At 48.7% G+C, this 60948-nt stretch overlaps 2 protein-coding genes across 4 annotated transcripts; one reads left to right on the plus strand and one right to left on the minus strand.

Moving 5' to 3' along the window:
- Positions 1-2529: 2529 nt before the first annotated feature.
- On the minus strand, positions 2530-18117 carry SLC16A1 (solute carrier family 16 member 1). Of its 3 annotated transcripts, XM_088180183.1 has the most exons (6): positions 17987-18031; positions 15326-15390; positions 9297-9554; positions 5777-5920; positions 4473-5336; positions 2530-4053 (listed from the first exon to the last, which is right to left on the minus strand). In XM_088180183.1, the coding sequence occupies exons 3-6, from the start codon at positions 9511-9513 to the stop codon at positions 3776-3778; spliced, it is 1503 nt and encodes a 500-aa protein (XP_088036309.1). In that variant the 5' UTR covers positions 9514-9554; positions 15326-15390; positions 17987-18031; the 3' UTR covers positions 2530-3775. The 3 variants fall into 3 exon arrangements, with proteins under 3 accessions (XP_088036309.1, XP_014748751.1, XP_088036310.1); XM_014893265.2 differs by lacking the exon at positions 15326-15390 and having other exon boundaries at positions 17987-18117; XM_088180184.1 differs by lacking the exons at positions 15326-15390; positions 17987-18031 and adding an exon at positions 10770-10891.
- Positions 18118-34165: 16048 nt separating this feature from the next.
- On the plus strand, positions 34166-58838 carry LRIG2 (leucine rich repeats and immunoglobulin like domains 2). The gene is made up of 18 exons (XM_014893263.2): positions 34166-34397; positions 39634-39705; positions 40185-40259; positions 40748-40882; positions 41413-41556; positions 41687-41830; positions 42604-42747; positions 42981-43124; positions 45721-45801; positions 46601-46672; positions 46809-46877; positions 48363-48526; positions 49731-50051; positions 51129-51410; positions 52671-53120; positions 53574-53723; positions 54631-54912; positions 55809-58838. Exons 1-18 carry the CDS (start codon positions 34168-34170, stop codon positions 56033-56035), a joined length of 3186 nt encoding a protein of 1061 aa, XP_014748749.2. The 5' UTR covers positions 34166-34167; the 3' UTR covers positions 56036-58838.
- Positions 58839-60948: the final 2110 nt, after the last annotated feature.

The following is a 60948-nucleotide window of genomic DNA, read 5'->3' on the forward strand; positions in this document are numbered from 1 at the left end:
AGCCGCACACTCAGCATAACCCAAATCTCCCAAAAGAACTGAATAAAGTCCCGGGGCAGAGCAGGAGCAGGCAGGGACCCAGATCCCCTCCTCATGCTTGTCACATGAATGAGCTCTGCAGCCGGGCTCCCCTCACCCCAGGAAGGGGATTGTGCTGCGTTGTGGGGAGGATTAGGCTATTTCAGGATGTTGGGAATGTCTGTAGGGCTGCCTGGCCTCTCGTACTACCACAGGTACCATGGCCCCACAGACCAGGGAAAATGGGGTTGGGGTGCATTTGGGCAGCCCCCAGGGGGGCGATGGAGGATGGCCCAACACCACAGCAGAGGCAGCAGCAGCTTCCCAGCCCATAACCACTGCATCCAGAGAGCTCACCGGTGAACTGCCCCCCAATTCCCTAACAGAGAGAAGGAAGGAAAGGAGGGAGGGCAGCTGGGGTCTGCCTGTCTCAGCCCAGCTCCCACCATCAACAGGTCTGGCTGCCAGCAGCCAGCAACTGGAACAGCCCCTGCTCCTCTAGGAGCCCCCAAAACCCCCAAGCAGCTGCTGAGCATTTCTGGCCAGCAACTTCAGATGTTTGGGAAAACAAACTGCAGGGGAGCTAGCTCCCAAGTATTTCCTCAATTCTGCCTGCTATGAAGAGAATTTTATTTTTCTATCCTGGAGGAAGGAAGGCAACATGGCCAGGTGCATAGAGGAAACCTGTGGAAGAATGGGGGGAATCTGGCCAGCAATACTCCCACTACCCACAGCTCCTGGCCTGTGGAGCAGGGAAGCACACATGTCCCCGTGGATGTACTGTAGGCCTTTGCTAAAGGACCACATCCAGCCGATCTCTCTTTCCTCCAGTTAGGCAGTGCAATGGGTTCAGCCTGCAGGTCATCCCTGGAACAGAAGGGCTGGTTTGAGCATCCACTGCCCACTCATTCATCACCATGAGTAAAGCCAGGGCTCCCACCTGCTTTTGGAGCCCTGAGCCTGATTTTAGCTCCTGTTTTACAGGTAGATGTAGCAGTGAGGCTCTGCGAGCCCAGGTCATGTACTTCATAGCACTGCAGATAACTTTGCTTGCAGAAATAACATGACTAAATATAGTTCTGCTGCTCCTGAGAGCTGAGCTAGGAGCAGGCACAGGGACAGCCCCTGCCAAGTGGGAGAGGCTGGCCCAGGGCAGAGTCCGTGCCCTGGAGGGGTGCCATGCCCGCCATAGCAAGGACAGTGCTCTACCACAATCAGGGCACCTAACAGTTAATAGCCTAATACAAGCCAAGAGTAAGTTTCTCCTCCCAATCCAGCAGACACCTTCTTCCTCTCTCACCTGCATTTCGACAGCATTGGATCATAGGAACAAGTCCCACAGGAGACCCTGGAGCAAGGACAGGACTGACGCCCAGCTCCAGATGGGGCATGGAGGTCATCAGTAGAGAACAACCAGGATTTAAAGTGCTCCCAGCCAGCCACATCCAAGCAGCAGGAAATTAAATATTTTAAACACTTTTTACCTTAGAAGCAGGGTTGGCTTCCTGCCCTAGCTGTGTGAGCCTCTCCCAGCAGCGCTGGCTACAGGAACACCCATGTCAGATGTGGACATAGCCCAGACAGGACCCCCAATGCCCACAACTGTAGGGACCAGCAGAGAAGGGCTGAACGCATCCTGCATTGCAGGGGACAGATGCTCTTCTCAACAGGCATCACCAATGCTTGCTCTGGCAGAAAAGCCCAGGCCCTCCTGCAGCCCTGAGTCCCACCACAGACTATCCCACACAGAGAAGCGACCTTGTCTCTATCCACAAAAGCTTGGGTAACAGGGGCAGTTTCCCAAGGGTTGATTATTGTGATGTGAGCCCATCTCTGTGGCCCACCAGACACCCCAGCTATGAAAATACAATTACCTGGCTTTACAGTATCAGAGCTCAGTAACTGTACAACATCCCCTTGTACAAAATACTCCCCGGCTTTATAATCTACAGTATTAAAAAACCCCAACAATTCAGGCTGATTTATGAGGTATTTAGACCAAAAAAAAAGGCAGAAGAGGCCTTGCAGAAAAGGGAGAGCAAGGAGAGCAGTTGCAATGCAGGCCCTGAAGCTGCCACAGATCCAGGGACTCTAGAACAACGCCCTCAAGACCACCTTCATTTAACATCTCATTTAGTTTCAGCCCCATACAGGTGTGGTTCCACTCAGCTCAGAAGGAAACAGCAAGAGCATCTGCACATCATTCAGGCTTTTAACTGCATGTCCCTTCCTCTCACAATCAAGGGAGTTCTCAAGGGTTTTTACAGGTTTCTAAAACCAGAGGGCATGAGGGCACTATGCTGTAGCCATCCCAACTGCTAACCAAAGCAGCTTCCAGCTGAAAAGGAGCATCTCACCTTCTCAGTATGTGTCCATCTTCCACAGGGTGCTGGAACAGCAGCCAGGCCCTGTCACAGCCCTACTCACCCTCTCCCCAAAACTGACCCTACATCTATGTGATGTGGCACATAGAAATTGCACTTCTAAGAAAGAAATTCAACATTTGATGTGTATATTGTAAAAAAACAAGTTTATTTGAAAAAACTCAGCCTCTTAACATGAATTCTGATCAACATTTACTAGAACTTGAGAGCCATTAACCTGCTCCACATACGTTGAGATATTTTCCAACACTAAAAAATAAAAAATAAATACGTACAAATTCTTTCCTCCCCCTTACGTGTCCTAGATGTGAGAGGTTCAGCATCCATCGCCTTAAGATCTCAGTTGAACAGAAGCAAGTAAAAGAGGTTTCTCTAACAGATAAAAGAGCAAAAGCAGAAAGTCTCAGGGATGTACCATCTCCACCCACCTCATCACTCTGCCCAAGGTAAGGCACCCAAAAACACTTGGCTGGATGGGATGCTCTGGTGGAAACCCACCCCAAGGGCAGGATGGGGCAGCACAGCCAACGAAGTGTCAATGCCAGCACCACAACCTGAGCCCATTTCACATCCCCCAGCACTGGGCTGAGAAGAGGCACTATTGAGGCAGAGTGGGGAGGCAGGGGGACCCCAACACTCCCCAAGGAAGGCTTGGGCAAGCAGGGCTGCCACAGCCCTGGAGTGGGTGATGCTGCCCAACAAGAACTGAAGCCATCGTCCTTCAACCTGAATATCCCATGAGAGAACAGCTACAAAACCAGGGATTTTTAAAGAACTACAGTAGCTAAAGTGTTTTCAAAACATACCTAAAAGACCACCTAGAGAGCCAGGAGGCACTAGGCACAGGGTTTGAGGAGCACCTCGCCCCATGCCTGCATGTCCCCTGCAGAGGGCCTGCAGTAAGAAGCGTGTGAAGCAGTATTCATCCAGGGCTGGCCCTGAAGCCCATCATGCTTCAACAAATCCAGTATCCTGCTTTTTATGGCTTTTTAACAACAGAACTCCCCAAAACACACACATATCCCCCCACCCCCAAAACCCAAGCAGAATACAGAGCTAAAGCACAGTTTAGAGTTAAGGCTCATTCAGATTCAGCTAGATATGGAGACTGTAAGGCACATATTAGTACATTCATGTTACTGTTAAAAAGCCAGACTATAAAAGCCCCCCTGCCCCTGGACACACGAGGATACTGCATGTGTAGTCCTGTTACCTTTGTTTAACACAGATGGAAAGACAATTCAGAGCCTGTTTAAAAATGAACACCCGGTTTAAACACTTCTTACGGCCACCCAGCGCCAGCAGAGCTCTGCCCCAGCCGCCACGCCAGGGCAGCAGCGCTTCCCCGACACTCCGGGATTGAGACCGGTCCCTCACATGCGGCTCTCCTCCTCTTTGACACCATCCTCCACGTTCTTCTGAGGTGAGGGGGCCACATCATTGTTTGCCTCTTTCTGCTTCTCAGCTTCATCAACATTGGTCTCTTCCTCCTTCCCTTCATTCTTCGCTTTCTCCTCCGCCTTCTGCTCCTTTGCCACCAGGCGATAGTTGATGCCCATCCCAATGAAGAGGTAGATCCCAGCGATGATCAGGACAACCCCGCAGGCCCAGTATGTGTACTTGTAGTCACCATACATATCATTGAGCTTCCCTAAGAGATAATAGAAGGGACAGTTTAGCAAGATGCCCCCAGAGCAGCTCCAGGTCATGGAGATGCTCCCAAAAGCAGCCCAAGCCCATCACCCTCACATTCAGGCAAGGACCTGTCCCACATTGCTTTATTCCCTGCTCCCCCCACCCTGTGCCAGGGGTTCAGATCCCACTTCCTTGGCCATTTTTCAGATGCTGGGGTGGTCTCCTGACCATTGCCCCAGTGCCAAGGGCTGCCCATGGCTCAAGGGAACCCACCATCACTCAGCAAGTCCAGGCAGGACAGCCAGAGTCAAAGAATCATAGAATCATTAAGGTTGGGAAAGACCTTTAAGATCATCAAGTTCAATCACCAACCCAGCATCACCTCATTAAAACCATGTCCTCTCAAGTGAGTTCTCTGGGCATAGCACATCCTACCTAGCATAGGGGGTCCCAGAAGTACAGGGCAGCACTCCACGATGGTCACCAGGCCAACAGCACTGGAGAACCGCTGAGCTCCCACGAGGTCCATCAGGGTCTCAAACAGGATCGAGCTCAGCCAGCCAAAGGCAAAACCAAAGAAGCCAGCATAAATGCAGAAGCCAGCATAGCTGGTGGACATGGGGACCAAGAGGTGGCAAACCCCATTGTAAATAATAGAGATGGCAAAGAAATACTGGATGCGGGGTCTGATCCACTTGGTGTTTGCCACCAATCCCATGGAAGGTCTGGCCACCATGTCCACAAAGGCCAGTATGGAGAGCAGGAAGGCTGCAGAGTCACTAGCAATCTTCTTGCTCTTTGCGTAATTGCTGAGGAAGACCAAGGGAGCGAACAACCCAAAGAACATGATTACATTGCCTGACAGATAGAGCAGGAAGCCCCTGTGTGTGAATAGAGACAGGTCCAAGAATTTGTTGATTGTCTGGAATAATGAGGTCTTCTCTTTCTTGGCCTTTCCATCAATGAGGTCTGTGCTGGTGTCACCATCATCCTTTTTCCGTGCCTTCCCAGCCTCCTGCTGCACTTCCTTACTGGCCTCTTTCTTCAGCTGATCCGGCTTGGGACCTATGGGCCGCATCAGGGACCCAGCCACGCAGCAGTTGAGCAGGAGGCCACCCAGGATGAGGAAGCTGCCACGCCAGCCAAATATGCCAAAGAAGAGCTGGTTGACAGGTGCCAGAGTAGAGAGGAAGACGGGGCTGCCCGCCATCGCCAGCCCATTGGCCAGTGGACGCTTCTTAAAGAAGTACTTGCCGATCATGGTTAAGGCAGGGTTCAGGTTGAAGGCAAGTCCAAGGCCTGCAGGAGAAAGATAAGGGGCTGAGAAGGGCTGGTGGGACAAGCAGGGTTTTTTGCTTCTGGGGAGTTCACAGCTCCATTTACATCTTAGAATCATGGAATCATTTAGGTTGGAAAAGCCCTCTAAGAGCATGGAGTCCAACCATTGCCCCCAGTGCTGCCAGGTCCACCATTAACCCATGTACCCACGTGTGACATCTACATGCTTTCTGAACACTTCAGGGATAGTGACTCTACCAGTGCCCCAGACAGTCCACTCCAACACCTGACTCACCCACTTCCCAGCTGCAGGAGCAGGAGTCAGCCCCTGCTGCCAGCTAAAGATGAGGCACCCAGGTGGTGACAAGAATCAGAATTTATGCAAATTCAGACATCAACTAATAATTACTAGGTTGAAGTTGCTCTTTTCACTGCCCCACTAGGGCAGAGCTACCACTTACCCCCAATGACCCCAACACAGAAGTAGAGCTCCTCCACCGTGTTGCAGAAGGAGGCTGCAATCAGCCCACAGCCGGAGAGGCAGCCGCCTGCGATCATGATGGGCCGGCTGCCATACTTGTTCACCAGGATGCTGCTGATGGGACCTGGGCAAACAAAGGAAATGCATCCAGAGAGAAGTGATCTTGGCATGAGAGATTAAACACACACATGCAAGCACACTGCAGCTTTACTGCCAGAGGATTCCAGCTTTCATACAGTGTTGCTTCTCCCAGTGAAGGAATTGGGATAAGTGGAAAGGGCAGGAGGTTCAGAGGCAGGTGGAGATAAGAGAATCACAAAATGGCTTGGGCTGGAAGGGACCTTAAAGATGATTTTGTTCCAACTTCCTGCCATGGGCAGGAACACTTTCTGCTAGAACAGGTTGCTGCAAGCCCCATCTAACCCAGTCTTGAACATTTCCAGGGATGAGGCAGACACAGCTTCTCTAGCCTTCTCTGTGCCAGGGCCTCATCACACCTCAGGGAAGAATTTCTTCCTAAATATCTAATCTAAACCAACCATAAGAGAGAAAGAATTGTTGAAGCACAGAAATCTTTGACTTCTCTGAGCAAGCTGCCTTCTGTGGGCTCAAATAGGAGCTGCCTGGCCACCAGCTGCCTTCAGAGACAGGCTGAAGCCACCTGCCCCATGCTGTGCTGTGGGCCCCACCCTACTTGTGACCACCCACCCACCATAGGCTGGAATCTCAGCCACAAAGCAATTGCTCATCTCCCGCCAGAGGTTTCTAATCAAGACCAGACAAAGCTGTGAGAAAACACCTTCTCTGGGTGCAGGTGAAGTTCCCCAGGGCAGAAGCAGCACTGCCTCAGGAAAAGGGGTGCTTCTGTTTTCACAGCTACTCCTAAGGCAGGCAGGGTCCAATTGCCCTTTTAAGTGGTTCACTATCAGGAGCTTTAATCCAAAGCAAACAGTGATTAGACACTGCCAAGCATGCTCTACAGACACTAAAATGTATTTAAATACGCTGAATGAACAGCCATTGAATATTAACAGACCTTGCTTTGCCATTAACAGACAGGGAGGTTGTCAACATGTTATTCATGGGTCCTCGGATGGTACTTGACCTTTTTGCCCAGTTTAAACAAAGCCTGGAGCAGGTTACAGAAGCCTCGGTGCTGCAGAGGTTGCCCCTGTCCCACAGCATTCTGCTCTCTGCTACCAGAGGCTCCAATGCAATGCCACCAGGAATGGGCCATGGCCCTGGTCCTGTGAGAGGCAGCAGCAGCACCTAGGAGCTGCCAGATCACAAGTCCCAAGGAGCACTCAGCACTTTGCAAAACCTGGACCTTGAACTCAGCAAATGTGATGCCCCTGAACAGAGTCTAAAGGCAGCCACAGTCTTTCCTCCGGGAAGTCCACCTGGAAACAGCATGCTCCAAAGGGCAATCAGCAGGAAGCCACCCAGCTGGGCAGTGCCAGGTACTCTAGGGGCAATTCCCCCACACTCCCCCTTTCTTTTTTTTTTTAAAAAAAGAAAGTAATTCACATCCACTCCTATTTTCTAGATTCACAGGAAGCCTTTTTGAGTAAACATACTCAATCTAACTTGATTGCTCAAGCTGCCAAAAATGTGTAAGTAATGGAATCCAACCCCAACATGAGCTGACAAGGGGCATTTGACACCACAACATCCATGCATCCTGATGGTGACTGCACAGGGCAGCTGTAGGAAAATGTGCTGCTTCCTCACACCTAACCCTGCCCAGGACAGGAGCTGCCTCAGCTCTGTGAGATTCCATCAGCCCAGAACATTCCTCCAGAGGATGAAATACTTTTTCAGCCTCCAAGCAAGCAGATGTCCTAGGAGATAGGCAAAATGGGATGCACACTGGGACTGCTCTGGTGCAATTCAGACTCTGTAAAGGGTTGGATTTCAGGCAGGAATGAGTGGGGCAGCAGCAATTCCTATGGTTCAGCAGTTGGGGGATGAATCATAAAAAAATCCTGAGACAGAAGTGATCATCAAGGATCAAGTCCAACTCCTGGCTCTACACAGGACAACCCCAACAATCCCACCTTCTGCCTGAGAGCATTGTCCAAAATGCTCCTTGAGCTCTGGCAGCCTTGGGGCTGTGACCTCTGCTCTGAGAAGCCTGTTCAGTACCTGACCACCTTCTGGGAGAAAAAAAATGCACCCAGGTAGATCTGGGGTACTTTCAGCATCCCTGCCACCAGTATATGGGCAAGCAGTTCAAGACCAGCAGCTGCTGGAATTTAGTGACAACAGTTCAGTGGAAGCAGGAAAGACAGTATCAACATGGAGGGAGTGGGACATGGGGACAACCACAACTCCTGTAACTGGAGGAGGGAGCTCTTACCCCTGCTGCCAGGCAGCTCCAGACAGTGCCCCCAGAAGAACCAGCTCTGAGCTATTGGGAGAGGAGGCATGGCCCAGATTGGGTCTCATTAAGGCAGTTACATGGTTTACAAGCTTGTTACAACATTGGAGCAGGGAAATCTGCTGGTCGCTTCGCTAGCTGAGCTAGGACAAAGCAGAGCCTGTTCCCCGCAAAGGAAAAGCCTCGTGCTCAGCCGGGAGCTGACGTCAGCTCCTTTGGATGCACAAATCCAACAAGGCTGCAGGCAACTTGCCAGCTGGGGACTGGCAGCAGGGACAAGCTCCCATTTGCCTCTGAAGTGGCCACAACAGCAGGCTCACAGTGTTTCTTTCAGCAACACTGTGTTTGCAGGCACATACAAGACCCCAGGGTCTGGAGACCAGGAACACTTCGCACACTTCTCACCCATTAAAAACATGCATAAAGTACTCACCTTGGGAATTAAAAGCCTTCAAAAGGCAGCTTCTAAAGGACAGGGGAGGGAGGGAGGGCAGCTGTTTTAGTTTAGGTGGATTTGCCTTATTCTGCTCATGTCTGTACCTCCAGTGCACACTGCCATCCTCAAACAGCACAAGCTGCCTGCAGCACTACTTGGCACCAGCAAGCAGTAACATGTGGCACGAGGCTGACAAGAAACTGGGGACAGATCCCTAGATAAACCCACTATTCCCTGAATTGAAAAAAAACCCCAAAATTTAAAAATCAATGTCTTATCTGAAAGAAAGTGCCGCTGAGAGCAGGGCTCCCACAAGTGGCACAGCTGCTCCCTGGCCTTCAAGAGGGTGCTGGGAGCAGACACAGCACCTGCAGCCCTCTGTAACAAGGGCAAGGGCAGAATTACACAAGTTGTAATTCCCCGGAAAGATTTTTCAGCTTTGCAGAGGAGGACAGATTAACCCAGTTTTTGCATTCTGGGTATTAAATTGAACTTTTTGAGCAACTCCTTTAAGAAAACTCATTAAGGGAGGTTTTGTTCTCATATAAGGAGAGAATTTCAAGTTTTAGCAAAATTTTGGTCGATGTCACTACAGCCAGGTGGGAATCACCAGCCCCCAAAGCAGGAGAGCAGCATCTTGTGCTGATGCAGGAGCATATGTACCACTGCCTCCAGCCCACTTACCTCCTGCATACATAACAGCCAGCATGATGGAGGAGATCCAGGAGACTTTGCTGCTGGACGCATTGAAGATGACCTCAATCTCTTTGAAGAACACTGTGATAGATTTGGGGAAGGCATAGGAGAAGCCAATGGAGATGAAGGCTCCGATGACCACAGCCCAACCCCATCCTCCTTCAGGAGGAGTGTATCCTACAGGGCCTCCGATGGCCGGTGGCATCTTGAATCAAGTTGGTGATGACTCGCTTGGAGATCAAAGATCTGCAAAGGACAAAGTGTTGTCTCAGCTGAAAGCAGAATCCCTGTTCCTGGCATACAACTGCATGGCTGAAGCTTTATTTGCAAGGCTGGCACTGCACCAGTGCCCCCACCACCATGAGGAAAGTTGATCCGTGAGGTGAGAGCACATCAGGATCACCAGCCCAGTAGGCCACCCCAAAGCACACGCTCAGATTGCAGCTGGCCTTTAAGAGCCCCAGTCAGCACACATTTGTAAGCGACAAATTTAAGATGCGACACCCTGAACTAAGCTGGAAAGGGCAGGCAGTGTCTCTGACAGCAGCCAGGGCCCATCTACATAGGCAGAGCTCCCACAGCATCTTCAGGAGCGTAACCCCAGCACTGCAAAATCCCAGGAAGCCCCAGGCCACCTAGAGCAGGAGCTGCATACCACATTTATCAAATAAAAACAAACTGAGGGGCAGTAAGTCCCCATGCATGAACCAAACAGGACACCCCTATTTCTGCTGAAGAAGGGCAGCTGGGTGTCACAGCATATCCACCGTCCCTAAAGGTCAGGGGCTGTGGCTAAACTTAGCCTGAGCAGTGACTAAGGAAGGCTCCCATATGCCACCAGGGAAGGGGGAGGTGGATCCACACAGAGTAGTCCCAGCAGAGCCTGGTTCTCCTGTGATTCGGTACATCCTGACCCAACTGCATCCAAACCCTCCTCCTTGATCAAAACGGCTGAGAGATTTCACAAAGCACTCAAGTATAAAAACAATTCACCTAAAGAGCTCAAAACCAGAAGTGACTAGAAAACAAAATAAACAGGAAAATGTCATTCAAAGTTGCTGCAGTATGGAATCCTGCCAGAGAGGCTGACTGGGAGTGATCCAGAGGGCGTAGGGTCAGGATGCTCATGCATGGGCCCATGCTGCAGCAGAACTATATCACACTCCAGAGCTGCTGTTATTCCAAATGAAGGCTGGTCCAGGCAGCAGAGAGCAGCACAAGGCATCGCAGCAAGGAACCTTAACAAGGGCATCTGCTCACAAACAAAGGTCACAACATACAAAGCAACAGCAATCACTACCAGCTCCAGAAATCCTGTGCACTCCCAGGGATTTCAGAAGGCATTTTCTGATGGGCTGCGGCCCTCCCCAGCCTCACAGCCAGAGACACCCCCACCTCACCCACCCATATTAAGCGGGACCACACAAGGCTCAGGTTTGCACTCGAGGAAAAGCCACTTACGAGCAGGAGAGCCTTTTCCAGAGCTCCTGAGGCCATACCAGGCAGAGTGACAACTTCAAAGCAGTGTTGTGCTGGCTCAGAGAGGTACAGCCTCCTATTTATAGCCTGTATCCGCCCCAGCTCACAGCGATTACCATCTCATCCGTGGCTGCTCACATGCCAGCATCTACCTGGCACATCCCTATGGCACACGCTACAGGACTACGGGCTCCTGCCTTTTCACTCACTCTGTGTCACCTGGTGCACATCCAAGGCCGGGATCCCAGTGTCCTGGTCGAAGCACAGCTGGTGATCCAGAGTCATGGGGAGATCCTGCTCCTTCCTACCTGGCACTGGAGGTACTGGCAGCAGTTATCTGATACAGCACCAGGTTTGCCAGAGCCACCTGACACCTGGCCGTGGTGATGCCTACCAGGTGATGCCTCAGACCCACACGGGCCAAGAGGAAGGCACAGGAGGTCGGTCTCTGTAAGCTAAGACTGGTTTAGTGTGACCCAGACAATGGTTTTTCCCTGGCAGGGTATTTTCCTGCATCCTGGCCAGTGCAACACATGACCATCACGAGCAGCTCCAAGCCACCCACTAGTCCAACAAAGGAATCATTGACAAGACGCTGCCCCTGGCACGTCCACAGCTGAACTATGCCCAGGAGCCAGAGCCTCTTTCTTCTGATTTCCCCTCTGGGACTCACCAACACAAGCCCCCATCTATGGCAGACCCCTGGGCCAACACACATCTGTGGACACCCACCTAGGACCAGCAGCCATTGAGGGAACTGCCAGGCTCCACAGAGATTCCCAATGTAGTCCAGTCTCTTGGAACACAGAGCAGCACACCCACCCACCATGAGCACTGGGAATTGCTGAACATGCCCTCCCCACACAAGCTGCACATTGGAGTTTCCACCACCTCTTGCTTTGAGTCACACTGAGCTTTCACAGCCTTCAGTGAACCCTAAAGCATCATGCAACCACAATGATTTATCCAATACATTTTTGAAAGCTGAAACTACCAGGTGTTGGCTATAAAAGCTCCCAGCAAGGAATATAATCTACTTATGAGCACTAATTAAAACTACAGGCAATAAAAGCCATCCAAAGCAAAGGCTGAGGGGGTTCTGATGAGGTGTTGGGGATTTTTTCCTCTTGTTTCTGAGACTATACACTGGTTTAATTCTTCCAAGAGAAGGAGCTCCCAAGGAGCTCAACTGCTTCAAAATGACTGTGGCTTGGTTCATTTATTTTTTCTTCCCCTACAAGCAGCAATCCTCCTCCTGTGGGTGCTGAGGTGGCATCTCTCTGTAAAATTAAAGGCTCCTGGCAGGTTAGACATGACCTCTCTTGCATTGCTGAGGCACAGTGAAAAAATTTGGGCTGAACAAGGTTTTAAGACCAAAGATTCCCAAAGTCTGACACTAGAGAGTTTATACGAGGAGTTCTGCATGCCACAACACTTTTCCCTGACTCACTGAAAATCCTTATTAAGAAAGACCAGTTTTAGAAAGCTCATCCTTCAATCACATTAGGTTTCTTGACTATTTACTCCTTACCCCAACACACAGGTAGTTTCAAACGAGCAAGGAAAAAAAATAAAGTGCATGTTAAGGTAGCCAGCCTAACTGGAAAGACTGTCTCCCTTTTGCAAAAAGGGAAATTAAAAAAAAAAACAAAACAACCAGAACACATAGTTATGACATTGTCAGCTCTGTGAAATTCTTCAGTTTTGGAAGAGCTGCAACATGTGATTAGAAATGAAATTCACAGCTGCCAGGCAACCAGCTACAGTTTGCCCTATTAGGAAATAAAATAACCATATTTGCAGTAATTAAGACTGATGAGACCAAGTAATGACTGTGAGTATCACAACTGCTCCCTATAAAAGTCCTGACTAATCTGCAGGAATGGGTAGCCTACAGCCACCCTCCTCTGCACAGCAATAGTGAGAGCAGGAATTGAGGCAATGATGACAGTATCACCTCAAAACAAATCCCCCAGGAGACTGAAGCCTTGCCATCTCCCAGGTCCCACCCACAAGCAGTTATGTTTTCTCCAAAGGGGCGCAGAACAGTATGATTTCAAGTCTTTTAGTTACATAATGCAGTAAATTGCTGCGCTTTTGAAAGCTCAGATTGGCAGGACTCCAGCACAGAAAGACAGAGGCTCACATTTATAAAGCGCTGCAAATGCCCCTAAGTATTTCTGGGGGAAAGCCTTTATTGAAGTGGCTCACACTGCTCCTTTTTGGGGTCAGAGGAAGAGGGACATTCCTTCACCCAAGCAGAGGCCCTGCCCAGGCACAACACACCTCTGCCTCTACTCACATATCCCGCCAGCTCAAGGCTTCCCTATGCAGGGCATACACTCAGCTGCATCTGCTGCCCTATGAGCTCACAAAGCCTTTCCCCTGGAGCAGGACAGGCAGGGAGCCTCAGCTCTTGCTCCCATGGAGCATGGCAGGCAGAGAGCCCCGTATCTTTCTCCCACAACTCATCATCAACTTAGTGCCCACACAGGCTTGTGCTGCTGCCAGCAGAGGTTCACTGGCATCTTAGCAGGTGAAATCCACAGTAGTTCATCCCAGCCCTGCTGTCTTTGCTTCCTGCTTGCTGCTCCTCCTGTGCTCCCCCAGCTTCTAAGATGGACACAGGATTGTTCAGAGCAGGATCTCTACAGCAAAAAGATGTCCAGGGAGGTCCCAGCTATCCAACGGCCATTTGGGCACCTTGTACCTTTGTCAGCTGGACCCAGCCTTTGGCCTGGGAATGTCAACACTGGAACACCTAGGCCAGGCAGGACGGGCACAAAGCTGTCCCTTGCTATCACCACAGATCACACTCCCCAAGGGAGCTCTTCCCTCAAGCCCCCAGTAGAAAGGGGATGCTGTTACCAGGAGCCCGTTCCCATCACCCCAACCCAAAGAATTAGCCAAAGGATAAGCCACATCTACCCCTCCCAGCTCACCACAAGAGGCTCTTCCAGTGCTCAGCACAGGGCCATAAACATCCATGGGACATTTACCCAACCTGGGGAGCTGGCTGGCTCCAATCCCTGAAACTAAATTGAGATCTCTTGCTGGGGAAATGAGGGGGCTGGCAATCACCAGCTGTTCACAGCCAATAACACTCTATAGCTTCAAATTCGGCTTTTTTCTGGCCTGAAGTAAGATGAAATAGAGATTGTTGGGAGTCAAGACACCACTTTCACCAGTTTTAAGCTGGTTTAGAGCATTATGCACAGAACTGTAATTCCAGAGGGCACCCACAGCCCGGGTTTAACCTGGCCGCACATGGCCTACGTGACTCCCCAGCGCTTCCAAGGGCTCTGCACCACGACAATAGTCAATTGAGGCCCTGCTCAGCCTCAGCCTTTGCTGCCAGGGTGAGCCAAGGTCAGCAGCACAGGCAGGGCTCACTCAAGGCCAGCAGCCCGCACAGGCAAGCTCAAGGTTTTGGCCAGAAGCAGCCCAGCCCACTCAGTGCCTCTTCCCATCAGGGATGGCCAACACACTCCCAGACATGCCCCGGTCTGCCGGCCCGGTTTGCCAGCACCAGCGTGCAGACAGACTGACGCCATGGGGCACAGCACTGCCAGCACGAGCCTCAGCCCGCAAAGGCACAGATCATCCTGCTCACCCCAGCAGGCACGACCGCGGACTTTCCCTGACATGAACAATTGGTCTCTCTGGTAGACACAGACCCCCAAAACACTCCCAACATGGCATAGGGCATGAAAGGCTGCAAGCTGCCCTGCAAAGTGAGATGTTGGGCTAGTTTGTTGGCAGCTTTGGGGGAAGCCAAACAACCAGAGACATGAGCAGCTATTTCTGTCCACCAGATAAGCTCCCATCTGGGGCTGCTGTGCCTGGTTGCTAACATCAGCAATGCTCAGTAAGGACCATGCATCTTACTGGCGTGAGAAAACATCAAGTCAAGCTTAAGCAAGTCCAAGGGAGAAAGCCTGGCTTATTTCTACACCAGAGCCTTGCTGTGGTCATGGCTCTTCTAGAGCCCTCAAACCCAAAACCCTGTAGCCAGAGGGGTTTGCAGACCAGTTACAAGAATGTTATGTGAAGGAAGCAGCTCTTGCATGCCTGGGCTCACATCAGCTCCAGCCCCTCTATAACTGTCCCCCAAATCCCTAGTGAAAGGGATTCTCACAGCACCAGCTGCTAGCCAAGCCCCTGCCCCAGGAGGAGACAGGGAGTGCTCAAGCCTCTGTACAGGGTTTCCCAGTCACACTCTGAGCACAAGCCATGCTCTGCCAGGACACAGAGTTGATCCTCCCCGCATCAGCAGTGCTCAGGAACGCTCCCAGGACACCCTGTGCCCGCCCGGAAATCCTCAGAATGAGAAAAATGTAGAATGGAATAGCATCGGCATTCTTTCATTGGAGACCCGCAATGCCAGCCAGAGACAGCTCCGGGTGTCTTGGCAAAGCAGGGGGCTGCAAAATCACAAAAAGTCACAGCGGTCACCATCAAACAGAACTGGCTGTCCCTTCCCTAAGAGCAGGACTCTGACTTTTGATCCCAACCACTGCCACATTATTGTTACCTACCTTCGAGCCCTCAAACCACAGATGAGTAAGCACCAGGATGGAGGTGGGACATGCACACCAAGGACCTAAAAGCACAAGGATAGAGGTGGGAGAGGAGGTCACACCAAGGACCCAGGAGTACACAGATGGAAGTGGGACAGTCACAGCGAGGACCCAGGCTGCACTGGGATGAAGGCAGGAGAGGAGGTCAAACCAAGGGCCCAGTAGCACTCCGGTGATTGTGGTTTCAGTAATTAACTACAGCCCCACGTAGATTTTCCTTGGCTACAGAGCAACTACTCTGCAGCAGCTCTAAGGACACAGTGAGTCATACCGATACCACTGGTAAGAGGCTACCACTTTAAAAGTCTGTTATAGACTGATTCCAGAGAAGGAAATGGGAAAAGCCATTAAAGTGCAACAGTAGATTTACACTACAGGGCTTAATGAGATGCACCTCCCAAGCCTACGTGCGGCTTTTCAAATCCTCATAAAGGAGATATAAAGTGACAGCATGAAAGTCACTGGGTGTTTTCCACCTTAGCTGCCAGATAAATCCAACAGGCCAACTGTGCCAAATACGAGGCAAGAGAAAGCACATGCGACCATCCACGCCTTTTCCAGGCAACACCTTCGGGAAGGGAACAATGTTTCACACCTTCCCGAGGGGCTAGGACAGCCACAGGCACTCCCACCACTTTGGGGCAGGAAGATTTGCCATAAACTAGCAGAACTTGTTTGTAATTAGGAAATCCATCATCCCAGCAGTTCATTTAAGACCAAGAAAATTCCTCCCCAATAAAGGCACTATCAGGAGCTTGGGGAATTTCTTTACACCCAGCACACCGCAGCTGTTCCCTGCCCTGGCCCATTTCTCAGCACTGCTCTCTTCCTTCCCGACATAGCCAAGGAAACTTCAGTGCAGAGAAACGTAGGAGAATCCAACAGTACTAAATTACCTCACTCAGCATGAAAATGGGATGCCTGTGCACCACAAAAAGACTTAAGGCTCACAGAAAGGCACAAAATCAGAATCACTATAGCTGCTTCCTTGTGATGCAACTAAGAAGACCCACCTTCTTCCTCAGAAGAAATTTAAAGCTTTAGAATATGAGTAACCATTGTGAAAAAGGTCCACCATTAAAGGCCAAGGTAAGAGCACTCAAGTCATTTACTGTTTCAGGACACAAATCCCACCTCTCCTGCCACAGATACAATCCACAATTTCCTTCTGATCCCCCTGTTCGAACTCATTCCTTTGCCTGAGTCAACTTTCAAACCCTCTGGCATTGTTCATTTTCATGATACATTTGTGCATCCTTCAGCTGCAGAACCCTCGCCCGACCTGCAACACTCACTCCAGCAGCATGTCTGGAGCCCAGTCCCACTGAGCTCCCCAAGCATCTCACCCTGGGGCCAGCAAACATCTGCCAGAGGCCACCAGGCTTCAACCAGAGTAGGCCCCAGGACCAGAGCTGGTAGGTGCCGGCTCTAGGAGCGTTCTGACAGCCCCTTGCTGCCCAGCGAGTGTAAGCTAGCACCGGCCACCAGTGAACTTCAGCAGCCCCAGCTTTCTGCGGCTGGTCACCGCAACGCCTCGCCGGCTGAATGATTCGCACACCAGAGGGTGGATGCACGCCTCAAACATGTGTGGGGCCATCAAGACCTTACTACCATCTCCTCTCCGAGCAAGGCAGAAACAAGCACTAAAGGCGCCTTTCCTGGAGCCAGAGCACGCAGTCCATCCTGGCATCGCAGCCAGCAGGGGATCACGGTGCTGAAGGACTTGCGTGAATCACGCACCTGAGCGGCCTCGAATGCCCGAGGTTCAACTCTGAGCACCTGCCAAGAGGAATCACCTGAAGGCCGGTATGAGCGGCATGACGATGTAGTGCTCACCCAGGTGCTGAAGGCTGCAGGAGTGCTCCCCATGGGGACGGGGAGTACCCCCGTGCATTCCTATACCCACTCCCGGGACTTGGCTCCCACGCAGCTCCCTGCCTTTATCAAGAGCCAAACACACACAGTGATCACCTCTTCCCTGCGCCCCAGCGTTTATCAAGCACCCGCAAATGGCGCGGAGATCCCCCCCAGGCCCCACAAACACTCCGGGGAAGTGGCCTGAGGGGCTGGGCAGGAGGAACGAGGAACTCCCCGGGACAGGGAACCCCCACCTCGGGGCAACGGGGCTACCCGGGCCCCCCGAGGCCACCACCATTCATCCTCACCGTTCGCCGGGAGAAGGAGGCCGGGGAAACGCCGACCCCAGAGCGCTACTGCTGGTGAGAGAGGGACGAGGGCGGTCGGGGCAAGGTACCGTGGGATCCTCACCACGCGGCCATACCAGAGCGGGAACAAAACATGGCTCCCCCCTCAGTTCGGGGGCGGGAGAGGCCGAAGCGGCGGTTCCAACACAGCCAGAAACGCCGGTGTAGAACCAACCGGCCACCGAACGGACCAGCTGCGCGACCGGCCACGGGGACGGCCCCCCAACCCAAGAACGGCCCAGGACCGTCACCGGCTCCAGGACCGCTCAAGCCGGGCCGGGAGAGGCGACTCCGGGTAGCGCGGAGCCGCCAGAGTACTTGGGGCTCCCAGAGCCGGGGGCCTGGCCCCGAGCCCACCCCACCACGTTCCCTCACCCGCCCGTCCCGTCGCGCCACGTGGGCCGCCCGCACCTACCTGCGGGTGCCGCCGCCGCCGAGTGCGGCCGCCCCCGCCCCCGCCGCTATAAGGGCGGAGGGGCGCGGGGCGGAGCGTGCCCGGCCGAGCTCCGCCCCGCACGCGCCACGCGCCGGGCCCCTCGACCCCTGCCCGCCCCCACGAGCCCCGCGGCTGGCGGGCTGGGCCGGGCCGTGCGCCTCAGCACGTACCGCCCCGACCCTGCGGGCCCCGGCGGCGGCGGGACGGGGCTGGGGGCCGGCTGTGCTGGGAGGCCGCGCCGGATGACACTGCCCGGCGCAGCGGCAGCGCGGGACTTCCCTGAACTTGTCCCACGGAGTGACTCGGCGCAGGAATTCCACTCGCTGGGCAGGAACAGGGGGTCCCCTTGCCCCTCACTGCCGGGACCTCATCCCTCCCGGGGGTCCTGGACACGCTCCCGAGAGTCATGGCCCCACTCGTGAGATTCCTGGCCCTGCTCCCGGGGGGCCCTGACCCCGCTCCCTGGAGCCCTGGTCCCATTCCTGGCATACCTGGCCCTGCCCCAGGTGGTCTGGACCCCTTCAGGTGCAGAACGCTGCACAGTGTCTGTATTAAAACCTGTCAGCACTTAAAAATCCATTAAAATCCATTGCCTGACGATTGTGCTTTTGTGTTCACCGTAACATTTCTTCGTGTCCCCAGCCCTCACTGGCAGCTGTGCTCCCATGAAGGTAAGGACACTGCCAGGGGGGACATTTGTGGTGGATCACAGTTATTTCAGCTGGGCTTGTGCCCAGGGTTGTGAAGGAGCTGGATGCCCTCACCATTTCACTCACAGTTTGGTTCTGCAAGGTGAAACAGTCCCGAGCTCTGTGTGCCGAACGCCTCGGTGTGTGGGAGAGGCCCTTGCTGGTAGCATGTTCCCATCCCAAGCAGAGCTCCTTATCTCTAGATGCAAACCAGCCTGTGGCAGCCGTGCATCCCATGTTCTTCACTCCCTACATGTCACAAGTCCTGCGCAAAGGGACTGTTACCTGGGAGTGTTTTTCTCTGGCTGCTGTCTCCCAAAGCGTAATGATGCTACTTGACTTCTGGGTCGCATGTCTAATGCTGTATTTTTTTTTACAGCCAAAGGAAGAGTAGTTAGTTCAACTGTGAGTCAAGGAAGGAAAAGAAGGGAATAAACAGTGGCACTCCACAGATGGAGACAGAGCAGCTGTGAGGAGGTGGAATGCTTCCATATCAAAGGAACCACTGCTTCTCCATCAGAGCAAGTATGGTAATGGGTATACTCTGAGCGTGTTGAGGCATTGAATGGACCAGGTGCACTCAATAAAAGGCCAGGGACTACAACCAACTCTTTCACCCACTTCTGAGGTGAGACACCATAACCCAAAGAGTGAGTGGGTGGGAGGACCTCTTGATCCATCTGTTCCTGTGTGACTGAGCAGGGAGAGGCCTGCATTCTGTTTTGCTTAGACAACAAGATAAATAACAATTGAAAGGGGCAATTTTGGATCAAACTCGAAGTGACACTTGGCTCTGCTGTTAAGATCCTACCTAGGCTAAAGTGCTCTGCTCCACTGAGGACGAACAAGTGGAAGTGCTGTGGAGAATCCTAGGTGGGACATGGTCTTCCAGTTTCCTTTGAGAAGACCTAGTGCTGCTGGGATGAATGAAGCCAGAGAGCATGTCCTTCATCTGATACTGATGTGCAATGCCTCAGTGTGTGGGTTTTAGAGTAATGTGCAAAAAAAGAGGCTGGGGATGGCAGAGCTCAAGTGAGCAGAGAGCTGCCAGAGCAGTGATGGGCTGGAAGGGCAGGTGAGAAGCTGCAGAACATCTCTGCTGTTCCCGTTCCTGCTGCTCCTCCATCTTACTGAAAATGGGAAGGAGTCCTCCCTGCACTGTGCTGCTGCATTTTTGTCTTCTTTAAAAGACGGATTTAATATTAATCCTATGAGGAATTTTTTTCTTGTGAGGAAAACAGGGTATTGTTTCAGGATATTGGGCAACAAAGCTGTCCTTGAAAAGCAACACTAAGCAGCCTCACAGTCTTGCTTCTAACTGCATTTGTGGTGGACACTAATCAAGGTCAGCATCCGGGACAGCCGAACCATTTCATTTCCAGAATGTGAGAGAGGCCTCAGCAGAGCAGTACAAGCTCAGGTTTTCTGTGTTCCACTGTAAACACTAAGGGCCTCTAGTAATCTCAAAACAATCATTAGTTCTGATTTCTCTTGGAACTAATGTCTCTAGCAGATGTAGAAGTCTAGTCCTCATCTGTCATGAATACACATGTCCTGCTTGATAAGAGAAGTAACAACATGAGTCCAAATCCAGGAACTATTGGAATCTCTTGGGAAGATCTGTTCTATTGAGATATCCATCCTAGTTTCCTGACTAGGCTTTGGAAAAGGGTTTTCTGAACTTTTGGATTGACATTTGACTTCAACTAAGCTTCCATGCTCTGAGTTTACCCCATGACAATGGAAGTAGAGTAGAAGGCATCAGATCACTGTCCTCACAGAATGTGCAAGTTTTCCTCCATGGATGATATAGGTATGACATTGTTCAGGGGTATATTGGTGTAACAGCATCTGTCATTGTTTAGAAAATAATCTGCCTTAGAAAGAAAGGGCCTGCTAAGATGTTCAAAATGGCCATTAATACCATGGAAGACCTCTGTGGTTGTGTTCATTTTTATGCTCTTGTAGGTCAACCCTTTTTAGCTGTCTGGGCTCCCATTGCTGCTCTGTTGCTGCCTGTGTCAGGCTCACACACGCGTCCCCCAGTGATGCACTTAACAAGGTTGTGTGTCCCCAGAGATCCCCCTTGGATCTTGACACTTGTGGCCATTTGCCAGCATGAAGAGCCCCATACTTGTTACTTAGTGGAAGTGGAGATAATTCCTTATCAAAATTGGCTGTTGGGGCACCGTGTGACAAGTGAGTGGTGAGACAGACAGTGATTTGGGTCATGAGATGATGTGAGGCCAGCAGAAAGGATAATCTCCTGTAGTCTTTCTCAGGAGCCCTGACCAAAAGAGACTGCCACCTCCCTGTGAGATCCAGGGGAAAAGGAGTGAGGAGGATGGTATGGGGTGGTGGCAGTCAGAGGCAAGTGGCAGCAAGTCAGCTGGTCCTGCTGTTCCAAATGGGAAGAGGGTAACGGTGCCCTATAGAGAGCTTTGCCTGCTATATTTGCTTTGACCTGGCTTTGCTGCATCCTGCCTAAGAAAGAGAAAGCTGTGGTGGCTCCAGTTGCATCCTGGCAGCTGCCACTCCTGCTCTTTGCTGCCAGAAGAAGCATCCTCTCCCTGGAGAGCTTGCCTAGAAATAAGGGATCCTTGACCACATGGAGACCACATGGCAAAAGCTGAGATGTCACCACTGCTGTAGTCCTCCCTTGTCCCTTGCACTGTACCTCTTCCTCATGCTTTGGGGTAAGAGCTCCCTGGTTCTGTTCAATGGGCCCCTCACGCTGCAGCCTGCACAAGCACATCACCTTTTGCCAAGGAACTTACCAGGCACAAGAAATAGTATCTCTGTTCCTCCTGCCCCTCCATTCCTGGGCCAGAGGAAAGTGAGGCTGTTTGATGTCCTTTTTCCAATACTAATTCAATGTTCTGTGAGGACTCACTCATGAGGGTCTCTGCTCTCTCTTCAAGGAGTCTGTGGGGTGCTCTCCTTCCCATATGATTGCTATCCCACATGTTCCCAGTGCAGTGACTTGTTCTTTCCACATTCTCCTTCCTTGTTTCCCAAGTGCTGGCTGCCCGACAAGCATGTCTTGGCAGCACCAGTCCTCACTCAAGCAGGTAACTCATCCTTTAGGGTCTATAGCCAGTGCTGCCAGTGCATCCATGCAGGCAGGGGAAGGGACTGGTGTTTCCTCTGGCACAAGGGACTTGGTGGGTGAATATCACCCCAGGGAATGACAGCCCACTGGAATGGAGCATCACCATGGAGGAGACACAGAGGTAATGCTGCTGGATGAACACCCAACTGCATCCCAGCCACACTGTTGTTGTCTTCAAGCTGGGGTCACCCAAACCAGTCTGACCAGCACAAGATCCTGTTCTGCTGCATACACCAGACTCTGGGCTCATCTTTATCCAAAAGCTTTCTGGCAGTGCTGGGGACCCCTGAGGCAAGAGGCGAGGGTACTGGGTCAGGCCACGGCGGTGGGTGTACTTCTTGCTGTGTCCAGCTCTCCCGTGGGATCTCCACTGTCCCAGAACATGCTGTTTTAATGACTCTATTCCTGTTCTTGGGGTGGGGAGGAAAAGGTGGGGGCTCGGCAAATAATTTAACTATATCCTGCACCAAATAACTTCATATGTCAATAACACTAGCTCACCTACATTTCATTCTCCATTGTATCCCTGCCCAGAGAGGCTGCTTCCTCCTGGTTTCAGTGTACTCTGCATGATCCCAGGCTGTCAAGAGGTTGGTGGCATTCCTAGCCATGTCTCTTGATCTCCAAACAGGCTTCAGCACCTCTCCCTCTCCGCACAACACATCTTTAGGATCAGTTTCCACTGCTGATGGGTTTGTTAACTAGGCTGCTTCTGAGACGATGCTACCTTCAGTGAGCTCGGGGTAGTATCACCATGGGGATGAACTGGAGCTCTGGGCTGTGCTCCAGTTCTGTTTCTCCTTTTCAGCATCTATAGTAGCTGTTTTCTTGGCATATTGCACAAAGCCAGGATTCTCTGTGTAGTACTTGACATTTTTGGTCCTGCATCATCTCAGGGGAGCTTGTCCGCCAGTAATGAAAAGAGAGAGAAAGGTGGTACCTGCACCACACTGCCAGCAATGCCCCAGGCTGTGCAGCTGCCTATCTCTTCAAATGCCCAGCGTCCAGCCCGTCAGGCTGCATGGAGGTGAGCAGAGGAGACAGGAGAGCCAACACTGGCAATTTCTTTGTGGCTGAGTGTGTCGCTGTTTTCATCTTCCCCTTGCTGGCAGGGTCCAGTGGCAGGATGGCCACAGTGTGCCCCCATCCCACACTGTGAGCACACAACCTATTGTGTGCATATGTAAATACATATTTATGCTGCCTTTTTCCAAAATCCCTCTTGTTCTGTTCCCAAAGAACCTGGACTGACAATGTCAGGAAAACTTTTGTCCCCCTGGCTTTGTTTGACCATGCTTGTTTGGAGGAAAGATCCCAGAGACGAGCTCACTGCTGCTCCGACAAGGGGCAGGCCCTGACACAGGCTTGCTGCTGACAGGGAGTGGGCCCCAGCTCTGAGCAGGGAGAACACCCTGCAGGCTCTGCTCCCTCCTAGGGCCCAGCCCAGCATCATTTCTCACCCTGGGCAACAGAGAGCAAGAAGCAGTGCCTACGGCTGGCTTGCTTGGGGACAGCTCTTTCTGAAGTGGGTCAGGTGCCCTCCCTGCACAAACACAGGCCTAAGTCCACCAAAGTACACTGACACTGGAGGCAGCCCTTGCCCCAGAACAGGTTTTGGGGACATTGCCTTTTGCTACCACGGAGATGGGATTTCATGCCCTGCCAGTAGTGAAGCTGAGGTCAAGATTCAGGTGGCTTGTCCTTGGGAAGCTGCTGCTTCACTGCCACATCCACCACTTGTCAGCACCTTCCTCCCGTCCCATCCCATCCCACTAGGATGGTCTCCACACTCTGCCCACTCACCCTACTTGTTCTGCCCATTCTGCAGTCGTCAGAGAATCAGAGAAACATTCCGGTTGGAAGGGACTTTACAGATAATTTCATTCCCACACCTCCCCACAACAGGCAGAGATGCCACACACTAGATCAGGTCCCACTCTTCTCTCTGAAATAGTGTTGTGCACAGTAGTAAGCAGAAAGAATGTTGTTTTGGGGAAGAAAATATATTTACAGAGCCCAAGTCCTGCCTTCCAAGTCAGCGTTACTGGAGATAATGTTTGGACACTGTGAAGTGTCTATCAAAACTAGCTCTCACTGGCAAATTCAGTCCTGCCTTCTCCACGTGCTGCTTTGTGTTGGGTTTACACACACTCTGGTGACTGAGCTCTACAGGCAGGAGGAGTTACATAAAGCAATTTAATGAGTCTTTTGTGCAAGCCATAACTTCTTCTGGAAGAAGGTGCCTCACGAACTGACTTTTGACCCATCGTGGTGGCACAACCACCCATGGCTCAACAGCTACATAGGCACAGGGTGGGTACACCGTGCTGGCTCCAAAAACCCTCAGCAGAAGATAGTTGCAGCAACCCCAGTTACAAATCCCTGATATTCCATAATCAGAGAAGAGGGTTAAATGCGCCTAATAAGCTCATTCTAAATTGCCATTACCTCTCTAATAATAGTCGATAAGCCAGTCTTTACAGGACAACAAACATTTCTGTTATTCCCCAAGCCCAGCTTGGGGATAAATAAAGCCAGCTCTTGTTTTAAAGCAGGAGGTCATGCTTCATCTTAGGATAAAGGCACTGCTACCCTTTCCCTGGTTTACAGGCTTAAAGGAACAAAATTGAGTGATACAAAATGTCAAAGAAAATTAGAGGAGCAGCTAAAGACAAGTCAGACAGACTGGCACTGAGTTCCCTCCACATGTGTGTTTAGCAGATAATTTATCATCCCAGCTCAAAGTAAACCTGCTGGAAAGCTGCAGTGGGAGAGTTAGTTGATCTGCAGTGTTTCAGATTTCCATGTTTCAGTTAGGCGCAAACAAAAAAACATCAAAAAGTTTGTTTTTGATTGAGCCTGTTGCTGCCGGGTACAAATACTTACCTTCTGGGTGGAAGTTCATTAGGGCACAAGCATCAAACATGATTAATCACACAATGACCAGTGCCATGGCTTGAGTGGTGGCAGCTCTCAATGCTGCCCTGTGATTTTCACTTCCCTGTCCTGAGCTGGAGAGATGAGGGAGGAGGAGGATGACAGAATTTCCTTACACCCCTCTGTCTTTGGGGATTCAGGCACCAGCCCGGGTGGGCCAAGGTCTCAGACCCCTGCACTGTCCACCCTCCTTCCCGAGCAGCACCGTGAGTTCCCATTTGACTCCAAATGTCCCAGTGCAGAGACACAGGGACTCCTTCAGCTCCATCTTGTTGGGCCTGTGGCAGGAAGCTGTGGTCAAGGCTGTTTGCCTGTCCCAGCTCATCTGCTATTCTTACACACCTCGCGGGGGTGAGCTGTGTTTTCACTGTCTCAGAGACGGGATTTGCCTCTGTTATGCTTTGGAAAAGCAGCCAACTGTGGTGCAGGGAGCGGGAGGGGAGGCACGCGGTCTGGGCTCGCAGCAGATATTTGTTGTACGGCTACTGGCAGCTGCAGACACTGCTTCCAGGTATCCTGCAGCATCCCAGCCCCCTTTGCCTTGTGGGATGCCCTGACCATGCTCCCCTAGGATGCCTGGGGCTCAAGTCTCCCAAGATGGAGAATTTCCCTCTATGTGTCTGAGTTCTGTGAGAACCAGCCCCGCACCTCTGCTGCATTCCAAGCTGTGTGGCTGCCTCTTGCCTCTGCCCCAGGAGCCCATGCTGGGGGCAAGAACCTGAGCCCCAGTACCACCAGGGCAGGAATGGCCACTCTGCCACCTCGCAGTGTTCTCCAGGGGCTCAGCTCTCTGCCACAAAGCCACAGCACTCTGTCCCAGCTTCTTGTGTGTCTTGGAAAATCTCAGGTCCCAGCTGTCACCAGCCACCCTTGACTAAATGACCCCTCCTCTGCTGTCTGGTCTCAGATCAAGCCTCAGCAAACATACATCCCGGGCAGGTCCTCATGTGTCACCAGCCATGGCCTCAATAGTGCTGCACATGCACACGGCTGTGTAATGCCATAACAAGATTACACTGTGACATGATGGTTGTGAAATAATCCACAGTATCATTCAGTAAATCCCAGGATCCAATTACGTTTCCACATGACACCCCTTCCTGGGCATAGGGAGGCCAAGGGGCTGCAGCCCAGGGCCCTGCCCTTCCAACAGCCTCCTGCTTGGCTCCTCAAATCCCCTGCACCTCTCTGCCTTGTTGTCATTTAAGATTATCAAGGTTTGTGTTTCTCTGCAGGAATCCCGACCCTCTGCCAGGCTCCGCTGCATTTTCACAGCCACCTGTTTGCTCCCCAGCACCGCACTGACCCCCCTGCCCAGCCAGCCCTGGCTCCCTCACCACCCCAGCAGCACCCGTCCCAGCTGAGCTGCTGCTCAGGCAGTGATACCAGCCTGCCCAGGGTGCGGCGAAGGGCTAGTCTGGCTGGCCACGGGTCCACAGCATGCGGGAGTGTTGAGCACAACTCTGGGTGTTGAACCCAGAGAGCTCTGGCGTGCACCCTGCCTCCCACAGCAACGGTGTTGTTTGCAAACATTTTTTTTTTTTCCAGGTCGTTTTCCTTGTCCTGGCAGAGCTGCTCCCAGGAGCCAGAAGATCCCTTTCTGTGAGAATAAAGCCCGGGGCACAGGTACAGCCGCGCTCGGCGGCCCGGCAGTGGTGCCAGGGCACGCACGGTGCCCCGCGGCCAGCTCAGCGCGCTCCACTGCGGGCGCCGCAGTCGCTCCTGGCCCTGGCAGGTGTTCAGACACCAGCGCTGTTGCCAAGTCAGACAGGGAGTGTGGCCAGCTGCAAATTTCAGCTTCGTTTTTGGAGCCTTTGAATCACTGGCCAGCAGCCAGGGTTGTTATTTGTTAGTCTAAGTATTTTTTTCCCAAGTGAATTTCAAGCCGGCGAGAGGAGCCAGGCAGAGGAACTTGGCAGAGGGGCCTTCAGTATCCTCAGTGCGGGGGCAGTGGGAGTGAGGGCAGGATACTGTGGAATGGTCTGCCAGGCCCCAGGCAGCAGGACAGCAGGCTGCATCAGTGCTGGCAGAACCTTCACACCACTAAATCTTTAGTTTCACTTCCCTCGTGGGGGAACTCAGACAAAACTCCCACTTACAGGGCAGAATCCTGTTTAGGACAGGGACCAGCCTGTTTGGAACAGAGTTTGCACCTCAGTACATCTCTAGTGCTGCATGGGTCTCGGTGAGCTTTCAGAAGCTGTGACCCCAGACATGGATCCCTGCGGTGAGCAGGGGATTACTATCACCCAGTTCTGTCTGAAGAAAACCAGAATCCCACCTGAGCCAGAGTTGAGGCCATGCTGAGGCTGGGGTTCTGTCCCATCTGGATACCAGAGCCCAGGAACCCTAACTCTGGCCCTGCTCTCTACTGCTATGCTGTCCACCCACCCTCTGAACTGCAGCTTTGTGCTTGGCCAGCTCGTACTTGCTGAGCCCAGGGTGCAGGCAGCTCCCTGGGAAAGGCACCTGGCTCCCACCCCCATCCATGTGAAGGTTTGGGCAGAACTCACAGAGGGCTCATCCTTACAGGAGTGGCCCTGGGTGCCAGGGAGAGCCATTGCAGCACCTGTGAGCTGCCCCAGTGGCAGCAGCCCTGGCTTCTAAGGCTGTGTGAGAAGAGACAGGAAACAAAACAAAATAGGGGCAATTTGCAGGGGAAGAAATCGCTTTTCTACCTTGGAAACCTGAGCCACAGTTCCACTGGCTTCCAAAGAGAGGAAACAAAGACTTTGGGAGGGCAGGGCTGGCAGGTCCTTGAAAGAGCAGAGAGCCATGGGGCAGGGAGCTGTGGGACAGGGAGCCATGGGGCCAGGGATGAGACTGCAGCCCAAGGGAAGTGCCAGCAGAAAGAAACCTGCCGAGATCTGGTGGGGTGGTACACAGGAAATTGGAGCATGTCCTGTCCTTCCCCCCACACTTCCCATCTCTCCATCACCTTTCCAGCCATTGTTTGGCAGCCCCAGGGGCTGAGGCACAGCATGGAGAGAGGTTGCCCGTTCTCCCTTCCTGCCCCTCCACCTCTGCTCCCACCCCACCACCTTGCAGGTGATGTCTGAGCCCTACCACCAGGCCTCAGGAATGTGGGTCTGGGGCACCCTGTGTTCTTGCCTGCTCCAATGCCCCACCACTGTGGGGAACAGCAGCTGGCTTGTCCCAGGACAGTGTGGCACCTCCCCAGGAGCCAGCCCATGGCCAGGAGCAGGGCAAGGATCCAGCTCCACACAGCCAGAGACAACCACAGCAGTTGGAGAGGCTCCGTGGGCCTCTCTGTTTAGATGGATAAATCTTCCATGATCCCATCTCCAGGCAAAGCCATTTCTGTCGTGTTGCCTCATTCTCCTGACATTACCGTGATGGATTCTGTAAGGGACCTTTCTGCCGAATTGTCTGAGTGTCTTTTCTGTGGTTCAGCAGGGGCCACTCACTGGCCACTGCAGCCACATCAACCCGTCTCTCCCAAGGGCAATCCCTGCCCACCTGATGGCAGATTGAAAGGCTGTTCTTGCTGATAGAGGGGGGAAAATGTCAGTGCCCATCCAGTATATGGCACAGTGGCCTGCAGCTCTGTGTTGGGGAGACACTCCAGACCCCTGGAGATCCCTTTGTGTGCAGGGATCCCGCTGACATTTCCCAGCACAGAGCTGGCAGCCCATGAAGCCTCATAAACAGCACAGGGGGCACGTGGGAGCCCCCAGTGCCACAGCTGCAAGTCCCACACGAGCCTGAAAGATTAATGACCTTTTCCCAGTGTTTGCTTTAGGCAGACGCTCGTGCTCCAGGGCTTTGCTCAGATAACAGTCTGGTATGAGAATAAGCTCCCCTGGTGAGGTACAATTTGGAGAACTTGAATGGGGACTACAAAACTACTTGCAAATAAAGAGATTAAGATCAGTATTTGTCCTTTTCTTTTCCTATTTCCTTCCTAGTGGAGCAAAAATATTCCTGTTTATTGCTATAAACCCTTGGGGGCTGTGTGGTAAACTCCCAGTGGGAATTACTGTCTCAAGAGATCAGAGATCTCGAGAACATCCCCTTGCCAAATTTACAGTTATCGTTAGTTCTAATTAGCCTTGTTTATCTCTCCCTGCAGTGGTATTTGGGAAACTAACTCAGGTCAAACACGGGGCAGTTCCCTTATTGTTACTAGATATCCAAAATCTCCCTTCAGGCTACACCAAACTGTCACACTGTGGACACCTTCCTCAGGCCTCTCCTGGACCCCAGCTCTGAGCTCCTGCATGTCTGCGAGGAGGAGTAAATGGCTGCTGGGAAAAGGCCAGGAGAAGAGGACACCCTGTTATCCCACCCCCAGCATAGCTCCCGCAGCCCCCAGCCACCCCAGCTGACGCCTGTGCAGTCACACTCTCCCTGCTCTATATTCTTCCTAAGAAAATAAAGCATCACTGTCCTGTTAATTATGTGAGTTCTGGAGCAATATTTTTCCCAGAGTCACCTACTGGTTCACATATTCGTTTTCCAGGCAGCTTAGCCAGTAGCCTGGCAACATGGTGACCTTATGCTCTGCTCAGCTTTGAGCATTTTATTAGCCACACTGGACTCTCTCCACCGCTCCATATTGCTGAGCCCCTCATTAGTACAATTAATAAGCCGCTTCTGTCAATTCAATCAAATGCCAGGCTCGACAGCAGGAGAAAGCTTTGGCAGATCAAGTAGGGGAGATTCTGGGTAGCACTGGGAAATTGTAGGAAACCTTTCATCTCCCCCAAGGAGCCGAACAAGAATGGAATTGTGGGATTGGGATTCTCTCAGGTCATGTTTATTTATCGCTGGCTCGTTAGTATAATAAATCAGGTCCCCTGTCACTTTGAATGAACTCATAGGTTTGCTGGAAGGAACTTGGCAGAACACCTTGATATTATTAGTGCTGGTGTGGACAAGGCCCCCTGAAAGGCTGGGGTGCATGGGCACCTCACACGCACCCACTCAGCCCCACACCCCGCCAGGGACTGGTGCGGTCATGCCAGGGGACCAAGATTGTCTTGAGACACACCACACAGCATGTCCCAGGTACTCAGTAGCCACAGAAATGGATGATTCTCCTGTTCCTGTGCTTGCTTCAGACCTGTGTGGTGGGACACATCCCCTTGGCCTCACATGTGTGGCCAGTGCAGAGCACCGGGCAGACACTGCGGGCGATGTCCTGCACTGGCAGTCACATGGATCAGGCACATGTGACAGCACTTTGCCTTTCACACCTCTCAGTGTCCTGCCAGACTTTGTCCTGGCTCTGACGTCGGTGTGCTCTTTGGATCCCATGCTGGTTCCAGGAGCTCCTGCCACAGCAGCGCTGGGAGGTGCTGCGGCTGCAGGGCAGATGGGTGGCAGGCAAAAGCCTCGTGCTCGCTCTGGTGCTCACTTGCTGCTTGGCTGTGGCTCCTGAGCCTGATCCCTGTGTCCTCTGAGTGGGATCTACCAGCAGCAAGGGACCAGGAAGCAGCTTTTGCATTTCACCTCCCCCAGAACTGGGCACACCCAGCGGTCTACCAGAGATGCTGGAGAGGTTACAGTCTCCTTGCCTCGATCTGGCATTTTTCCACACCAGAGACCAGATGTGCAAGTTGGTTCCTGCATTGGAAATAATGCTGAACGACAAGAAGCAAGAGTTGTGATTGGTGTCGTAGTCTGAGTGCCCCAATAGAGCAGCATCACAAGTGTATGTCCCAAAACCTTCCTCATATAAATTCCCCAGGAAATCCCTTCATCTGGTTTGATGACGAGAACACAAATTTGAATATAGCTTAAAGGTAACAAAATCACCCTTCTGTTTTATTGTTTAATGTAACACAGTGTTTAATATTAAACTGTTCCTAATTTTCTTTTCACAGACCTTCTCTTTGAAGACTTGCACCTTTCACTTTCACTGCAAGTCAACTCCATCATCTTTGAACTGGCCCTGCACCACCCTTGAAATGCAGGGATTCCCAAATCAGCTGTATGTTGTTGGAGCATTCCCCATCTCTATCCCAGCCTGTTGCTAGTCTATAAGACTCTGGGAAGTTCCTGGGGCCATGCTCCTGCTCATTAGCTCTCTTGACTCCAGCTGACCTATAAACGTTGAAGGAAACAAAACAAACTGCTGGGAGGGAGAGGAAGGGCTCTAGGTGTTGGCGACATGTCAGTAGAGCCAAGCCAGGCTCCAGCTGAAGATGCTATTGTGTCCCAGTGATTTCCCTGGAAAAACAGGCCTGGAGATCTCCTTACTGTTCCTGGGAAGAACTTGATGACAGGGAGGGTGTGGATTCAGGGCACCCAGAGGGCTGTGGGAGTGTTGGAGGCTTTTGGCAACATTGCGAGTGTGACCCTGAGCAGACACGATTACAAACCCGCAGGACTGGACAAGGCACCAGTGCTCAGCTCCAGCACAGATGGCTGGAAGTGCCAAGGCTCGGCTCTGGCTCCCAGACAGACAGTGGGTGTCTGCAAAGACGTACAGGTGCTGCACTTGGAGAGGTCCAGAACACAGATACAGCAGCTCCTCGGCTGCTGCCCATCAGCAGCTGCAGAGTGGTGGTCCATTGGCCACCAAACCCATGGACTGGGAGCCAGGAAGGAGATTGTGGCAGTGGGAGTGCTTCCTGTGTGTGCTCTAAGCAAGACCTGTGAGCCCTGGCCAAGAGCAGCACGGCTGCTGCTCTTAGGGCTTTGTCACCCCTTTCAAGGGCAAAGTTCAAAGTTCGGTCCTGGTTTGTTGGCAGAGTGGATGAAGGAAGGTTAGTGTCCTGCTCCTGGAGCAGGTGCACAGCAGACTGCTGCATCCCAGGGGTGTCCGGGAGAGGCAGCAGTGACACCTGGCACTCAGCCCTTCCTCCCAGGAAGTGCAGTGGCCTGGATACTGGGGCCATGGTAGACACAGCCAGGATCGCCCATTTGCATCTCACCCCTCAGGGCTCTGGGTGCAGACACCCTTCGAATGGATTGGAGGAGACAGGAACATTCCAAGAAACCCAGCCAGAGCCCAGCTATCTCTGTGCCATGAGGAGGGTCTGTGGGTGATGGAGTCCTCCCCAGAGTGCCAGTCCAAAGCTTCACAGGCAAATCGCTTTCATCTTTTTAAACATCTGGCTTAAACCATCACCTGAGTATCCCATACATCTCCAGTCACTGCCCACACTCAGCATGGTACATGGATAGCTGTCTGGGGACACAATGCTATCCTTCTCCTGCGCTACAGGGGAACCTCCTGCATCCGCCACCCCTGGATAGTCCGTAAATGCCCCCTCCCTCCTTATCTTTCCCTGAGCAGCAGGAGTCTTAGCATCTCCTTAGCCCCTGTTTCCTCTTCCAGTTCCTGTTGACACAGTGGCCGTGGGAGAACAATGGGGCCAAGGGCAGCAGAGAGACAATCTGTCTGTTCCTCTGGCTGTCCGCTCACTTTCCTGGGCACAGCCAGGCCACAGGCACCTGCAGCACAGCTGATGGGGTGGCAGCATCAGGGAGAAGGCGGGGCAGGCTGACCCCACAGGAGAGCCACAGCCTGGGCAGTCTGGCACTGCCCCATACCAGCACCACAGCTCTGGGCATCCCACAGCATAAGGCCACCCTGCATTGCCTGGATGCTGGTGGAGATGTCCCAGTGAGGAAAGGGATGCAGATGTACCTCTGTGCTGATGAGAACAGGACTGAGAGGGCAACAGGGGCAGATAGAAAAGTGGCTGCTCAGGGATTTGGGGGAGATAAAAGTTTTTGTTGTGAGCTATTGGCCAGGCTGGCACCCTCTGCCCTCCAGCAGTATCATTGGCACAAAGAAGGATATTAAATAAAGAGCTCGTTTCAGGCCATGCTCGTCAAGGCCAGCAGGTTTAAAAGCCTCCCTGAATTTCCAGCCTGAGAGGAGCAGGGAGGTAAGCTCACCCTTATCTGGAGGGAGTGCTGGTCAGGAAGAAAATTGCGTACTCCTGAGGAGCGGCTGGACGCCCAGCCGGAGGTGCGGCAGATACCGTTCAGCCAAGGTCAGAGTCCCGCTCCGAGCCAGCCACCGCCAGTCCCGAGGGCGGCGTGGAGCGAGCAGACCTGAGGGGCTGGGAGCCCGGCACCTGCCAGCACCTCCTGGCACGCCCCGCACCTCTCAGCAGCCTCCGGCACCCCCAGCCCGCAGCCCACAGCGGTTTGCTCAGCACCCCGAGGCCACCCAGGCTCCTCTGCTGGGGCTCGTGTGCCATCCAGTGGCGAAGACAGTTCCAGGACACTCTGAGCCTTTCTCACGCTGCCGCTCAGAGGAAGCCGGGAAGGAGGGAAGCCTGCTGAGCTGGAGCCTGAGAAGCATCTCTCCGTGCAGGACCCACCGTGGAAGCTGCAGACGGCAATGGGATGAGCTGAGTCTCCATTGCCACCCAGCCGGGAGGCATGCCCAGGCCAACGATGCTCTTGGCAAGGGCGGGGGGGCGTTCTGCTGCTGTAGCAGGATCCCAGGCTTCTCCTCGGAATGCTGAGGGAAGCAGTGCAGGTTCTGAGAGAGGAGAGTGGCCCGAGGGAGATGAGCAGGGCTGGGCTGCAGCAAAGGCTCCTGCACCTACCCTAGGGATCCGAGATCGACCTGTGCTGGGGAACGGGGAGATTCCTCATCTCAGGGAGTTAAGTCCTTCCATGGCAAGTCCCTGACCACTCCATCCGTCTTGTCCCAGCCAGGAACAGGAAAGGGATCGAGTGCCTCCTCCATTTTAAACCACACAGACACTGATGGCTGGGCTGGAATTACCTCCAGCAGGATGGTTTCAGCTGTACCCCGGGCACGTCACTGCTACCTGCTCTGCAAGGGCTTGTGCCCACTTTAGCATGGTCAGCAGGGCTGGGCTTTGAAACACCTGTGGGAAATCCTGGGCACACAGGAGGTGTTCTGTGTATAGCACTAGCCCTGCCTGGGCAAATGGATTCCAGAGCGCCCCCTTCCCCTGTGTAGGGACACAGAATAGGTCAGCTTGGAAGGGACAACAGTGGGTCATCTGACCCCTCCCATTGACAGAACAATTGTTATTAGGACTGGGTGGAGCCTGTGCTTGCCCCACCCTCTCCTGGCCCTGCCCCTTACACCTTCAGACTGAAGGTGGCGGAGGAGCATGTGGAGGGGCCCGCTCTTCTCCCTGCAGACCGAGGGTGCGATTCGAGGTGGCGACCGCGTCTCTGACGCTGCTTGCCCCTGCGCCCGAGCGGACCCGGCGGGGCGGGGCGGGGCGGGGCGGGGCGGGGCGGGGCGGGGCGGGGCGGGGCGGGGCGGGGCGGGGCGGGGCGGGGCTGGAGGTGGTGCCCCGCTCCCCTGGCTCCGCCCTCCGCTGCCTCCCAGCCGCTTTACGGCCCCGTGCACGCCCCGCCCCGTCCAGCCCCGCCTGCGGTCGGCGTGGCCCCGCCCCTCGCCGCCTGCGCGCTGCGGTGGCTCCGGGCGGGGCGGCGCGGCCGGGCCGGGGATGCGGGGAGCGGGGCCGGCCGTGCGGGCCGCCCGCGGGGCGCTGCCGTGGGCTCGGCCGCTGGTGTTGCTGCTGGCGGCGGCAGCGCTGTGTGCGCGGGCGGGCGACGCCGAGCCCTGCGCCGCGCCCTGCTCGTGCCGCCGAGGCCTGCTGGACTGCAGCCGGCAGCGCCTGCCCAGCGGGCCGGGCCTGCGGAGGATTCCGCCGCTGCCCGCCGGCACCACGGGGCTGTGAGTGAGCGCGGCGGGGCTGCGGGGCTGGACGGGCGGTGGGCTGTGCGCAGGGCTCGGCCTCGGCCTGGCGGGGGCGGGGGCTGCGGGCCCGGGGCCCGGCGGCGGGGGCGGTGCGAGGCCCAGGCTGAACGGCCGGCGGGGCTCGGGGCTCGATGTTCTCACCTCTCTCTGTAACTCCGTGACAGGAGGGTGCAGCCAGGTGGCGGTCGGGCTCTGTTCCCAGGTAACAAGCGATCAAACGAGAGGACCTAGTCTTAACCTGTGCCGGGGGAGGTTCAGGTTCTACATCTGGAGGAATTTCTTCACAGAAGGGGTGATTAGACATTGGAAGGGGCTGCCTAGGGAGGTGGTGGAGTCCCAGTCCCTGGAGGTGTTCAAGGAATCACTGGACGTGGCACTCAGTGCCATGGTGTGATTGACAAGGTGGTGTTTGGTCCTAGGTTGGACTCAATGATCTTGGCGATCTTTTCCAACCTAATTGATTCTGTGATTTTGTGCGCGGGATATTCGCACGGAGTCCGGAGCGCTGCGGGCAGAGCGGCCTGGCACTGTTGCCTGGCTCTCTCGGGGGCAGCGCCGTGGAGAGAAAGGGTCTGGCCCTGAAGGCTCCATGTGCCGGGGTCCCAGGGCGCAGTTTCACTCTTGCTTTGCCCTACTCTGTGATGGCAACAAGTGAGAGGAGGGTGCAAGCACCGGCAGGTTGTAGTTAGTAAGTCACTTATTAATGCCATTCAGTCCAGGATTTAGTATTGTTTCAAGTTAGGCTTTAGGACATTGTCTTTTAGGATTGTGCTTGGAAGTTCCTTCACTTCCTTCACAAGCACCAGCCTCAGCTGTGTTGTGGTACTTCGTGTTGCTTCTGGTTTCTTCTGCATCCCACTGCTGCTGTGCACCTTAGTGATACTCTCCTTTTCCCTCGTTGTGGACTCCCCATGACATTTGCTGTCATTGTTTTTCTAAAGAAATCACACAAAGCAATTCAGTGCCACCCTTAATCTCTGCTCCCAAGTGTTCAATAAGACAGTGTGCTAAATAGTGTTCACACAGGTCAAGCCTTTGACTTCTGCTGTCACAGTCACCATTGCTTTTGTCACCTTTGGCTACAGCATATTTGGGAGGAAGAGGTGCTGGGATATGAGGGAGATTGAAACTTGCTTCTATGCACAGAGCTCTTAGTCCCTCTTGGAGTTCTCAGTCTTTCTAGTTGATAAAAATGACAATATTCCAGACAAGAGAAAATTAAGCCTGTTGGGAAGGTACTATAAACATATAGATCACTGGAATTAGCTCCAGGAATTCCCTTAGCAGGACTCAAGAGTCTGATCTGTGTTAAAAACTGGACATGTCCAAGGAAGCTTATCACCTTCTTGCCCCTTATGATGTTCTGTAGTTCTCTCCATTTTCTGCACAATCAGCAACTGGAAATATTTAAGAGAAAACATGTATTTCAGCATAGAGCTACAACAACTTGTGTGTGAAACCTTTGGTGTTTACAGAGGTACAAAGATATTGGAACTTGTCAGGGAAGTTGTCAGTATCTCAGGAATGGATTTGGCAGTTCATCAGGAGGCTAAGAAGCAAAATGCTATCTGTGCTGTTTGAAGAGCAAGTTTTCAAGCTTCGACAAATACTTGTATCTTTGTTCAAGCTGATAGAGGGTGTGTTTAAAGCTGTTTGGCACAACCTGCAGTGGGAAGAAGCCCAGCTGACACTGTGCTATGTTGTGCAATCTGACATACTGCAAACAATAATAAGGGCATCATAGACTGGTTGAGGGACCTAAAAGCTCATCTTGTTCCACCCCCTGCCATGAGCAGGGGCACCTTCCACTAGAACAGGTTGTTTCAAACTCTTATCTAACCTGGCATTGAACACTTCGAGGAATGGAGCAGCCACAGCTGCTCTGGGCCATCTGTGCCAGGGCCTCAGCACCCTCACAGCCAAGAATGCCTTCCCGAAATCCCATCTAACCCTGCCCTCTGGCAGTGGGAAGCCATTCCCCCTTGTCCTGTAACTCCACGCTCTTGTCCCCAGTCCTTCTCCAGCTCTCTTGGAGCCCCTTTAGGCCCTGCAAGGGGCTATGAAGTCTCCCTGGAGCCTTTTTTTCTCCAGGCTAAACACCTTCAGCTGTCCCAGCCTGGATCCAGAGCTGAGGGGCTCCAACCCCCAGAGCGTCTCTGTGACCTCCTCTGGACTTGCTCTGACAGCTTCACGTCCTCCTGATGTTGGGTTCCCCCCAGGGTGGGACGCAGCTCTGCAGGTGGGGGTCTAATATGACTGGGGCAGAGGGGCAGAATCCCCCCTCCCCTCCTTCAGATGGTGGGGGGGTCAGCCCAGGGCACGGGGGGTTGTGTTCTGGGCTGCAGATGCAAGTTTCTGTTGAGCTTCTCATACACCAACATCTCCAGAGCTGCTCTCAATCCATTCTGTGTCTGTCCTCTGTTGTGGCTTTCAGGATTTTGGCATATGAAGCGTGGGTGATGTTTTTTTCTTCACTAGGACTACTCTAGCAGTTCTGAATCTAAATGAGCTATAATATATGCCTGCTGTTTCAAATTAATCAAAGCCGAATTTTTCTCACATGATCAAGTCCCTGATGTGCTTTTCTCTATTAGTTCTGTGATACCATTTGACTGGCACTGAGGACTGAAAAAGGGTTTTTTCCTAATTCTCAAATTGCAGATGGTGCTTCCAATATGTGTGCGCAGGTTGGTTTTATTTTCACTTTTTGTTTTTAATAAAGCCAGGAGAGCAGAACTTGGTTTTCCTGATGGAAGTACTCAGGCAACTAACTTCATTTTTCTTCTGAAGTTATATATGTTTGTGGCTAACCTGGTGGGTGATGAAAAGCATTGTGAAATTAGGGAGTTAGGAAATATTTTTTTTACGTGTCTGCCTCTTAACATTTCTTTAGAGCAAGTTAGGCTAGCCCTGTGTGTAGGGGCAGCAGGAAGCACAATGCTGGCGGTCGCTGCCTCCAGTCCCATAGTAGTAAGTGTGTTTATATATCCTGGTAACCAGAGAGATGATGAATAAAAGTAGTTTGGGTATCCGTTAATTATTTCAGCAAGTTCCATTCACAGTAGATTTTTTGGGTGAGCTCAACTGACTGCCTGCATTCTGCATCAGCACCTCTACAGTGCCACAGTATGCTCAGCTTTGCTGAAATAAGATCATTCTTCATCATCCATAATCAGTTTGGTATATGTGTTCTGTTTTATTTACTTAAGAAATGAGTACCGCTTAAGCTCGAAATGAATGTTTAGGTGATGTTATATACAATACTAGATGAATCTCTAAAATACAAATTTTGCATATTTGCTCTGTATTCTGCACCGCTTGGGCCTCCCAGTTACAGTGCAAAGGCTGCTTAAAGGATGGGTTCTTTGGTTTTGGCTTTTTTAGAGCAAGGGGATTGCATCTGGTTGTCCAGGATAGCAGGAATCTTAACTGTGTGATTGAATGAGCTCTAAACACAGAAAATCAGCCAATGTATTTAATTTTGTATTTTGTGATTTGTGTCTATTTGAAAAAGAAAAGCATCAGTAACAGAGTGTAGATATAAATAATGTCAGAATCACTTTAAATATCAACTACACCCAACTTCTTGAAAGAGGACTTACTGTAATAAAAACTTTATTGTAGTCCAAATCTGAGTAATAATAGGAAAATACTTTCCTCTGCTTTCTGAATTAAAATCTTAATTTTTAACTCAGTAATTAGACAGTAGGCTTTTGGGGGGGGATAGCTGGATGTTAACACGTCCTCATCACCCAGGTCCCATGGCTGTCAGTGTTTAAGAGAAATTTGGATGGTGTCCTAAATAATTTTAACTTTCAGTCAATCCTGATGTGGTCAGGCAGGTGGACTAGAAGGTTGTTGTAGGTTCCCTACCTGGATAAAGTACTCTATTATATTCTTCCTGAAAGCCTTAGAAAAATCGAGTTTCAGTTTTCTTTCCGTATTAATCTTGCTTCCAAGATCTATGTCAGTGCCCACTAGCTGTGCCTGACACACAGGTTGGTCTGGCTCAGGACCCACGGCCTGGTTTTGCTCATCAGTAGAGTATCTGCACACCTTGAGGGATGTGTTCTCTTCCACGTCCGTTGTGTCCTTCCCCCGTCTGTTGCACACCGGTTCTCTGGCAGCAGCGTGGCTCAGTACTTCCAGCTCTGCTTAAACGCATTGCTTCAAGATTAGACTGCTCAGCCCTGGCTGGGTGCCTGCATGTTTGAAAAATGCAGGAAAGTCTGCTGCTGGGATTTGGGATCGTGTCTCCCTCTACCTGTCTGTGCCAGGCTCCTGTGGATGCCCAGAGGCTGGGGCTGAGCTGGGTTCAGGGGAATCTGGGCAGCTGGAGTCTCGAGCATTCGGGCCCCTGAAGTGGGAAGCCTGCTGAAGAGCGTCTCATACCTGGTTGTTTTTGTGTTTTATCTAGTGTTCAGGGCTGCCTTAATTACCACATGTACTGAGGAAGTAGAGCTGCAGAATAGTTCTGCAATTGGCTGCAGTTTTTCTCTTCTCCAGGTTCTCTTGATTCTTTTTGTTTTGTTTCCAAACCCACGCTGCTCTATCTGTATAATTTGCATATTGGTGTAATTGAAAGAATACATTAACAACTGCCTGACTTGCCGTGACACCCATGATTTTAATAATTCATTGTTAGAACGGAATCTTTGTGCTGAACCTGAGTGAAAGTTAACAACTATAACTATAGTGTAGTCAATTGTCAGTCCGTGCTGTCTCTTAGTAGGGTTTTTGGTCTTACAGATCAAAAATAGAGCTCAAGGAGTGTTTGGACAAAGCTGTCAGGTACGTGGTAAAATTTTGGGGTTGACCTGCTCTGGGCCAGGAGTTGGACTTAGTGATTTTTGTAGGATCAAGTTTGGCCCTCAGTGTATTTGGAGTCAAGCACAGGCTCAAAGCTATTGCAGGAACAGAGGAGCGTGTGGGTGCTGTGGCTTGTCCAAACCTGGTTGTCAGTGGAAATATTTTGAACTCATTCACATTTTAGTATTAATGTTTTTTGATTCAAACAGAAATAGAACTGTTTAGACTTTTATTGTACGTGATCATTAGAACAAGTACTTTTCTTAAGTGAAGGAGCAATTGTATAAAATACATAAATACAGTTTCAAACTTGAGATTACATAAAGTATACATGTTTTGGGTTTTGTTGAAGGTTTTTTATTATCATTCTAAGAGCTAAATAACTTTTTTCTCTGTTCTCTAGGGATTTAAGTCATAATCATCTATTATCATCCAATTGGAGTATTGATTTGTCTGTCCATACTCTCCAAGAAGTGTAAGTTGTTTTTTATGAGGATAGAGTCTAAAGATATCCTACCTAATTCTAATAACGTTTTACTGCATGTCAAGATACCTGGTCTGACTTGCAGAAGTATTCAGTGTGAGTTAATTAAAAATGGATGCTCCATAGCAGCACATTTTATGTAGAAAACTGTTCTGTTGTGAGCAGAAGTCTTTCCCATGAAACATCAGAAGACCAATATTTTAAAAGATAAATGAGGAGTAGTTTTTTTAGCTATAGCTGAGTTTAAATGACGGAAAAGTAATAGTATCCATGAAAATGGGAAAAGCTAGCATGTTTCACTGTTCAAATTGTTCGTATTTAAGCTCTTGGGGAATCTTTTTTGTCAACTACTAAGTATTAATAATACAGTAAAATTATTAAATGCATTGGTATGAATTATTTCTACTGTGTACCAGAAGGATTTTTCTCCTCTTTGAAGTGTCAGTAATTTTTTTTGCTCTCTATTTAAGCAAAATGAATTACAATGAGCTAAGTGAAATTCCGTATTTTGGAGAAACAACTTCCAATATAACTCTTCTCTCATTGTAAGTAACAGCTCATCTGCTTTTTTCTTGTTTAACAAGTGGGAGAACCATGTTAGAGTTCTGCTATCAAATAGTAGGAAAACATTGTCTTTTTGCTTGAAATACTGCTCATATAAAGAGCATCAGGGAATATGTAATCACTCTTTAAAGAAATACAAGTCAGTCAAGTCACCCTAATTACCAACAAAATGCAGTCAACCAAGGCAGGCAGCTTTGAAGGGGTGGGATTCAGTCCAGGAATGACACTTCCCACAAGGACCAGCTCAGCTATAGGCCTCAGAATTTGAATCTGTTCATATGTCATGGTGGCAAATGGCTCATGGGTTTGGAGTACTGCTTTAGGAATTAATGTTTTTGGAAGCATGTGATGCATGTCCCATTCATAAAGCTCACTACTGCTGTTGTATACAGAATCCTATTGCTGTCTCAGCTGTGCAACTGGAAGGTGAGATGTTGTGATAATCGTATTTATTGATGATCTTTTTCAGGGTGCACAATGCCATTCCAGAAATAAATGCTGAGCAACTCCAGGTCTACCTTTCATTGGAAAATCTAGATCTTAGTTCTAATCTTATCTCAGAAATTAAAGCCTCTTCCTTTCCACGAATGCAACTGAAGTACCTGTAAGTATGAGTGATCTTCTGTCTCTGGGATTCCTGGCTGTACTATGATAATGTTGGAGACCTCATTTACTCTTAAATCAGTGTCTTAAAGTCAGCATTGTTACAGTGCTTTGAACTGATAGGAGTGCTTAATGGAGCTACAGATGTCCTTGAAATAAAATAGTTTTCTAACTAATCTGTATTGTATTTTCCCAAATAACATGGAAAACAACAATTGCTGTTGTCAGAATGCAGGTACATAAGCTATCAGAGACAGGGTATAATTTCTGCCCTGTTTGAGTTGATCGCTGTGGACATTGTGTTAACCATTTCTAACTGAAACGTGGACATGCAGTAAAAATCAACTCCTCAGACTGATACCTTTGGGAAAAAGGATTTAGCTTGGTATCCCAGAATTCAGATTTCTCATGTGACTTCAGAAGAGTCTTGGGCTCTGTTAATCAGTGGTTGCTCTGAAGTGCTTGTGCTATTGTGTTCATCAAATTCTCTATGTTCTGAAAGGCCTCTTTCCTTCTTGTTTCCTTCCTTAGGAATCTGAGTAACAACAGAATAACTACTCTAGAAGCAGGTTGCCTTGATAACTTATCTAGCTCACTAATGGTGATAAAACTGAACAGAAATAGGATTAGTATGATTCCACCAAAGATCTTCAGATTGCCTCATGTGCAGTTTCTGTAAGTAACAGTCTTGAAAACATCAAAACAACATTTACAGCTGAGCTGTTAATCTCAGCATGTTCTTGACTTTCACACAGTGGTGCTTTTTGCAAGGTGTCTGAATATTTGAATGTCATCTCTATAAAAGGGAACTGAAAAGGAACCGGATTAAAATAGTGGAAAGTCTTACATTCCAAGGATTGGAATCCTTAAAATCCTTGAAAATGCAGCGCAATGGGATAAGCAGACTAATGGATGGAGCATTCTTTGGCCTGGGTAATATAGAGGAATTGTGAGTATGCCTGGTTGTGGAATTTTTTTAGCAAAAAGAAAATGGCTCTGGAAAGTTGTGTCATGTATGCATCAAAGCTGTGCTGAGATATTGATGAAATCATAGGAAAAGCGTATTTTCTCATTATTTTTATGTCATGTCTGGTTACTTTAGAAGTAGAGAGATACAATTCCCTATTCCCAGAAGTGTTCAAGGCCAGGTGGAATAAGGCTGAATGGGTTGAATAGAGCAACCTGGTATAGTGGAAGGTGTCCCTGCCCATGGCAGGGAGTTGGAATTGGATGATCTTTGAGGTCTCTTCCAACACAAACCAGTCTTCTGATTCCTTATCTTGGTCCTCTTTCCAGCTACTTCCCACATGGTGATGTTTGCCTCTGTAGTTGCTTTTTACTGCTTTTCATTTGCAGTCCCCATAACATGGAATTGTTCTTTCCTCTTTGACATTGACAGTGTGAGCACAAGGATTATGATGCGATGATTATGATGTTAGCAAAAGACTTCTTTGTTAAAAAGTTATTTTTGAGAATAGAGATTATAGTTTTGTTTCTGTCACTGGATCTCTGAAGCTGGTTACTCAGTTGTTTGAGTTACTCAGTTCTTCATATACCTTACTTCATTTTTTGAATTTCAATAGATTTGAAAGAATCATACATTTCGTGTTGTCTAAGGCTTAAAGTTAGTAAATAATTTTGAGATCCACAAGGTGAAATTTTGTAAGTAGATGTTTCATTGATTATCTATTTGACAAATGTATTTTCTGTCTAATTCATTAGAGAACTGGAACACAATAACTTAACAGAAGTAAACAAGGGCTGGCTGTATGGGCTGCGGACATTGCAACAACTCTATGTTAGCCAGAATGCCATCACCAGGATCAGCCCAGATGCATGGGAATTCTGCCAAAGACTTGCTGAGCTGTAAGTCCTGGACTGCTATTCATTGGGTATTTTTGGAATGTTGCAATGATTGATTGGCAAGAATGAATTACCAAAGGAAGTACTCCATTTCCTTGTTAGACTCATGGTAATGATGTATTTTAATTGTAAGTATTCTGTTAGAGAAATTAGAACACAATAGTTCATCAAGTCAGATAGTATCTTAATAATTAATCCCCCTGCTTGCCTTTAAAGTGTGTGTTGAATGTTTCCAGAGACTTGTCATACAATCAGCTCACTCGCCTCAAGGAGTCTGCCTTTGTGGGACTTGGCTTATTGGAGAAGCTAAATCTGGGTGACAACCGCATTAATCACATTGCTGATGGTGTCTTTAGAGGTCTGAGAAATCTCCAAACCTTGTAAGTACAGAAAACTTCAAACACAAATTTCAGTTTAATGCAATTTTAGTTTAAGTGGAGCTTTTGGAAGTAGAGACAATGGATATTGCACCATGGAAGCCTGAGATCATTGTTGGTGCTGTCCTGCCTACAGGAGTGGTAGGACTGATAATCTTTTGGCTTGCTTAAGATGACAGAATTCCAGCCCAGCTAAAAGAAGCTAACCACTCAGTTTTAGAGGTGGTAAGAAACAGAGACTTAGTGACACTGAGTGCTCAGATGTGTGCCCTGCCAGTTCTGAGAGGTGTGGGTACTTTGCGTATCCAGTTGTGGAGCAAATAGCCCGGAGCTCTTTATTCTAGAGGATTTCCTTAGGTTTGGAACCTCAGAAACCAAGGACTGAACCCTTTTGTGTTGTGGTTTAGCCCATCCTGCTCATGTGCTGACTCATAAATGTAACAGGGGATGTAGAGTTGCTTCTTGCTATTGAAGGCACAGCTTTGCACTTGCCAGGACCTTTTGTGGCAGATCTTGGATATTTCTGAAAAAATCCAGTCCTGTGCCAAGTAGATCTGAACAGTTGTAATTATCTTAAACAACAGTACTTGAGAAAGGAGTGAAAATTTATAACCCCTCTATCACTTCATTAAATAAATGCTTAAATAAGCAAACTCACCAGAGAGATTTATGTAAGCAGTCATAGTCTGTTAACCTTAATGCAACCTTTTAATAAAATAATTAAACCTAATTTCTTAGATTTAGAGTAGCATGAAAAAACAAGAGCAGATTAATTAGTAGGTGTTCCTGGGCTCTCAGGGGTGTCAACGGCGAGGGCCTGGCCCTTTGCTTTGGGACTGGAATGTGCAGGATGGAGAGCAGTGGTGATTAACAAGGCTTCAAGCATTAGTGCCCAGCCAGGCATGAGGAGCCAACTCCTCTCTCACACAATGAGGGGCTTTTCTTTTGGGCTTCTCACTGGTTTTGTTGAGTGGTCTGAGTAGTGGAGTGTAAAAAAACTTTAAAAAACAAGAGATACGATGTGGTTTTAGTTCCATTGTTGGTTGTGTGCTGGTTGTTTGGTGCTATGGCTGGTGTACATATTTCTGTATGTTCAGCTCCTGCCACTCTGCGGTGTAGAAGAATAAACTGTAAAACTGTTCATTAACTGCAAGTTAGGATTACAGATGTATCTAAGAATAGCACTGAAGTTTTGAGGTTTTACGTATTATCACATTATTTATTTCATAATATTGTGAGCAGTTTGGCATTTGTATTCTCCAGCACTCACAGTCTAACATTCTGAAGCAGATTTTGAGATACTTCTAGAAATGTGTTTTAAATCACAAGAATTAGCAACTTGGAAATAAAATTGGCATATTATTCAAATAGATGTTATTAGCTCAGCTCCATGTTGGGTACCTTAGCCTGAATAATTTTCAAAGAGGAAAAGATTTAATGTGAGCAAGTTTCAAGGCCATATTTGTTCAGACCTTGTGATGCATGAAATATGAAATTCTTTTCTTTTTGTCCTAAACTTGGAAGTGTGTAAATACAAATTGTGGAAATGACTGCTGTGTGTGGTTTTAAAAAGACTTCTATATTTCAAAGTAAGGAAAGTAAGAAAATTGTGTGTTACCACTGGTGTTATCCTAGTTGATCCTGGTCTCTTCCACGATGGTGTTCTACGCAGTTTACAGTCTCACATAATGGGAAAGTAGATACTTCATTTTCCCCTCATTAGCACAGAGAAAGAGGTGTTTATATGAGTGATATATACAGTTACCTGTGTATGCAGTGTATGAGTTGACTCGTTTGGATGCTTCATCTAGCTGTTGCATAGAATGTCTGATAAAACACAGGGAAGACTTCTTTGTTAGTGTGATTTCCTTTCAATACACTCCTCTCTGTGCATGGTGGTATCAAAACAGATGCTCTTGTCTCAGTCTATGCCGTTCGGGCTAAAAATGCAAGTGAATTTATTTCATCTTCTCTCTGAAGAGCATTTAATCCTCTCCAAACTGTACTGCTTTATCGCTTTCGCTGTTTAGACCTCTCTTCTCCATGAGGGGCTGCTGTGCTGAGGTCAGTCAGAAATCCCATTAGCTGATAACGAGATTTGTGAGCAGAATATCAACTTCATTTTGAAAATCCACCACGGTGTGCCTGGCAGGCCTACACGGTAACCTGGGCGTTATCCGTTAATATGCTAATGCTGGTATAAGCCTGTTACTTGTGAAGATTAATGCTGCTGGTGTATTGGTTAATTCCCTTACATGAACCAACTTGCTTCAGGAGCCTCTCCCAGCTCCTGGCGAATAGCTCATCACATGAAAAGTGCTTGTCAGACCTTGGCTTTCCTTAAATGCCACATCAAGAGGTTGTGCTGCAAAATTTGTTTGTGGTGCTGACTGCAGCACTTACCATGAAGTGGTAAGTTTTGCCCCTCTGAAATGAGAAATTCATCTCCTGACAATCTTAAAAGATTTGTAAAAGATTTGAGACCTTCCAGGTGATGTTGTGCCAGAGCCCCATACCTGACGTGTCTTCCCAGCTCACCACTAGCCCTGGTCACAAAGATGTTCCAAGGCTTGCTTCTAAGAAATGTCTTCTCTTGCAGGGACTTGCGGAACAATGAGATCTCCTGGGCCATCGAAGATGCAAATGAAGCTTTTGTGGGACTCAGCAGGCTGGATAAACTGTATGTATTACAAATTAAGGGAGCAACAGCACTTCCCAGGCAGGGAGGGAGAGTGCAGAATACTAAGTAGTTGTAAATCAATGACACAGCCGCTCTCACAGTGTGCCACAACCTCTTGATGTAGTCCTAGGTTCCTTGTTCAGGAGCATCAGATCCATGTAGCACTGCATTTCCTTACAGCACCAATTTGGTGAGATTAAGCATAAGAATATATGCATTTATTATTGAATACTTCCCTCTGTGTGATTATTGTCATTTTTTGAGCTTCTTTGGTTTGGATAAAAGTTACTCTTTATCAAAAAAACAACCCCAAAACACAAAGTATTTTTGAGCAAATTTGAAACACCACTACATTAACAAACTTCTTGATACTTAGACTGTGCACTTTTCATCCAGTACCACGTGCTTTGTAGGAAGCTCAATCCTGTGTAGCTACAAATGTTGCTTATAACAACTAGCTTGGTATGAGGGTGCAGTCCCGGAAGTTGCATGGTGGTAGCAGGTTGGTACTAGGAAATTACTGCTTCATGCCCAAGTTCTATTTATTGCTGTTTCAACCTCCAGACTTAAATATGTTCTGACACATTTCTAGCCCAAATCTCTTAAGTTGAAAATAGAAATGAAGCCCTGTTCTTGGGAAAATTAGTTGAGCCTTTAAGCTAAAAAGAATAGTATTTAGTCCTGTATCTCAGCTAGAATTAGGAAAAAAATGTAGTTAAGCATCATAGGGAACTTCTTTTGGGTCCTGTTTGTGAACTCATATTGACATTCAGACTGGTTTCTGGGCCTTTATTTTCAGAATCTTGCAAGGAAACCAAATTAAGTCAATTACCAAAAAAGCATTCTCTGGTCTTGAAGGACTTGAACATCTGTAAGTATTTTAATTTGTAGAACTCCTAATTTGTCATCTTCAGTCTTGTGTTCTCTGTGAGATTTTCAAGAATTTAACTGAAGGCAGCATATGAAATCACACTGAGTCATTATTGTGCTCTTTGCTTAACTTACAGAGATTTAAGCAACAATGCAATAATGTCCATCCAAGAAAATGCCTTTGCCCAGGCTCACCTGAAGGAGCTGTAAGTTCATGACAATTATTTAGAGATTCTTTACAAGCCCTACCTTGGAAAGAATTCTTCAGCCATTGTAGGCTTGTTTGAAGTTGTCTGAAATGTCTGCTTTCATCATGAAATATTTGCAGCAATGCTGGTAAATTATCAACTCAAAGTTGGTAACAGTATATTTAGATTTAAGGTTTGATAAGATCTTCACCTACATTTCCGTAGTTGCAATTAGTAGGAGTTAACTTTTTCTTGCAGTACTAAACCATTAAGCTTTTCCTGTCCTATGATTTTGCAGCAAGCTCAGCACTGCATGTAGGCAGTGAACAAAACAAATAATTCATCAGGAATCTCTCAGGGGGAAATAGCAAACCTGTGTTTTTTCTTCCTATATTTCGGGGCTAGGGAAAGGCTTTAAAATTCACAGCTAGATAAGATTTTGTAAGTGCTCAGCAGATGTTTAAGCTGGTAGGGTCTCTTGTGGTCTTCAGACATCTGAAGTAATATAATGTGAAGTGACCTTCACACTCGAGAATAATCCTACTGTAATGCAGTCTTTTTTTTGTGAGATAAAGTCTCTTGACTGTTGTAATCTGGTCTAAAACTGTTATTCCATTAGTTAACCTTGGCCAGATGGACTTAGTCTGCAGGATCTGCCACCGTGAGGAGACAATTTCAGGTGTTAAAGACTTTTGTTGCCTTCTCTGATGTATTTTAAAAGTGATTAGTCATTGATATGTACAGGCAAAGAGCAGGATGGAATCTTGGCTTGTTTGGTGCCTCTTTTCTGCCATGGCTGGCTTCATCTTAGGGAAAATCACTTCTTGTTAAATGCTGGACTGTCTCAAGTCAGTCATACTCATACTTGGAGTATGGCAAACAAAACTCAGCCCTCCAGTGTCTTGAAGTCAGTTCAGAGGTGGCATCTGGCGCTCCAAGGAATGAATAATACTTAGGAAACTGTAAAAGCAGGTGGTGGGAAAGAAGACACCCATCATTATTTCCTGTTGGTAGGTTTTCTGCGGAGCAGAGAAAACGAGCTGCAGTTGATACCTGTATGAAACAAATCGCTTTTGGCCTTAAATATTTATCAGCTGGCATTAAAATGAGAGTTGAGGCTTCTGCTCATTTCATAATGGCAGTTGTGTTAAGTTTGAAATATGGACCAGCTCTGCAATGTTATGTTCTTTTCAATTGCTTTAAAAAGGGATGAGATAATTGTAAAGACAGGCTTAGTGGTTTGGGGATTGTTTTTTTAGAAGTTGAAACTGAGTTTATATTCTCCAGGATTAAAACGAAATGAAAGGTTTTAATGCTGACATAGAGGGATTGATTCTAGCATAAACACCTAAGCTTTTATAATAAATACCCATACATATAAAATAATAATGTAAATTTGATGTTTCTGTATGTGTATACTTTAAGTTGCATTGCTGTGTGAAATCACACGTATGCATGTAAAATAAACTTCCCTTACCGTTTTGTTTTGCCCTGTTTCTGCAGAGTGTTGAACACAAGCAGTTTGCTTTGTGATTGCCAGTTGAAATGGCTGCCCCAGTGGCTTAGTGAGAGCCGTTTGCTGCAGGCTGTCAGTGTCAGCTGTGCTCACCCTGAGTGGTTGGCAGGACAAAGCCTTCTCAGTGTGGACCCTGATGACTTTGTTTGTGGTTTGTATTTTTAGTGACTTTTGATACAGAAGCATGGTAACACAAGTCTTGTAGCTGAAATCAAGCTGTAGTGCCGGGGAGGTACTTGGTCCTGGCTGTGGTGCCCATGTGGGCCCATGTACATCACAGAGTCTGCTGTGAGTTTGGGGTTTAATTCTGCATCTCTTCACTCTGTTTTGTGGTGTTTGAGCACTGAAGATAACCTAAGGGAGTAGGGCTGTTGGGCATTGTTTTTTGTTTAGTTTACTAGTAAAAATGGATTATGCTTCCATGCTCCCTGCTTATGGCTATGTCTAGCTTTGTAAGGTCTCTTTGACACTTTTTTCCTGGTTCTTGCCCATACCAGCAGAATCTTAAAATAGGTTGGCTTGGAAGGGCCTTAAAGATCATCCAGTTCCACCCCCTCCCATAGACAGGGACACATTCCAGGAGAATAGGGCAATCTGGCCGTGAGCTCTTCCAGGAATGGGGCAGTCACAGGTTCTCTGGGCAAAAATTAGAGTACTTCAGGCTCTGGCACATTTTCTGGTACTCCATATCTATGATGTTTATGGTGGTCTCAAGCTCTTTGCTTAGTCTGGGTGAAGTCTGTGGCAGGCTTGGAATTAGTCTGATGTTTTCTTTTCCTGGTGAGCAATCTTATAACAGTTATTTTTGCTGTGCAATTCTTTCATTGCTTTGGTGGCAAAGGCTACAGTAATAACCACGTAGGTGCACGCACCCACTTCTCCACTCCAGTACCACCAGGGTGGGTGCCTATGAGAGTGTCTGCTGAAATAATGGATATGGAAAGCAATTTCATCGAGTGGGATGAGATAGCAAACTGCCAGCTTGTTATACTTTGTGCTTGTAGAACTTCAAGGCTCTTCAGGATATTTAAACTATCTGAAAGTAAGTCTCAGTCCTTCATAAAATGACCCGGCTCTTCAACCGAGCAGGATTTTTGAGTTTGATCTAAATATAGCAAGTTTCAGACAGTTGCACAAAAGGCAGGACTGCTCAGCACTGCACTTGATTGTATTCAATGCTGATTCTTCTGCTTCCTTCACAGCTTGATTTCCAGCTCAAAGCAGCTGAATTTGTCAAGCTTGACATCTGTTCCCAAAGTTTTGGTTGTGCTTGCATTGTCTTTTGAGTGAGTTTTCTTGCAATATTAATTCAAGTTTAAGAGGAAAGTGGCTAATCTTGGTGCTTTTCTTCTCAGATAACTTCCCTAAACCGCAGATCAGAGTCCACCCAGAAACCACAGTGGCCCTGCGAGGCACAAATGTGACCCTGATGTGCACTGCTGTGAGCAGCAGTGATTCACCCATGGCCACGGCCTGGCGCAAAGACAGCGAGCTCCTCTATGATGCAGAGGTTGAGAATTTTGCCAGGTACCAGCAGCAAAGTGGGGAGGTGCTGGAATACACCACTATCCTGCACCTCTTCAATGTGAATTTCACTGATGAAGGGAAATACCAGTGCATTGTCACCAATCACTTTGGCTCCAATTATTCCAACAAAGCCAAGCTGACTGTCAATGGTAAGTAATCATGGTGAAAAAGGAGAAGCACTCTGAACCTAAAACTTAAGTAGCTGAAAGTCTGTTTTTCACTAAAGCTGGCCCAAAATAGTCTTGCAAACATCAATGGGATTTAGAAGTATCACACATCATTTTATAAAGCTGGAAATAAGTGATGGGTTTTTTGGCTGATGAAAAGCCTCTATTCACTTTTTGAAAGCGGCAATTATCTCCTGTGCTTTATTAGAACACAGTTAGTTGTTCGTCTAGTTAATTGCAGGTGGAATTCTTTAAATTAAAAGCTCCCTCCACTGTCTTATCTGAACTCAGCACCTTTCCCACATGTTTGTAAAACTGGGAAAGACTCATCTGTGAGTGGTAATAACCCTGTGGTAAAAACCCTGAAAAGTCAAGAGTGAAGTATTTTTTTTCTTATTAGCCATCATGATTATTTTTATTTTGATGGAAGGGCAGGTAAGAAGACAGTGTTCACATCAGTCAGCAGACCACTGATCCTCACAGTACCTCAGAACAGGGATGATGAGATGGAAGCTTACCTTCCTTTTTACCAGGGAAGGAAAATGTGGCAAAGATTTTTCCCTGGATTCTTCCCATGAGAAATCATCACCGTCACATAATCTTAGAGGAACTTAATGGCTTTAAACCGAAATATAGAGTAGGTTTGCATTAGATATTGGGAAGAAATTTCTCCCTCTGAGGGTGGCAAGGCTGTGGGACAGGTTCCCTAGAGCAGTTGTGACTGCCCCATCCCTGTAAGTGTTCAAGGCCAGGCTGGATGGGGCTTGGAGCAACCTGGGAGAGTGCAAGGTGTCCTTGCCCTTGGGCATGTATTGTCTTAAGGATCCCTTTCAACCCAAAGCATTTCATGATTCTATGAACACTGTAGATACTGTATTTAAATTTTGGGATAAAGGCTCTTGGAAATAACTACTGAAAATTTGTGCAGTTCTTCAGAAGAATCTGTTCCCCTCTTACGGACTGTTTCGGATATGTTTTCAAATTTTCTCTCTGCTGTGGAGCTTTTTCTGCATTTTACCTGATACTGAAAATGCTGCATTGATGTCCCCTTTGATCCAGAGCTCCCTTCTTTCCTGAAAACTCCCATGGATCTCACTATCCGCACTGGGGCAATGGCCCGGCTGGAGTGTGCTGCCGAGGGCCACCCCCCACCACAGATCTCCTGGCAGAAAGATGGTGGCACAGACTTCCCTGCTGCAAGAGAGAGGAGGATGCACGTCATGCCTGAGGACGATGTGTTCTTCATTGCAAATGTGAAGATGGAAGACATGGGGATCTACAGCTGCATGGCCCAGAACATCGCAGGGGGACTCTCAGCCAATGCTACCCTGACTGTGCTGGGTAAGTGTGACTGGCCTGTGCTGGCAGATGAATCCCTGCACATCTGCAGTGAAATTGTAGCTTAGCTACCAGTAGCAAGTTCAAATGGTGGAGAATGAAGTTAAACTACTAAGAGCAATACAAACATTGGTGTCATGTTTACACAGTGAAGCTCTAGAAGCTGAGTTGCGGAGCTGCCTGGTGGAGTTGGAGTTAGTGTGATCTTTGCAGGGAGCTGAGGGGTATATCTTAGTCCAGCAGTGTAGATTAGACAAGTAATTTGTGCTGCCTTAGAGCAAATTTAGTCACAGGTAACAACAAACTTGCCAGGAAGAATACCAGAGAGATCTTGGGATGCATGAGAGAGCATTGCCAGCAGGTCAGAGAGGTGATCCTGCCCCTCTGCTCAGCCCTAGTGAGGCACATCTGGAGTGCTGTGTCCAGTTCTGGGCTCCTCAGGACAAGAGGAATGCAGAGTTCCTGGAGCAAGTCCAGGAGAGGTTACTGTCCTTTGATGAAAGGACTGCAGTATCACTCTCACAAGGAAATGATGATTGGTTGGACTTGATAATCTTAAGAGGCCTTTTCTAATCTAAATGATTTCATGATGCTGTGAAAGGCTGAGGGAACTGGGCTTGTCCAACCTTGAGAAAAGCCAGCTGAGAGGGGCCCTCATCATGTGTGTCCTTGTCTGCAGGGAGGGGTCAGAGGGTGGACCTGGCTGTGCTTGGTGATGCTCGGCAAAGGGACAAGAGGCCACGGGCAGAAACTGATGCACAGCAAGTTCTGCATGAATGTGAGGAAGAGCTTTACTGTGCGGGCACAGGCTGCCCAGAGAGGAGGGTGTGGAGTCTCCCTCACTGGAGATGTTCCAGAACGGTCTGGATGCAATCCTGTCCCGTGTACTCTGGGATGACCCTGCTTGAGCAGGGAGGTAGGACTAGATGACCCACTATGACCCATCCTGTGAACTGTGCTGAGTAATAATGGAAAGTCAGTTCCTTCCAGAGTGCAGCATTTTTTTAAGATGCTGACTTTTAACATTATGGCCAAATTTAAAATGGACTGCCACAAGTTTCCCAAAGCAACTGCAGCTGCCCCATTCCTGAAAGTGCTTGCAACGCTTGGATGGGGCTTGGAGCAGCCTGATCTAATGGAAGGTGTCCCTGTCTATGGCAGGAGAGATGAGACAGGATGATCTTTAAGGTCCCTTCCAACCTAAACCATTATAGGATTCCATGATTCTTTGAAGTTCTCTTACAATTCTACTTTTTGTCCCAGAAACTCCTTCCTTCATGAGGCCCCTGGAGGACAGGACAGTGACCCGAGGTGAAACTGCTGTCCTGCAGTGCATAGCTGGTGGCAGTCCTGCCCCTCGCCTCAACTGGACCAAGGACGATGGTCCCTTGACGGTCACCGAGCGGCATTTCTTCGCTGCAGCAAACCAGCTCCTCATCATAGTGGATGCAGGACTGGAGGATGCTGGGAAGTACACGTGCATCATGTCCAACACACTGGGCACTGAGCGTGGCCATATTTACCTAAAAGTCCTGGCTTCCCCCAACTGTGATTCTTCGCAGAGTGCCATTGTCCATGAGGAGGATGGCTGGACAACAGTAGGGATCGTGATTATTGTTGTCGTGTGTTGTGTGGTGGGAACGTCCTTGGTGTGGGTTATCGTCATCTATCACATGAGGAGGAAGAATGAAGATTACAGCATCACTAACACAGGTTAAGTGTGGTCCTGTTTTTAATCCAAAACTTGAAATTTCTGGATTTGTTACAAATGGATAAGATTAAAGAACTGAAGATTTCCTTCTTAAAATCCCTCCAAGGATTTGCTCAAATTCCTCCATTTTAGAGGTTCTTATAAATTCCAGAAGTGTGCTAATTCTATTCCTTATACACTATGTTTGTCCTACATTGAGGGAAAACAGTGAAGTTGGAAAGTAAATATTTGAATAAGCTTAGAAGTGTTTTCAGGGACTGGAATAATAGATATAAATTTTATTTCTGGCCCTGTCAGCTTTGAACTGGCCATCTGGATTTGTAATTACTGAAGTAGAAAAAAGATACCTACATGCAAGTTAAAATTCTGGATATTCTTGTTAATGTGGGGAATAGGTCTGATAATACCTTGAAATCCTCACACTGTTTAATGTCAATGTTAATTCTGCCTTGCAGAGGAGATGAACCTACCTGCTGACATTCCCAGCTACCTCTCCTCCCAAGGAACACTGTCTGAGCCTCAGGAAGGCTACAGTAACTTGGAGGCAGGGAGCCATCAGCAGCTGATGCCTCCAGCTGGCAGCTACATGCACAAAGGCACAGATGGTAAGCAAAGCCCTCAGGTGTGTTGCCAGTGCCTCGGCAGGATGCCAATGCACAGTCTCATCCTCACAGCTTAAGTGTCAAGGTAGATCTTTATCCTGTTTCTTTCCTTTGGCATCTCGAAAGCCCAGCAAAAAGAATGGAAATAGATTTTTCTTGGAAGATGACTATCCTGTCCTGTCCTTTGTATAAAATTCCTGCCTGTGCCAGACATCTGGTTGGCTTGCTACAACTAAATTGTTGTAACTTAAGGGCTCTGCACTATTTCCCTACCTTGTTTGGACAATTTTCTAGAGGTTCGTGTCATTGAGCTCACAGAGATGCTTTCTTTGCCAAAATGCTAAGAACTCATCACTCATTATGTAGGCTGGCTTGGAAATTGATCCTCAGTGTAAGGTTTTCACACCTGTCCATGATCCCTTCAGCCCAGTCCCACTGCACTAGAGTCTATATCAGGAAGGAGTTGAGAAGCAGCTTATCTAAGTGACCAGTTTCTCATCAGCTCTGATGTGTGTGGGCATGCAGGAGCAAGTCAGGTCCAAGATGGATGTGGGCAGGTATCCTGGTTTAATCCTGTTTAAGGATTAAATCCTGGTTTAAGGCTGTTTTACCGTGGTGCCCAAGCTGGCTGGACCTGCATGGAACTCTTTGCTCATGAAATAGGGGAACATGTCCATGGTTCCCCTGGTCAGCTTCAGAAGGACACCTCTGTGAAGAATTTGGATGGAGGGAATCTGGGGGGTTTCTCATGTGGCCTTTCAAGCCAAGTACTCTGTTACTCCCTTCACTGTAAAAAGGCCCTTCAATTTGTGCTGCTCTAATAAATGATGATACCAGGACATAAAGCCTATGAAAATCTGGCATCCTCATCCTTTTTGAGAGTATTTTATTTTTCCATTGTGTTCATCAGGTGGTGCAGCACCATTAGTGATCTGCTCAGATTGTTACGACAATGCCAACATCTTCTCCCGGAGCAGAGAGTACTGTCCCTATGCCTTCGTCACCGAGGAGGACTCCCTGGATCATCCACTCCCGAATCTCATGGTGCAGATGCCCAAGGAAATGTACACAGCACACACTCAGAATGAAACCAGTGCTCTGGGTAATCTCTTAGCAGACAGAGATGTGCCTGTTTTCCTTACCAACCATGACAAAAAAAGTGATAAGAAAATCTCTTCCCAGCAGATTTTTGGTGAGTGTCCACTTTTCCTTTTGTTGCTTTGTATTCCCTGATAACTTTGGCCTTCATTATGCTGCTCTTCACTATTGACACAGCTAGTCCTTCAAGTGTCAGTAGTTTGTGGAATTACTCATGTTTATTAACCACTTATTCTCCAAATGCCCGTGTTGCATCAGCAAACAGCTTGCCTCCAGTACCTGAGATTGAAGATGGTGGTGTTAAAAAGATGGAATTTCTTAATTTGCAGTTTTAAGTTTGTGGAATGTGAGCCTTTGCTTATACTTCAAGGACATGTATTAACCAAAAGTTTGATCTTCACATAAGAAATTCAAATAGCCTTTCTCTTTGAGCTGGTCTGAAGTTCAAAGAACTCCCTAAATTGCTTCTTTTTCTGTTCACTTTCTTCCAGATCACCTTTTTAAAAATTCACACTGAAGCTCTGTGTGTTCCTGGTTACTGTAAGAGATTACTGGAAAAGTAGAGCATCTAGTAAAATATACTCTGAAAAACAGAGCAAATCAGCTCAGAATGATTGTAATTGCTGAGTCACAGAGCTCGAATCTATTTAAAATCTGAGTGTGATTGATCTCTGCTCTTTGTGAGCTGTGACAGCACCTGAGGGAAACGGCTGGAGCTGTGTCAGGGGTGGTTTGGATTGGAGGAAAATGTTCTTCCTCCAGTGGGTGGTCAGGCACTGAACAGGCTCCCCAGGGAATGCTCATGGCCCCAAGGCTGCCAGGGCTCAGAGGGTGTTTGGACAATGCTCTCAGGCACAGGGTGGAATTTGTTGGGGTGTCTGTGCAGGGTTGGGAGCTGGACTCGATGATCCTTGAGGGTCCCTTCCACCTCAGGCTATTCCTTGATTGTATGATGTTGCTCCTGTTCATCTTCTAATTTTTCTCCCTCAGAGCCCTTCCAGGTTCCTCTGTGGGGAGGCAGCAAAGACCTGGCTTGCTCTCACCCGCAATTCCTGCACCGTCCATTGGCCCTCGAGGCACCACAGCCACTCCAGAGTGACGGTATCGCCAGCACTGACCAGGACCTGGCATCACCCAGACCCTGCCACAGGCTACGGGAGGAGAATTTTGATTTTAACAGGACACGGAACATTCATGACCACAGTGAAACCACATAAAACACTCACACAGCCTTCAAAGCAAATCCAAATTGACTGACTATTTACTACCTCAGGATTAACCCCAAGGCCAAAGATGTTCATGTATGTGTCTGCAAGTACAAAACAGTCAAGACTCTCTTGGAGGAGATGGCACATGCCCTTTTTTCTGCAATTTCTCCATTGGAAGATGAGAATGTGCACCAGAGAACATGTGGATAATTAGTGCAGTCTACAAAAATAGCATTAAAACATGGATTGTGTGATGCTGGAAGCAGCCTTTGTGGTGGTGTGTGCTTTGGAAAGCTCTCAAGAACGTGTGTAGCTATTTCACAGTGCTTCGTCTGCTTGGAAACAAACCATCAGGGCCTCCTCGTGGAATTCCCCCGGAACTGTAAGCGTAAAACTCTTGGCCAGCTTTTCCTTCCTTAGACTGTTGGCAGGTGTCTGTTGCCAGTCTAAGTTTGGGGCTTGTTTTCTTCTGTGAATAATGGACTCTAGTTGTAAATAAACTTGCATTTATAAATATTTTGTATACACTAAGCATATAAATGTGTTGGCTGTAATGTAAATTATTTTTTATTATGCCAAAATATATGCCATACTGTTAGTCTTGACAGCTGCATATCAAACCATATGGGGGGACTTGGGCGGACTGAAAGCTTGCTTGTGAGGGAATAGAACTGTCTTTGTTTTGAAAAGAAGTGCATTTACTTATAGATATATGGTAGAACTGTGATATTGATGAATTTCATTGTTTCCTAAAACTGTGTGCCTGGCTGATCTGGCTGCAAGCTGATCCATTTCATGATATTAGCAGAATTTCAAGGTTTATCTAAGTTTTCAAGGTTTATCTAAGCTTTCATCTGTAAAAACCCCCTTTGTATTGTGTCTGTTGAGAGGGTCTCCATATGTTTCCTAGTTGACAGTTAAATGAACTTCTAAAAATAATGTGGTGATGAAAAGCATGAGGTAAATTGAGAGAGGACTTGATAAATACTTATTTCTTCTGCACAGCCAAAGGCATATGGAGTTTAAAACACTGGTCCTTTTCTGTTGTAAAATATCAGGCTAAATTGTTGAATTAATAGTTCACTTAAACCTTAGTGTGGTCAAAATGTTTAAATATTTGACAGGTGAGAAATGATACAATGCAGGGAACCCCTCGCTACTGAAAAATCTTGCTCAGACTTGATAGTTCCAGTGAGATGTGCCTGACAAAATGAGGAAGAACAATGACATTATGAACACTTCCTGAAAAGTTTTTTTAGGGGGAAAAATGTCCCTTTTTGTTGAAGGTGTTGAAAGAGTCTTCAGAGATGGGTTTTCAGCAGGTGCATTGTGCTCTGTGGTCATGCCTTTAGAGGGAGATGCTTCCTTCCTGATCACTACTGCCTGCTTTGGAGCTGTAGGATTTGTACCCAGATATAACCATCTGTGCAATATTTTTATAAAGACAAAATCCCCTTTTTGATCCAGCTCAGTTGTAGGCATGTGAGAATTCCCATTGATCCACTCCTGGACTGAAGGGTTTGTCATGCAGAGTCACAGCTGAATTTAGAGACTGTGGTGAAGTATTTGAGTAAATGAGTGGGGAAACACTGGGAATAATGGTACTTTTCCCATGGCTCTTGAGATGGGAATAATAGTCAAATCTTTGCAAGTGAGCAAATATTTTCAAGGGTTCTTCCCATGCTCTTAAAGCCAGCGTGGCTGATTTGGTAGACAGCAGCTTTAGTGGGAAGGGGATCCAATTGTCCTTGACCTTTGGGTAAAATAGAGAGAAACACAGGTATGTAAATTTTTGTATTCTGATAGGTGAAATGTTAAAAAAAAATCAATCTGAAGTTCATTTGTTTCTGTTTTTATTTCCTCCAGACTTTTACTTCCCAGACAGCATTTAAGGCACAGTGCTTATTCTGAATCCAAAATGATCACTGCTGCAGGGACCCAGCACTGTCAGTTTAAATCAAGATGAGAAAGGTCATGCCATGAAACTACAGCAGCAGGAAAGCCTTATCCTTTTGGGCTGCTCTCTCAGGCAGTCACTCAAGCTACTGGGGCAGGGGACTGCTGGCCGCCTGTGATTCCCAGGAGTGGGAAAACTGCATCCCTCCTGCTGCTCTCTCTCCATTTGGCAAATACTTGTTCTTATTTCTTTCATTCCTCTCTCTCTTCATAGGAGCTGAGCTCACACAGATCTCTCACAGTGCAGCTGGCATTGTCCAGACCATGGGACTACTTGGGGTACAGCTCCCATGGGCAAGGGAATTCTGTTTAGGTAGGAGAAATCTGTTTCAGCTGGACCAGGGCTTTAAAATCACTGCTGTCTGACCAGGACTATGCTGGCTGTCAGAGAGTGCAGCTAAAGCTGCTCTGACTTCTGTGAGAGAATGGCCTATAAAAGCTGAATCCTGAATTAAGGCGTTTACATCCTTCCATGGGCATTTAAAGTCCATAAGCTGGTTGTAAATAGCTGATGCTTCTAAGTAGGTGACACTTTGCTGCACTGTGGAAAAACTTCTTTGGTAGACTTGGAGGAGAAAATCATGTGCATCTTCTTTCCCCCTTGCAGAGGGGACAGAGTGGCCTTTCTTTTTTCAGTTAAAAAAAAAGTAATTGCCTCAATCAATGCCAAAGCACTACCAGTACAGAAACTGAGGGGTCAGAAGCAGCAAGAGCAAAGCTGCTTCTGTTCCCTCTTGCTATTTCCTGTTGTCTATTTATATTTTTTTCACATCAGAATGTGTATTTTGTATAGCATATGTAATATATGTTTGTCCATGTAACATATGTTCAAACAATAAAATGCTGTATACATTGAGCATTCGGTGTAACTGTTAGTTTGCAAATCGAATAATGATATTTTGTCCTATGGTATTTAATTTTCATAGCGGGGGGAAAAATAGAGTAAACTTTGCCAACTGGATGTGGTCATGGGACTCTGAGATTTGGACACGGTGACCTCCAGAGGCTATTTCAATCTCAACCATTCTCTGATTCTGTGATTCTCATTTCAGTTTTCCTGCAGGAAGTACCTGCACCCTTTTTGGAAAATGGGGGAGGGGCAGTTCTTCCATGGTGGTGTTGACTCTGGGCCAGGAGCCTTGCAGATCCCTGTGCTCCCCACACTTTTCCCCTGCTTTTCCAATGCTGGCCTCCTGCAATCCTTGGATCCTCTGAAAAGAAGATTTTCTTTTCAGCAAAGAACTATCAGCAGAAGTTGGTGGGAGCATCTCCCACGTGCTGGCTGCAGGAGGTGCTGCTAGCCCAATCCTTCCTGAAAATCAGCATGAGCTTTTTATTCCTTTGAATAACTCTCTCTCTCTCTCTCACTCTGCATTCTTCTGTTCTTCTGCTGGTTCATGTTCTGATAATTAATCACCTTTGTTCTGTCCTGTGTTCTCCACTCTTGTACTTGTTCCCAGATCTCAGCACCATGTAGCTTTTCCCAGGTAAACTTGAGCTCCTGCAGCTGCCTCGTCCCCTGCCCTTGCTGACAGAGATGATTACATCCAGGCAAAGAGACTCCCAAGAGCTGTGTGCGCCTTGTTCCCTCTACCCTAGACACATTAACTTGCATGTTTAGTCTGGAAAGGGACTTTGCACAAGGGCATGTAGTGACAGGACAAGGGGGAAAGGTCTTAAGCTGATGAAGGAAGGCTTAGATTAGATATTAGGAAGAAATTGTTCTCTGTAAGGGTGCTGAGGCCTTGGCCAGATTTTCCAGAGCAGCTGTGGCTGCCCCATCCCTTGAAGTGTCTAAGGCCAGGTTGGGCAGGGCTTGGAGCAACCTGGTCTACTGGAAGGTGTCCCTGCTCATGGGCAGGAGGTGGAATAAGATGAGCTTTTAAGTTCCTTCCAACCTAAAACATTCCATGATTCTATGCTTTATCAGCTCATATTCCTGATAACCAGGGATTCTTCCAGCCTCTGCCTGGGCTAGGACACTACCTGGCTGGGCAGGGGACAGCAGAGTCACCTGCCACCTCAGGAGGACCCCCTTGTATTTATAAACCATATTGGGGTTTCCCTGGAGCTGAAGCATTCAGAGTGTCCACAACATGCCCCAGATCCCGGATTTTTGTGTTCTCTTAAGTATTTTCAAGCCACCTCAATTGCAGGACTATAGACTCAATGATCCTAACCTGCCCCACGTCCATGATTTATCCAGGAGTGTTGTGGAACCCCACCCCTGTGATCATTTCAACAAGATGCTCAGGAAAAACCAGCTACTGCCTTCCCTGGCAAGTTCAACTCTCCCTAGCACTGTGTCAGAGCTAACAGCTATTGCAGATAAGATCATGAATAGTTAATGTTCTCAGTTATCCAAGCACATTTTAAAATTAACACAAGCCTGGTGCTGATGAGAGCAAAAAACTGGGCCATTAAAGACTGGAAAAAACCAGAAAACAATTGCATTTACCCTTGGGCTTCACTAATGACTGGGTTTTTGTAGAGGATCCTAGTCCTTCCTCCCTTTAATCCTTCAATGGTTTAATACTGGATGCTTCATTAAAGCACCTTCCCTCTTGCCTGCCAGGTTCTCCTCCCCACCTTCCCTCCCACAGGAGTTTGTGGCCCCTTTGGTTGAGTCTCCAGGCTCAGGTGTGATGCTTGATGCCATGAGCATGACCAGGGCACTGCAGGGTGAAGGAGCTGATGAGTACAGTATGGTGGGCAGGGGGCTGAGTGAAGCCCCCTCTAGGAACAGCCCCATATGTTCCTGGGGTACCTCCAGACACCCACTTGGAAAAGTTACCCCCTCATTTCTGGGTTGATGTATTCACCTTCTGCTAAATTGAGCCCCAAGTCCCTCAGCTTAGCAAGGGAATAAGCAAATAGATGACTTGGAAGGAAAAGACAGTCCATGTGTCCATGGGACCCCCAGCCTTGGGGGCTTTGGGCTCCAGTCCCAAGGCAGTCGTGGCTGT

Source organism: Sturnus vulgaris, chromosome 29 (genome assembly GCF_052056855.1).
Source record: "Sturnus vulgaris isolate bStuVul1 chromosome 29, bStuVul1.hap1, whole genome shotgun sequence".
In the NCBI taxonomy this organism is placed as follows: Eukaryota; Metazoa; Chordata; class Aves; order Passeriformes; family Sturnidae; genus Sturnus; species Sturnus vulgaris.

Bases quoted from the DNA above. Each gene is read 5' to 3' on its own strand.
- SLC16A1 (XM_014893265.2), bottom strand. From the start codon at position 9,513: ATGCCACCGGCCATCGGAGGCCCTGTAGGATACACTCCTCCTGAAGGA. The intron at 5,337-5,776 runs GTAAGTGGTAGC...TTTCTCCTGCAG, and splicing joins CTGTGTTGGGGTCATTGGGG to GCCTTGGACTTGCCTTCAAC. The intron at 4,054-4,472 runs GTAGGATGTGCT...ATTATCTCTTAG, and splicing joins TCTGGGACCCCCTATGCTAG to GGAAGCTCAATGATATGTAT.
- LRIG2 (XM_014893263.2), top strand. From the start codon at position 34,168: ATGCGGGGAGCGGGGCCGGCCGTGCGGGCCGCCCGCGGGGCGCTGCCG. The intron at 41,831-42,603 runs GTGAGTATGCCT...CTAATTCATTAG, and splicing joins CTGGGTAATATAGAGGAATT to AGAACTGGAACACAATAACT. The intron at 45,802-46,600 runs GTATGTATTACA...CTTTATTTTCAG, and splicing joins CTCAGCAGGCTGGATAAACT to AATCTTGCAAGGAAACCAAA.